This window comes from Delphinus delphis, chromosome 13 (genome assembly GCF_949987515.2).
Source record: "Delphinus delphis chromosome 13, mDelDel1.2, whole genome shotgun sequence".
NCBI classification, from domain to species: domain Eukaryota; kingdom Metazoa; phylum Chordata; class Mammalia; order Artiodactyla; family Delphinidae; genus Delphinus; species Delphinus delphis.
In genome coordinates this window covers 69647315-69701727 of record NC_082695.1, presented here as the reverse complement: position 1 = coordinate 69701727, position 54413 = coordinate 69647315, and the positions used below count along the sequence as shown (strand labels likewise).

The 54413-nt window shown below is 39.5% G+C and overlaps 1 pseudogene; it reads left to right on the top strand.

The window, feature by feature from the left end:
* Window positions 1-17198: 17198 nt before the first annotated feature.
* LOC132435766 (large ribosomal subunit protein uL22 pseudogene) lies at window positions 17199-42616 on the top strand (annotated as a pseudogene).
* Window positions 42617-54413: the final 11797 nt, after the last annotated feature.

Genomic DNA, 54413 nt, shown 5'->3' with positions numbered 1-54413 from the left:
AATCATACGGTGAAAAACCATAATATGTGCCCTCAGCTGGCTAGCTCAGAATTTGAAGCCATGTGCAAATGAGTACATAACTTTCTGAGTGATTTATTGCTGTTTTGGGATACATATTGAGCTTTGAAAATATTTCACTTGACCTAACTACGAACTTCAAGTTGAATATGACTGAAAGCACCACACAGATCTTGCCAAGAGGTCTGCAGAAGCAATTCTTTCTTGTGTCAAAAGGTATGATCAGAACACATGTTCTACAGAACTTGTCAACGAGATTGTCAGAACAAGGTGGCATTCAGTTGAGGGCAGAATTCATACACTGAAACATCTGTGATTATCTGTATTTCTGCCTTTGGGAATTATGGAAAGAATATGATGTGGGCTTTAAGCTTTCTTTGCATCCCAGAAAGTGCCAGCTCCCTCTTTTCACATATTCACCAGGCCTCACACGGTAACCTAGCCCAACTGCCTCATTCTGCTTATAAGGAAAGGGAGATGGAGCGAGGTCAACTTATTCTCCCTAAGTTATACATTTCAGTAGTAGCAGAACCAAACAGGAGTCCAGCCCCTTCATTCCAGCTCATTTCTACCTGACTACCCAAGGTCTGTGCTGTATTCGGGATTGGCCCCTTGCCTTGCTGGGGAGGATCACCTGGCTAGTTGCACAGGGCCTCCCTGACGTGCAGTGACTGCCCCAACCAACAAACAGACCCCAAGCTGTGGCCTAACAGCGCTCTTCCCTGTTCCACACCTTGTCCCACATCCCTAGGGTTCATTGACGTGGCAAATATTTAGTAGCTACTCACTACTCCACTAAATACACATGCATTGAGATTTACATTCTTCAGGCCCTGGAGATACAAAAATATGCAGTTAATTATTGTTCTTCACAGTAGTTACAGTCTATAAAGTCACTGCAAACACTGAATTAGAAAATACTGGGAGGATGACGGGAAGGATTCGGCAGCAATGACTGGAGGACGGACCCCGGGTGCTGGCCGCTGAGTCTGGGGTTTTGGATCCCCAAGCTGTGACAGTCTCTTCTTGTGAAAGTGCTTTGGAAAATTTAAAGAGGTCTCTAAGCTACAGGCTCTAGGTGCTCCAGCCAGGCATCAGGGCTGTGCTTCTGAGGTGGGAGAGCCAAGTTCAGGGCACTGGTCCACAAGAGACCTCCCAGCTCCACATAATATCAAACGGCGAAAATCCCCCAGAGATCTCCATCTCAACACCAACACCCAGCTCCACTCAATGACCAGCAAGCTACAGTGCTGGACACCCTATGCCAGACAACTAGCAAGACAGGAACACAACCCCACCCATTAGCAGAGAGGCTGCCTAAAATCATAATAAGGCCACAGACACCCAAAAAAATACCACCAGACGTAGACCTGCCCACCAGAAAGACAAGATCCAGCCTCATCCACCAGAACACAGGCACTAGTCCCCTCCACCAGGAAGCCTACACAACCCACTGAAACAACCTTAGCCACTGGGGACAGACACCAAAAACAACGGGAACTATGAACCTCTGAAAAGGAGACCCCAAATAGAAAGCTAAGCAAAATGAGAAGACAGAGAAATACACAGCAGATGAAAAAGCAAAGTAAAAACCCATCACACCTAACAAAAGAAGAGGAAATAGGCAGTCTACCTGAAAAAGAATTCAGAATAATGATAGTAAAGATGATTCAAAATATTGCAAAGAGTGGAAGAAATAAAAGAAATGTTTAACAAGGACCTAAAAGAACTAAAGAGCAAACAAACAGGGATGAACAACACAATAAATGAAATTAAAAATTCTCTAGAAGGGATCAATAGCAGAATAACTGAGGCAGAAGAACGGATAAGTGACCTGGAAGATAAAATAGTAGAAATAACTACTGCACAGAAGAATAAAGAAAAAAGAATGAAAAGAATTGAGGACAGTCTCAGAGACCTCTGGGACATCATTAAATGCACCAACATTCGAATTCTAGGGGCCCCAGAAGAAGATGAGAAAAAGAAAGGGACTGAGAAAATATTTTAAGAGATTATGGTTGAAAACTTCCCTAATATGGGAAAGGAAATAGTTAATCAAGTCCAGGAGGCACAGAGAGTCCCATACAGGGTAAATCCAAGGAAAAACATACCAAGACACATATTAATCACACTATCAAAAATTAAATACAAAGAAAAAATATTAAAAGCAGCAAGGGAAAAATAAAAAATAACACAGAAGGGAATCCCCATAAACTTAACAGCTGATCTTTCAGCAGAAACTCTGCAAGCCAGAAGGGAGTGGCAGGACATATTTAAAGTGATGAAAGGGAAAAACCTACAACCAAGGTTATTCTACCCAGCAAGGATCTCATTCAGATTTGACAAAGAAATTAAAACCTTTACAGGGCTTCCCTGGTGGCACAGTGGCTGAGAGTCCGCTTGCCGATGCAGGGGACATGGGTTCGTGCCCCAGTCTGGGAAGATCCCACATGTCACGGAGTGGCTAGGTCCGTGAGCCATGGCCGCTGACCCCGCGCATCCGGAATCTGTGCTCTGCAACGGGAGAGGCCACAACAGTGAGAGGCCTGCGTACCGCAAAAAAAAAAAAAAAAAAAAAAAAAAAAAAAAAATCCTTTACAGAAAAGCAAAAGCTAAGAGAATTCAGGACCACAAAACCAGCTTTACAACAAATGCTAAAGGAACTTCTCTAGGCAGGAAACACAAGAGAAGGAAAAGATCTACAATAACAAACCCAAAACAGTTAAGAAAATGGTTATAGGAACGTACATATTGATAACTACCTTAAATGTAAATGGATTAAATGCTCCAACCAAAAGACATAGACTGGCTGAATGGATACAAAAACAAGACCCCATATATATGCTGTCTACAAGAGACCCACGTCAGACCTAGGGACACATACAGAATGAAAGTGAGGGGATGGAAAAAGATATTCCATGCAAATGGAAATCAAAAGAAACCTGGAGTAGCAATTCTCATATCAGACAAAACAGACTTTAAAACAAAGATTATTACAAGAGACAAAGAAGGACACTACATAACAATCAAGGGATCGATCCAAGAAGAAGATATAACAATTGTAAATATTTATGCACCCAACATAGGAGCACCTCAATATATAAGGCAGATACGAACATCCATAAAAGGGGACAACGACAGTAACACATTCATATTAGGGGACTTTAACACCCCACTTTCACCAATGGACAGATCATCCAAAATTAAAATAAATAAGGAAACACAAGCTTTAAATGATACATTAAGCAAGGTGGACTTAATAGACATTTATAGGACATTCCATCCAAAACAACAGAATACACTTTCTTCTCAAGTGCTCATGGAACATTCTCCAGGAGAGATCATATCTTGGGTCACAAATCAAGCACTGGTAAATTTAAGAAAACTGAAATCGTATCAAGTACATTTTCCGACCACAACGCTGGGAGATTAGATATCAATTACAGGAAAAAATCTGGACAATATACAAATACATGGAGGCTAAACAACACACTACTTAATAACCAAGAGATCACTGAAGATATCAAAGAGGAAATCAAAAAATACCTAGAAACAAATGACAATGAAAACACGACGACCCAAAACCTATGGGATGCAATAAAAGCAGTTCTAAGAGAGGTTTATAGCAATACGATCCTCCCTTAAGAAACAAGAAACATCTCAAATAAACAACCTAACTTTACACCGAAAGCAATTAGAGAAAGAAGAACAAAAAAACCCCCAAAGTTAGCAGAAGGAAAGTAATCATAAAGATCAGAATAGGGCTTCCCTGGTGGTGCAGTGGTTGAGAGTCCGCCTGCCGATGCAGGGGACACGAGTTCGTGCCCTGGTCTGAGAGGATCCCACATGCCGCAGAGCGGCTGGGCCCGTGGGCCATGGCCGCTGAGCCTGCGCATCCGGAGCCTGTGCTCCGCAACGGGAGAGGCCACAACAGTGAGAGGCCCGCGTGCCACCAAAAGAAAAAAAAAAAAAGATCAGAATAGAAATAAATGAAAAAGAAACGAAGGAAACGATAGCAAAGACCAATAAAACTAAAAGCTGGTTCTTTGCGAAGATAAACAAAATTGATAAACCATTAGCCAGACTGAAGAAGAAAAAAAAGAAGACTCAAATCAATAGAATTAGAAATGAAAAAGGAGAAGTAACAACTGAAAATGCAGAAATACAAAGGATCATGAGAGATTACTACAAGCAATTATATGCCAATAAAATGGACAACCTACAAGAAATGGACAAATTCTTAGAAATGCGCAAACTTCTGAGACTGAACCAGGAAGAAACAGAAAATATGAACAGACCAATCACGAGCACTGAAATTGAAACTGTGATTAAAAATCTTCCAACAAACAAAAGCCCAGGACCAGATGGCTTCACAGGCGAATTCTATCAAACATTTAGAGAAGAGCTAACACCTATCCTTCTGAAACTCATCCAAAATATAGCAGAGGGAGGAACACTCCCAAACTCATTCTACAAGGCCACCATCACCCTGATACCAAAACCAGACAAAGATGTCACAAAGAAAGAAAACTACAGGCCAATATCACTGATGAACATAGATGCAAAAATCCTCAACAAAATACTAGCAAACAGAATTCAACAGCACATTAAAAGAATCATACACCATGATCAAGTGGGGTTTGTACCAGGAATGCAAGGATTCTTCAATATATGCAAATCAATCAGTGTGATACACCATATTAACAAATTGAAGGAGAAAAACTATATGATCATCTCAATAGATGCAGAGAAAGCTTTTGACAATATGCAACACCCATTTACAATAAAAACCCTCCAGAAAGTAGGCATAGAGGGAACTTACCTCAACAATATAAAGGCCACATATGACAAACCCACAGCCAACATCGTTCTCAATGGGAAAAACTGAAACCATTTCCACTAAGATCAGGAAGAAGACAAGGTTGCCCACTCTCACCACTATTATTCAACATAGTTTTGGAAGTTTTAGCCACAGCAATCAGAGAAGAAAAAGAAATAAAAGGAATCCAAATCAGAAAAGAAGAAGTAAAGCTGTCACTGTTTACAGATGACATGATACTATACATAGAGAATCCTAAAGATGCTACCAGAAAACTACTAGAGCTAATCAATGAATTTGGTAAAGTAGCAGGATACAAAATTAATGCACAGAAATTGCTTGCATTCCTTTACACTAATGATGAAAAATCTGAGAGAGAAATTAAGAAAACACTCCCATTTACCATTGCAACAAAAAGAATAAAATATGTAGGAGTAAACCTACCTAAGGAGACAAAAGACCTGTATACAGAAAATTATAAGACACTGATGAGAGAAATTAAAGATGATCCAAACAGATGGAGAGATATACCATGTTCTTGGATTGGAAGAATCAACATTGTGAAAATGACTGTAATACCCAAAGCAATCTACAGGTTCAATGCAATCCTTATCAAACTACCGCTGGCATTTTTCACAGAACTAGAGCAAAAAATTTCACAGTTTGTATGGAAACACAAAAGACCCTGAATAGCCAAAGCAGTCTTGAGTGAAAAAAAAAGCTGGAGGTATCAGGATCCCTGACTTCAGATTATACTACAAAGCTACAGTAATCAAGACAGTATGGTACTGACACAAAAACAGAAATATAGATCAATGGAATAGGATAGAAAGCCCAGAGATAAACCCATGACATATGGTCACCTTATCTTTGATAAGGGAGGCAAGTACATATAGTGGAGAAAAGACAGCCTCTTCAATAAGTGGTGCTGGGATAACTGGACAGCTACATGTAAAAGAAGGAAATTAGAACACTCCCTAACACTATACACAAAAATAAACTCAAAATGGATTAAAGACCTAAATGTAAGGCCAGACACCATCAAACTCTTAGAGGAAAAGATAGGCAGAACAGTCTATGACGTAAATCACAGCAAGATCCTTTTTGACCCACCTCCTAGAGAAATGGAAATAAAAAGAAAAATAAACAAATGGGACTTAATGAAACTTAAAAGCTTTTGCATAGCAAAGGCAACCATAAACAAGACGAAAAGACAACCCTCAGAATGGGAGAGAATATTTGCGAATGAAGCAACTGACAAAGGATTAATCTCCAAAACATACAAGCAACTCATGCAGCTCAATATCAAAAAAACAAACAACCCAGTCCAAAAATGGGCAGACCTAAATAGACATTTCTCCAAAGAAGATATACAGATTGCAAGCAAGCACGTGAAAGAATGCTCAACATCAGTAATTTTAGAGAAATGCAAATCAAAACTACAATGAGATATCATCTCACACTGTTCGGAATGGCCATCATCAAAAATTCTACAAACAGTAAATGCTGGAGAAGGTGTGGAGAAAAGGGAACCCTCTTACACTGTTGGTGGGAATGTAAATTGGTATAGCCACTATGGAGAACAGTATGGAGGTTCCTTAAAAAATAAAAATAGAACTACCATACAACCCAGCAATCCCACTACTGGGCATATACCCTGAGAAAACCATAATTCAAAAAGAGTCATGTACCACGATGTTCACTGCGGCTCTATTTACAATAGCCAGGACATGGAAGCAACCTAAATGTCCATCAACAGATGAATGGATAAAGAAGATGTAGCCCATATATACAATGGAATATTAGCCATAAAAAGAAACGAAATTGAGTTATTTGTAGTAAGGTGGATGGACCTAGAATCTGTCATACAGAGCAAAGTAAGTCAGAAAGAGAAAAACAAATGCCGTATGCTAACACATATATATGGAATCTAAGAAAAAAAAAATGGTCATGAAGAACGTAGGGACAAGACGGGAATAAAGACACAGATTACTAGAGAATGGACTTGAGGATATGGGGAGGGGGAAGGGTAAGCTGGGACAAAGTGAGAGAGTGGCATGGACATATATACACTACCAAATGTAAAATAGATAGCTAGTGGGAGGCAGCCGCATAGCACAGGGAGATCAGCTTGGTGCTTTGTGACCACCTAGAGGGGTGGGATAGGGAGGGTGGGAGGGAGAGCGATGCAAGAGGGAAGAGATACAGGGATATGTGTATATGTATAACTGATTCACTTTGTTATAAAGCAGAAACTAACACACCATTGTAAAGCAATTATACTCCAATAAAGATGTTAAAAAAAAAAAGAAAGAAAATACCGAACCACTGCTCCTAGAAGAAATAAAGGGTTAGGTTTCTGCAAGCCTCTGATCACAACACTTTCATCAACTGATCAGTATATCACCTTGTTTTATGTGTGTTTCTGTTTAGAGATATCTTACATAATATATATTGTTGATTCATTAACACTGGACTTGTTTCCAATGGCACTCATGCTTAAACAAAGCTTCTCTAACACATGTATTTTCTGCATAAAACACATCACAGCCTTCTTGAGCTTAAGAATACTAAATAGCACTTTAGCACTACACTTGGAGGTTATTTTAAACTATGTAATTACCAACAAAAAGCACAAAAGTGCAAAAAAGAGCATGGAGCTAAATAGACTATGAAAAGTACACAACAATAGGAGAGATGAAACAGGAAGGTGAAGTGTCTCTTTGTTCAATCTCAGTTACAAATATGCATGATGAGAGACTCAATTTTTTCAAATTTTTTCCATTCTGCTCATATCCACAAATGACTGTAAAAATTCCTCAAGTACTGATGTTGGTGAGCAAGTAAGTTTGCAAATATAGAGACCAGGAATAATGAGGACTTACTGAGTCCCTATGCCTGATGAATCCCTCAAACTAAATGCTGTGAGAGTCAGAGGAGAGCAGACACACTGGGAGTGGGGTAGCCAAGGAAAACACCAGAGGGGTGGGGAGAGGACTAGAGAGGGGTTCTAAAGAACTGATAGGATCTCAGAGGACAAAACAGGATATTCAAGTTGATTCTTCCATTTTTCCTCATTCTCTAATACAGTAAGATGATGTTCTCTTTCTCCTCAAAATCTTTGTTTTAAGGGTCTTGCTACCTTCATACAAAGAAGTAAGAGTAACTATGGCAGGGCCAGTGGAGGATGAAGTTTAGAACACCTTTCCTCTCTTTTATATTATACAATTAACAGAGCAATATATATTCCCCTTAACTTCAAACACAGCGGAGGACCATAGAATAATCTTCAAGGTAACAACAGACATGTTTAGCTGGTAAGCTGAACTTCTGGGATGGAGTGGTGGAGTGCAGCCTCATGGTTATTGTCTGAGAGTAAAACAACAAAAGGGTGAGTATTTGGTACTTCAGAAAGCTCCTGGATAGTTTGGGATGGATCATAAGCTGCAATAGAGGGGCCCTACAAACCTCATTCATGAGTTAAAAATCAGAGTCATGCACACAATCATTTTCCAAAAATTAACTTAGATCATATTAACTACTAGAAGGCCCCCATAAGTTATCAATATCAAACTTATAATTGAATCATTTGACCAAAAGCCTATTCTCTTATGAAGACCCCTGTCATTGGGGTACTACTAAAGAACTATCACCAGCTCATCACACTGGATACTAAAACCCTAGCAGTACTGAGTGAAATCATGATAATTCCAGGGTCGGCTACCCAGATTGATGACTGCTCAGACTCTTCCACAGTCCTCCTCCCCCACCAAGACAAAGAGAGGGAAGAGAAGAGACTGTAATGTTAGCATCAGTCACATGTATTACTTAAAAGCTGCTTTTATAAGAATTTAATGGGACTAAAATTAGAAACTGAAAGTAGGAGTTAGAAGCCATCAACCAATGTTGATTTACCTAACTACTTCCTTCCCTGCCATCTCCTTCCCTCCTCTTTTCCTCTCTAATCTTTATACTAAATAAATAAACAGCAACACTTCACTAGAAGATGTAGAAAACCCATCCTTGTAAAATTTCTCTACCACCCTGATTATTCAGGGTTAAGCTACCTAAAATGTGTATCTCTAAAATAATCACTTAGCTTAAATGTTCTATATGCTTGAATAGAGTTTTAACATAATTCTGGAGTACCTATTAAGAAGATATCAATATTTCAAATTAATTTATGATATAATACACATTTCAGAACATAAATGTATCTGGAGGAATAAATGAATTAGAAGAGCATTAAAGTTTCAAAAATTTTTTTAATAGTTAATAAAAGTATTATGAAGCCACAATTTAGAAAATATTTTAAGTGTGTTACTTGCTCCCAAACACAGAGATATATTTAATAGAAAAGAATGAAGTCCAGGAATAGACCTAAGTGTACATAATTTAGTATGTGACAAACAGGTAATCACAAATGGTTTTATTTCAATAGATAACTGCTTGGAAAAATAAATGAAATTCTTACCATATATCATATGCTAAAATAGATCAGCTCAGTTGCAAAACTAAATACAAAGAAGGAAATTACTGGAAGAAATTTTAGGCCTACGCAAGAGAGACGGCACCCATTTGTACCCACATGGCTGACCATATAACTCAGAAAATCCTTCCCACTGCAAAACATCGAAAATGATATATATAACATGGGAGTGGTGAAGGAAGGAGTCTCAAGACCAGTGTTAAAAACACGCACTAAAGTCACAGCTTCAGTGAAGACATCATCTTGGGTTTTAATGGCCTCAGAGGGATCAAAGTGAAGGCCCAAGGTGGGATATAGGACTGAGGTTCCTCTAAAATGGGGGGGAGACTGGTCAGTGTGATTAGGTCATCTGTGTTTGCTAATTGGCGGTAAGTGAAGTTAGGCTCCAGCCCTCCCACAGAGACTGGTAGGCAGTAGGCACTGTCTTCCTTGATGGTTACATTTAAAGGTATGGATGTATGGATCCCAGGTCCTTGCGAAAGACAGTCCTGGGTTGTGCAGCTGGCAAGAGGCTGGGAGAACATCTCAAAGGGACAGAGAAAATATTTAAAATTGAAAGTTCTCTAAAGAAAATCTCTAAAAAAGGGGAGGTCAGGGACCAATAGGCAGGAAGTTTGTCTAAAATTTAGTCAGCTGAGGGGAATACTGAGGCCATCTTGGTCAGGTATGATAGTATGTGTTTAACAACTGGCTCTCGGAAGAGGGGGCCTGATTTGTAGCGTCTGACAATTTAAAGAGTGTAAATATTCCCACCATGGTCAGTTTCAATTTGCCAGTGTGATGTTGCTGAGTGCAGAGCTGGGAAGACATGCCGACGGGTCTCGTGAGCTAGCAGGAGATGGCTCCAGCTCTCCACTGGCCATAGGCGTGTACTGACTCTATCTAGCTTTGCATATGGCCTGGGAAAGATGTCCATGATATATTAAGTAAAAACTAAAAGAATGTTATTCTGCTTAAAATCTAGAATATTATTCCATTTTTAATGCGTATATGTTTGAAAATTTACAAAAGCGTTTATATAAGCATGGAGAAAGGTGTAGAATACACAACAGATGGTTAACAGTTTACCCAATAGGGTGGAAGTGTGGAAGATGGTCCTTAATTTTTTTTTTTTTTAAGAAATCCCACTCTGCATTACTTCCCGAATTATAATGAGTATATAGTGTTTTTTAATACAAGTTACTTATGTGGTAATGTACATGAGTAACCGGAATTTGAATTCTTCCTTCCCATCCTCTTCCCCTTGTTCTCCGAGCCTAAGGGGACATCATCTCTTTGATATTAGACCTCTGTTCATTTTGGCTTTTGAAAGATGACTAAGCAAAACAAAACAAAACACAAAAAAATGAAGAACAAGCAAAAACTAATTCCCTTGAAGACTTTGGCTTAACAAAATTCGTGAACCTACATTTTGTATTTCTCAGATAGAATAAGCAAAAAAATCACTGGTTAGTTATTATTTCAGAATCTTAACATGGCTCTCAGCTCAGGATATTGCTTCACATGACAACTAATGGTAGCCCTAGCCTTCCAGGTGCTCAGGCCAAAAACCCTGGTATCATCGACTCCTCAATTTCAATCACACCCCATATGTGATCCACTAGCAAATATTGTTGGTTCTTCCTTCCAAACATATCTAAAATGCAATCTCACTTCTCACAGCCGTACACTACCAACATGGTTCAAGACACCATCATTTCTCACTGGCTGTCCTGCTTTCAATCTTAGCTTCCCTCAGTCTGTTCTCAATATAGCAGCCAGAGAGACTTTATTAATATGGAAGTCATATCATATCACTCCTCTGCTCAAAGGCCCTGATCGTTTCCCCATCTCCCTCAAAGAGGAACTCAAAGTCACTACAATGGTTTACAAGGCTCTGTGGGATCTGGCCCACCCCCTACCATAAATTCTCTGACATCAGCTCCTATATCTGTCCCAGACAGTCAAGGCACTCCATCCACATTGGCCTCCTAGATGCTCAGAGACCACTGCCAATCACATTTCCATCTTAGGAATGTCGCACTCACTATTCCATCTACCTTGTTATCCTTTTCCACCAGATATAATTACCACTTTCTCACTTCCTTCAGATCTTTATTCAAAGGTCAGTTTCTCAGAGAGGACTTCTCTAATCTCCTGATTTAAAATTGAGCACACAAACACATACTAGCCCCCTCATCTGTTTATCTCCTTTATTTTTCTCTAAAGCAATTACCACCATCCAAAATACTATATATTTTACTTAGTTACTTCTATCAGAAAATTATCCAAAACTTTTAAATAGGTAAAATTTGTTAGCAGAGGCTAACTTGTAGATTTTTGACTGGTAAAGATGCAAGTAACTTCTGGTCTGGTGGGACAGATGAAACCAGAGTTCATGGTTTATGTCCCCATTGGTCATTAACCAGTTTTGTATCTAATCCAGCAAACTTGTCCTAACATTGACTATAAATACCTAACTTCTCAAATGATCTTTAAAGTTGTTTTAATATCTTACTCGTTCCCTTATTAATGAGGTGAATATAATCTTTGACACGTGTCCACTTTATAGTTGCAAGAAAGTCATTACAAGATCCTCTTGAAAATTATACTTTAACACTTTGTTTATTGCCTGTCTCCTCACCTTAGACTATAAGCTGAATGAGGGAAGGAATTTTTGTCTGTATTACCAGTGCCCACCACCATTCCTGGCACATTGTGTGCACAAAACCCTGTAAATTGAGAATTTCACTTGCAGGAATTCTAAATAATCTTGAATATCTCTCTTCCTTCTATTGACTTTTAAACATGATACCATAAATCTCTGCTCTTCTTCTACTTCTATTGCTTTTACCCAGTAAAGGAGTGGGAGAATAAAAAGTGTTTGTTTCTGTCATGAGACTCCCTTCTTGGTGCAGATCTGTGGTCAGATGAGGTACTTCAGTGGAATGTCTAGTGGGAGAGAAAATTAGTCCAGGAAAAGTACTAACGAATTGTATTCGTTGCATATATGAGCAGAGACAGATGACGTCAGACTAAACTGAAAGCCACTGACTGGCAAAGAGAAATCATTTTATGGTTTCCAACTCTTTGTTAATGGAAGGAATTTTTACAGGAACTCTGGCTGAGTCATTTCCAACCAAAGTTTTTCTCCTCTTCAACTAGGAAAAAAAAGAGTGAAGAAAACCATCAAGAACAAGAGGAAAGAACATTTTGGGGGTCTTATTTTTCAGGTAATTAACCTAGATCTCTGCTTTGGCAGCTTAGTTCATGCCTGCTAGAAGGAAGGACAGGAAAGGATGGATGTGGAGAGAGGAGAACTATTCCAAAATCCATCCAGACAAGAACTTGAGCTTTTTTTAAAAAAAAAAATTTTTATTTATTTGTTTGTTTGTTTGTTTAGGCTGTGCCAGGTCTTAGTTGCGGCACAGGGGATCTTTAGTTGCGGCATGTGGGATCTAGTTCCCTGACCAGGGATCAAACCCAGGCCCAACGAATGCGGAGTCTTAGCCATTGGACCACCAGGGAAGTCCCAGAACTTGAGCTTTTAAAATGCACTAGGGGGCTTCCCTGGTGGCACAGTGGTTAAGAATCTGCCTGCCAATGCAGGGCACATGGGTTTGAGCCCTGGGCCGGGAAGATCCCACATGCTGCGGAGCTGCTGAGCTGATGCGCCACAACTACTGAGTCTGCACTCCAGAGCCCACGAGCCACAACTACTGAGCCTGTGTGCCACAACTACTGAAGCCTGTGTGCCTAGAGCCTGTGCTTCGCAACAAGAGAAGCCACCACAATAAGAAGGCCGCGCACTGCGGTGAACAGTAGCCCCTGTTCACCACAACTGGAGAAAGCCCGCACGCAGCAATGAAGACCCAATGCAGCCAAAAATATAAATAAATAAATAAATAAATAAACTTAAAATGCACTAGGAAGGGTCTTGGGGAGTACTATCCAATAGAAATATAATGTAAGCCACAAATGTGAGGCACGTGTGTAATTTAAAATTTTCCAGAAGGCACAATAGAAATAAAAGTGAAATTAATTTTAATAAGAGATTTTACCTAACTCAATATATACAAAAACATTATTCCAACATGTAGACAATATAAAAAATTAATAATGAAATATTTTTCACTCTTCTTTTTCATACTAAATCTTCAAAACCTGTATTTTACACTTACTGCATATCAAGTGTCCAACAGCCACACATGGCTACCATATTGGACTGTGGAGATCTAGAAGGAAGCTATTCCCTTCATGCAGCCCTAGACTAGTCATTTACATTTCTCCTTTTGTAATCCAGTGATATAGCCAAGGATGTTATTATCTTTATAGGGCTAGGTGAAGAGACAGAACTAAAATTTATCAAAAGGCCACAAGAGTTAACAAGAAGCACTACCTTTTATTTTTTCTTTTAGATTGCTACAAAGAATAAGGCCTTAGGCCAAACTTTTAATCAAAAATATAGCCCCCAAGCAGTTTCCTCCAAGAGCTTTCTGTTCATTTCATTCTTTTTTTTTAAACATTTTATTTTATTTTTATTTTATTTGCAAGAAACATATTTTATTTTATTTTTATTTGCAAGAAACACATTTTTAATGTTTGGATTTTTCACAGTTTATACTTTTTGTTCTTTATATATATATATTTTTTGGCCACATGGCATGCAAGATATTAGTTCCTCTACCAGGGATCGAACCCACACCCCCTGCAGTGGAAGCACGGAGTCTTTCTCTTTCCTTTTTTAACATCTTTATTGGAGTATAATTGCTTTACAATGGTGTGTTAGTTTCTGCTTTATAACAAAGTGAATCAGCTATACATATACATATATCCCCATATCACCTCCCTCTTGCATCTCCCTTCCACCCTCCCTATCCCACCCTTCTAGGTGGTCACAAAGCACCGAGCTGATCTCCCTGTGCTATGTGGCTGTTTCCCACTAGCTATCTATTTTACATTTGGTAGTGTATATATGTCAATGCCACTCTCTCAGTTCATCTCAACTTACACTTCCCCCTCCCCGTGTCCTCAAGTCCATTCTCTACATCTGCATCTTTATTCCTGACCTGCCCCTAGGTTCTTCAGAACCTTTTTTTTTTTTTTTGATTCCATATATATGTGTTAGGATACGGTATTTGTTTTTCTTTTTCTGACTTAGTTCACTCTGTATGACAGACTCTGGGTCCATCCACCTCACTACAAATAACTCAGTTTCGTTTCTTTTTATGGCTGAATAATATTCCATTGTATATATGTGCCACATCTTCTTTATCCATTCATCTGTTGATGGACACTTAGGTTGCTTCCATGTCTCAACTATTGTAAATAGTGCTGCAATGAACATTGTGGTACATGACTCTCTTTGACTTATGGTTTTCTCAGGATATATGCCCAGTAGTGGGATTGCCAGGTCATATGGTAGTTCTATTTTTAGTTTTTTAAGGAACCTCCATACTGTTCTCCATAGTAGCGGTATCAATTTACATTCCCACCAACAGTGCAAGAGGGTTCCCTTTTCTCCACACCCTCTCCAGCATTCGTTGTTTGTAGATTTTTTGATGATGGCCATTCTGACTGGTGTGAGGTGATACCTCATTGTAGTTTTGATTTGCATTTCTCTAATGATTAGTGATGTTGAGCATCCTTTCATGTTGGCAATCTGTATATCTTCCATGGAGAAATGTCTATTTAGGTCTTCTGCCCATTTTTGGATTGGGTTGTTTGTTTTTTTGATATTGAGCCGCATGAGCTGCTTGTAAATTCTGGAGATTAATCCTTTGTCGGTTGCTTCATTTGCAAATATTTTCTCCCATTCTGAGGGCTGTCTTTTCATCTTGTACAAAGTTACAGTAATCAAGACAGTATGGTACTGGCACAAAAACAGAAATATAGATATCAATGGAACAGGATAGAAAGCCCAGAGATAAACCCATGCACATATGGTCACCTTATTTTTGATAAAAGAGGCAAGGATATACAATGGAGAAAAGACAGTCTCTTCAATAAGTGGTGCTGGGAAAACTGGACAGCTACATGTAAAAGAAGGAAATTAGAACACTCCCTAACACCATACACAAAAATAAACTCAAAATGGATTAAAGACCTAAATGTAACGCCAGACACTATAAAAGTCTTTAGAGAAAAACATAAGCAGAACACTCTATGACAAAAATCACAGCAAGATCCTTTTTGACCCACCTCCTAGAGAAATGGAAATAAAAATTAACAAATGGGACCTAATGAAACTTAAAAGCTTCTGCACAGCAAAGGAATTCATTTCATTCTTGAAGGCAATTTTTTTCTAATGATTTAGAAGCATATGAAGGGTTAGATCTTAATATCATGTATTATACTTTGCATCTTTATGCTTCTTTATTTGGCTTCTTGTAGTCTCTATATGGACTTCCCTGGTGGCGCAGTGGTTAAGAATCCACCTGCCAGTGCAGGGGACACAGGTTCGATCCCTGGTCCGGGAAGATCCCACATGCTGTGGAGCAACTAAGCCTGTGAGCCACAACTACTGAAGCCCCCGCGCCCTAGAGCTCATGAGCCGCAACTACTGAGCCCGCGTGCTGCAACTACTGAGGCTCGTGTGCCTAGAGCCTGTGCTCCGCAACAAGAGAAGCCACCGCAATGAGAAGCCCGCGCACCGCAACCAAGAGTAGCCCCCACTTGCGGCAATGAGAGAAAGTCCACGCAGCAACAAAGACCCAACACAGCCAAAAAAAAGAAGAATCTATATAAGCCAAAATTTATTTTGTGGGTCCCCAAACTGCTCTTTTCTCAGTACCTTCATTTTAACTTAATGGTCATAATTGTTTCTAATAATTATAATTATCCTTCATATTTATATTAGTTTTTCACACATATTATCTTGTTTGATCCTCAGAGCAATCTAATGAGGTAAATCCAGTTTATGGGGGAGAGATTATGATTCCCATAGGGTTCAGGGGCTTATCAAGGTCACACAGCTTGTAAGCGGGGAAAAAAAATCAGAACTGAAACGCCTCTTGGTTCATGAAAACATGTTAAACAAAGATCTTCCTAAGGTGAATTTTCAGATGTTTTTTGTGCTGGTTTTACTTTTTTTTTTTTTTTTCGGTACGTGGGCCTCTCACTGCTGTGGCCTCTCCCGTTGCAGAGCACAGGCTCCGGACGCGCAGGCTCAGCGGCCATGGCTCACGGTCCCAGCCGCTCCGCGGCACGTGGGATCCTCTGGGACCGGGGCACGAGCCCGTGTCCCCTGCATCGGCAGGCAGACTCTCAACCACTGCGCCACCAGGGAAGCCCTGGTTTTACTTTTTTTAGAGACGTAAATTATTACATTATTGATACACCATTGTGAGAATTAGGCTGCAAGAGCATTTCCCATGAAGTTTTCTCGGGTTTAAGTAGTTTTGTATGCCTACCAAACAAATCACCCTTTAAGTCTCTCTGTCCACAAGTTGCCAAAGGCAAGGACTGGGAGTTATTCAGGAATGTCTAGTTTTATGTCTGGGACATAGTAAATACATCACATATCTTGATGAATGAATAAATGAATGCAAATTTGTTTCCAGCCTTTTCAAATACCTTTATATTGAGGCAATGTAAAAGGGACATGCTATAGAAATTATTTCCTTTATTTTATTGAAGAGAAAATTTATGCATAAAAAGTGTCACTCTGGGTCAGCATTGTTCAGTAGAGATGTAATCCAAGCCACATACATAATCTTAGATTTTTTAGTAACCACATTTTTAAAAACATTTTTTAAAAACAGTGAAATTAATTTAAACAACATATTTATTTGACCTAATTATATCCAAATATTATCATTTGAATATCTCATACATATTTTTTAAATTGTTAATGAGCTTTTTCCAGTAAGCGGCCTGAGGTGACCTCTAAAAATGGTTCACCATTCACTTGACCCAGAAAACCCCACAAACATGCAAATCAAGAGGTTCAAACCTTCGTGTTCACTTTAAGAACACTCGTGAAACTTCCCAGGCCATTAACGGTATGCATATCCTAAATGCCACCGAGTATCTGAAGGATGTCACTTTACAGAAGCGATGTGTGCCATTCAGTCGTTACAATGGTGGAGTTGGTAGGTGTGCCCAGGCCAAACAGTGGGGCTGGCCTCAAGAGTCGGTGGCCCAAAAAGATTGCTGAATTTTTATTGCACATGCTCGGAAATGCAGAGAGTAATGCTGAACTTAAGGGTTTAGATGTAGATTCTCTGGATATTGAGCACATCCAGGTGAACAAAGCCCCCGAGATACGGCACAGGACTTACAGAGCTCATGGTCAGATCAACCCATTCATGAGCTCTCCCTGCCACACTGAGATGATCCTTACTGAAAAAGAATAGATTGATCTTAAATCAGAAAAGGAGGTTGCACAGAAGAAAAAGATACCCCAGAAGAAACTGAAGAAACAAAAACTTATGGCCCGGGAACAAATGCCACCCCCCCAAAAAAAAATGCAAATAAAAATAAAAGTAGGAAAAAAAATTGTTAATGAGATAGTTTGCATTCTTTCATTCATATGAAGATTTGGACATTTGTATATTTAACATTTAAAACACATCTCAATTCAAACTAGCTACATTTCAGGTGCTCACCAGTTATGTGTGTCTAGTGGCTATTGCACTGCATAGTACAGTCTTGGGATGCAGCAGAGAAAGAACTTCAGCCTTCTTCTCTTCCCATTTCTCACCATCCCACAAATAGTTACTAAGCACCCACCATCTTTTACCAGAGAGAAGGAAACTATCAAATGAGGCTCTCAACCTGTCACATATTTGAGAAACACTAAATTGAAAGATTGAATATACAAATGGAACGTGTCAAACTTTACATCTCAGTAGAACTCTGACCCACAACTTCCAGCAACAACTAGCCAGGAAAGGCAAACCACAATCAGCCTGGAATGGGCAGGACTTGGCCAATGACTGACAGCTTTCCTAATTTTTGCCCCCTCTCCCAACTCAGGATCATTCAGCGAAGGCCAAATATGCTCCCCAAACCAACCATATAAGGTGACCTGATTCTAGTTTTCCTACCTGTAGCTTCAGCATGCCAACAGCCTTCAGGTTCACCTGAAGCCTTCCTTTTTTTCCCACTATAAAGCTTTCCCACTCCCCTACATCCTCTGAGTCTCTACCAAACACAAGTGATGGTGGCTGACACCCTTGCTATATAGTGAGTTCTGAATGAAGAGCCTCTGTTTATTCTCACACGGTGGTCTTCGTTTATCTCCATAAAATCTTGGATTAGTCTCTTCTTAATGACTAAAATAATCAAAGTTCCTCTTTTAACTTCCCTTGTGGGTTCAGTTTTTCATTTTATTTGTAACATTCATTCATGCAATAACTATTTCCTGTGTCTTAGTAGGTGTCAGCCACTATGCTGAGTCTTTGAAAGTAAGTAGGGGACCAGAGATTCAGTCTTTTCTCTCAGGGAGCCTACAGCTTAGCAAAAAACACATACAAATAAATGTTTAATAACATTTGTAATAAACACTACAAAGGAAATCAGTTACTCGAGGAAATATATGCACTCCCATGTTCACTGCAGTGTCATGCACAATAGTCAAGATATAGAAACAAACTAGGTGTCCATCAGTGGATGAACGGATAAAGAAAATGTGTTATATACATACAATGGAATATTATTCAGCTACAGTAAAGATGGAAGTCCTGCCATTTGTAAAAACATGGATGAACCTTGAGTATATCCTGCTAAGTGAAGTAAGCAAGACACAGAAAGAAAAATACTGCATGATCTCACTTACATGCAGAATCTAAAAACGTCGGAGCAGGGAGGTGGGAGAAATGGAGAGATGTTTGTCAAAGGGTACAAAATTACAGTTATGTAGGATGAGTGAATTCTAGAAATCTAATGTACAGCTTGGTGACTATAGTTAATAATAATACTGTAGTTTACCTGGAAACTCACTAAGAGAGTAGAAAGAACTCAGGTGCTTTCACCACACACAAAAAAGATAACCATGTGAGGAGATGGATTGATTAGCTTGACTGCAGTAATCGTTTCACGATGCATGTATATCAAAACATTATTTTGTATACCTTAAATATGTACAATTTTTAGTTTTTAAAATTTTTTTAATTTAATTTAAAAATGCACTACAAAGGAAAGTATATTATGATACCTCAACGTTTCAATTTTCGTACGGTATGAGTGCCATTTCTTCCCAAGAAAAGACTTTTATTCTGCTATTTAAACTTCAATAAATGCTTGGCAAAAGGAAAAATACTGTTTTCCCAATAGATTTGCACACTGAAGATCAGACATTTTTCCTTATTGCCCTGTTTCCTTATCCCTTTTTGCTTATTTCTCATTTTACTTCAAGTGAACACTCCTAAATGGTTTCTGGCACTCTTTCAGCAAGAGATAAAGAAAGGAGACAAAAAGTTTTCTATTAAATAAAATAACTATAGCTTACTCAAGGGTAGTTTAAATAATTGTTCTCCAATTTAATGTTTATTAATAACTATTTTATCCAGGCAAAAACTTTGCCAAGCTTTGATTGAGTTAAACCTGAAATAATTTTCATTACTGCTGAATTTCAGATAGTTCAAAACCCAGAATCCAGAAGTGTTTTCTTCTCTCCACTTGGGTACCTATTAAAATTTCACTAAAATCATTTTTAAATCTTGGAAAACTACATCAACTTAAATAAGTGTAAAATTAAAATCAATTTTAATTTTACACTTATTTGAATACTGTGTGTTTTTAAATCATTCTTTCATTAATGTATTTCACTTTATATGGATTTTCTTTGGCTAAGAAAAATAGTTAATTAAGTGGAATGTTTGGTAAAATTATGTATGAAATATTCTGAGATCTGGAGCCTAAACTAGATGCATCTAACTTAATTTACCTTCATGACAGTTTAAGCAGTTTACCTGAGAAATAACTTCAAAAAATTTCTCAATTATTAATGATATATATGTCATTATTATCTTTTTGTTGTTTATATCCTTGGACTTCTGATATCTTACTGGTCTAACATCATAAAATCCAGGCTGACTCAACTAATTTGAAGTGAATGTATAATAGCATAATTATTGACCTCACTTAATGATACGAAGTCAAGTTTACCTTTCAAAACCATTACTTAAATCATTCAGAAATTTTAACTGCATATTTTATAAAATTCTAATTGGGTTATCAAATAAAATATGAATATTCTAATAATGTATATTTATCAAAATAAAACTGTGAAAAATAAAAGCCTTTGAATTCTTCAAAATAAAATAACATCAAACATCAAGATGCTATTATTTTCAAAAGGGAGTCAGAATTCCTGGATAATTGGAATGGAAGTTACACTCCAAGCAATAACTGTCCAAAGAATCAATTTTCGCTTACATTGTACCATGTAAAAGATAAACTTTCACTCAGAGCTTGGCCACAAATTAGATACCTCTTGGTCCCTGTGAGTTTAGATAATTTTATGTCCTCTGAAAAATCACTCCATTTTTCTAAAGTAATATAACCCCTTCAACAATGAACAGAAAACAAATAAGGAATTCATCCTGCTATAACGCTTTCTTAGTTTACTGGTTCAGAGAACAATTTATACCACACCTGTGTAAATCGTTGTAAGTGCAAGGACCTCTGCAGAACAAAAAGAACATCTTTCCTGTAGTCTGGCTGGCTGTCTTGATCTCACACAATCTAAAAAGGCTTTCCTCAGCTGGGCCTGAGGAACAAATTCCTGAAGATCTTGGGTAAGTGATCACGAAGGACAGACACGAAGTATAGCGTTCATCCACTGTACGACTAGGGAAGGAACCACAGAGATCTGAAAGGGCTGCCCATAGGCAGTCTGCATACACATCCCCATCTATGCTCCCTTTTCTCTCACTCTTCTCACAAGAATAATTTTTTCAAGAATGCCTCTTCCTGGGATTTGGATCATAAATTCATGAGATACTCATATTTTCCATCAGTATGGAGTTTAGTTATTCTTTCCTCCAACTCACTTACATAATCTTCAATTAGGCTGTTTCCAAGACCCTTCAATCTTTAAGTCTCTCTTTTTTTTTTCCTGCAACATTTCTCCTAACTGCTCTTAATGAATCCTAAGCTCTCTCTTCTCTAAATTTCAGTAGTTCTTGCTGTCAGTGCCTATCATCAGACATGTACCCTATACTGTTTTGTATGCTTTTTTTCTACATGTTTTGCCTCTCATATTGGCCTGGGAACAGGGATATTTACTGTACATTTAGCTGTTATACACAAGAGACCAAAAATACTTGCAGTGGAAAAAAGTCATCCAAAAGAATGTTTCCTAAATCCAGGAAAGGGGAAAATTTTGCATGGGTTTACCCTGTAGAATTTAGACTATTAAATTCTACTATATGAATTAACTAAATTATAAAAAGTAAAAATTTTTATCATAAAGATGTGTAATGTATTTAATAAGCCCAAAAGCTCTGATCCTCTAAACAGTACCTTTTTATGAAAAAAATGTATTATCTGGAGAAGCTGATAGCTCTAATCTAAATCATATAAAGAAACTTGGTCATTTGGACTATTTGAAATTTTCAAAAGGCATTACAAAAAGTCCAAGATCTTGCCATATTTGCCTCTTAAATGTGTTGAGCTCTTCTTAAATAGGAGTTGTTACTATGAGAGACTTAACCAAAAAAAAAACAAAAAAAATCAGAACATCCTAAGGAAGATGAGGAAAATAAATACACCATCAAACAGCATGAGGTTCAATGAAAATGAACACCCACATCTCTGCGTCTCCCTGCCGCTCGCTTAGAACGCTTAGGGAATTTGAGCAGCTCAATCAAGCCTACTCAGCACTGCATCACCAAAGCACAGAATAAGACCTGGAACAAGCAGCATTTTTTGTCACACATCTTGCTTTAGCCAAACCTACTCAAAGCAGTTTCCTTTTTAGCAAAATGAACTAACACACCTCCCCCCAATTTTTTTTCCAGTGATCAGCACAGCTGGAAATAGCAACATTCTGAGCAGACTCTGGCCCTTGGTGTGAGCCTGCATAAGCTGTTTTACCTCAGCTTGCTCATGTGGAAAATGAAAATATTGTATAATAATATCTCATAGAGTCACTGCAGGGAGTAACTAAAGAACTGATCATATAAGCAAAATACGTTTTATAAACTAAAACCCATCATTTACCTCTCACCTGTGAAGCCTGTCCAACACACTCATACAGCTTATTGTCACCTACCAGTTAGTCTTACCATAGACATCATCCCAGTTACTTTCCTAGCAATTATATCTACCTCCTTTCATTCACTTCCAACCTGGGAATGGAAGCCCCTTCGGCTATCAGAGGTAGGTGATCCAGTCAGTCCTTTCTGCAGCAGCCATAAAAGCTGGGGCACAGACATGCATACAAGTTCCTTCCACGGAGAAACTGGTGACTTGGCGCAGGTAGGAAGGAGCAGGTGGCAGAGGTGTCCTCCAGCTTCTCTGGGCTCTAGGGAGGATTACAGCCAGCCTCTAGCGCCTGCTCAATTAGACGGCTGGCCCTCAGGCAGCAGCTTTTAAAGTACGCAGATAAATCTCTTTGAGGGCAAGACTGGCAGAAGGGCTATTTTGCCCTCTCCCTCTGCACTGAACGCTGGGGTGATAGCCTTGGTGAGTGTTCACTCACCCTTTAAGAATTGCTTCTCAGCCGCATAGCACAGGGAGATGAGCTGGGTGCTTTGTGTCCAACTAGAGGGGTGGGATAGGGAGAATGGGAGGGAGACGCAAAAGGGAGGAGATATGGGGATATATGTACACGTATAGCTGATTCACTTTGTTATACAGCAGAAACTAACACACCATTGTAAAGCAATTATACACCAATAAAGGTGTTAAAAAATGTCAGATAAAGACAAAAAAAAAAAGAATTGCTTCTTATTTTGCTATAGTCTTGTGAGTCTTGTGAAAACAAGTCCCACTGGCTTTCAGAGCTAGATGTTTTGGGAGCCTGACTCTCCCTGGGAGTCTCAAATGTTGGGGTGGTAGACGTGGGGCTCAAACCCTTTTCTCTTTAAGGAAAAGCTAAGAGTTGGGGCTTCCCTCCCCCTTGTATGGTGCTGTGTCAGGGGTGGGGTTTATGGTGACAGTGTGTCTCAGCCTTTCCTGCCTGTTTTGATGTGGATGTTTCCTCATTCGTCTGATGAGTAGGAGTCCTTCAGCCAGTTTCTGGATCCTTTTCAAAGGGAAAATGCTCCACATGTGGCTGTGCGTTTGGTGTGCACGTGGGAGGAGGGGAGCTCAGGAGCCTCCTACGTCACCACCTTGGTCAACTCCTCTTGACTTGGTTTGTGGGTTTTTTGAAAGAATACCACAGAGGAAAAGTACCCTTCTCATCACAGCATGCCAGGGGTACCTGATACCACGTGACATCACTAGGGATATTAACCTCAAGGCTTAAGTAGTGTTTGGCAAGTTCTTCCCTGTAAATTTACTGTTTTTCCCTCTAGTCTTTGGAAGCGTGAGTCTTACATCATTCAGACGCAGGCGGATTTAAAATATGACAGAGAAAAATAAAGGAGGAACAACCAGAGAGACAGAAAGAAAACCCTGAAAGAGTATTACCAATGTAGCCAAGAAAGATGGAAGCATTTCAGGAACAAGTCCATGGTGAGCAACGTCAAATGCCGCAGGAAGTAAGTAAGGTAATTACTGAAAAGTGCCAAATGAAAGGTTGTGTTGACTTTAATAAGAGTAATGTTAATTGTTTGATGGAGCAAAAGAAGAATGCCATGGGCTGGGCTAATTACAGAACGCGGATGTAGAGTGTAAATGACATACTCTGGAAGCTTACTGTGAAGGAAGTATGTGGAAAGGGTGGTGGTTAGGGAGACAGTCACAGGGTCAGAGGAAGATATTGAGGGGTTTTATGTATATATACGTATTTTTTTAACGTGGAAGAGACTTGAGAAAATGTGTGTGCTGAAGGGAATGAGACATTTGAGAAAGAGAGGAAGAGGGGGGTAGGGCTTAAGGATCTAGGCAACTTGGCTGGTAGAATAAATACACATGGGGGGATGTCAATATCTGTCGCGAGATGAGGCTAAGTTAGTCTTTACTGAGCAGTAATGTCTGAACTATTACTGATTGGTTTGTCAAGAAGGCTTAGAGCTTTAATGAGACAGAGACTACCAGCTCAGAAGGCAGGTCTCTCAAAAATACTAATAATATATAATTATTATTATAATTATAATATTGATATTATTTCTTAGATGTCTCCAAATCACCAAGAAGATGTTCTTCCAGATTTTTAGTTGACATTCTGAAGATATTAAGTAATTAAAAAGGAAAAAATATTAAGTTTATGGTGGAGAATCCTGGCAAGCACTGCCTTAGCCAAGTGATCAAGGTTAACATTTCCAGATAGCAATAAAAAATCAGTGTTCACCATGATATGACAAACTGAGAAGGGCACGTCGTTTCTGAGTTATCCTTCCCCAAAAATGTATAACCTTAGTCTAATCATGAGAAAACAGACAAATTCAAACTGAGGAACATGCTACAAAACAACTGACTAGTATTCTTTCAAATTCTCTCTGAAGTACCTAGATTACAGTATCGGATGCACATTTCCTGAGTTGTATTACAGATGCTAAAACCACCACCAAATGTAAGAAATTAACTACTTGATGATCGTGAGCACGTAGCCCCTATACCTACTGGCACCTAAAGAATTGATAATATTCACCCTTGTGACACCACCCTATTACCTCACCATCAACCAATCAGGGAATGGTGCATGAGCTGATCACATACCCTGGGATGCCCCTCCCTCACCTTGCCTTTAAAAATGATTTGCTGAATGAGACCCATGGGGAGTTCAGGTGCTTTAAGCACTAGCTGTCCTGGACTCCTTGCTTGGTGCGCTGCACTTTGCTTCGCCACAACCCAGTGTCAGTAGAGCGGCTTTACCGCATGAGAGCCAGCGGACTCAAACTTGGTTCAGTAACAATGAGAGACAAGGAAAACTGAGGAACTATCACAGACCAAGGCAATATAAGAACTGAAGACAATGTGGGATCCCAGATTGGATTCTGGAGCGGACAAGGAACGTTAGTAGAAAAACTGGTGAAACTGTATAAAGTTCTGTTCTATAATCAATAGTATTATTAATTAACCAAGGTTAATTTCTTAGTTTAGATAAATGTTTTATGGTTAGGTAAGGTGAACATAAGCAAAAGTTGGTTAAAGGGCATGTGGGAACTCATTTTTGCAACTCTAAATCTAAAATTATCTCTTAAGGAAAGAAAAAAAGAAGAAACACTACAAGTAAAGTTCCACTCTTCCCTCTGCAATCCCACTCCTCTTCCTCTTTTCTCCCAAAATTTTCTAAGTAAAATTCATCATTCTTATCTTAGCCTTCAGAAGGCCCATTTTATCTTGGCCCCAACTTCATCTCTAACTTCCCTCTAACTTTCTCTGGATTAAAGAGCATTGGAGAGCGGCAGGCTCTCCAATGCTCTTTAATCCAGAGAAACAAAAACACTGCATATTTCCTAAATGTTTCAATGTATATCATGTCTCTGCACCTTCAATCATACTGTTCCTTTTGCACAGAATGCCCTTCCATGCCTATATCCACCAAATACCTACTAAAATTTCAAAATGGCCCAAGTGCCTTCCCACCTCATTAGAGATTTCCTTACTCTGCGTTCTCAGAGCAGTCTGTGTATTCTAATATCATAGCACGTATCACACTGCATGTCACACTATCAGTATGGATTTATTTGTCTGTCTTCTCTACTAGATCATCAGCTTCCTCAGAGTTAGAGTTCACGTTTGACTGAAAGGTCCTAGAAATTTTTAAGACACTCAATAAATGTTTGATGAAATGAATAAATGAATCGATGGTCCAGCCAACAAAGCCAGATTGAATTTGAGTATCTGACATTACATAAACATATTTGTAAGTGGCAACAATAACCTTAGCCTCCTACTTATGTTTGATCAAAGTGAGGACAGTTTTTAATCTCTTTTCAAACCACGAATTACACTATGAAATTTAAGCAAACCTCAAGGATTTACCCAGTCCAATCAGAGAAAAAAAAGAGCATAAAACACCAGAAAATATTTCCAAATACATAAGGTAGACAAATGGTTAATATCCTAAAGAATAAAGAGTTAGACTGTGGTTTCCTTGAGGGTAGGGGCTAGCACATAGAAGGTATTGGTGTGAATATAAATTGATACAAGTTTTCTGGAAAATCACTTGAACTAATAGATCAAAAGTCTTTTTTAAATGTGCATAATCGTGACCCAGCAATTCAATTTCTAGGTATTTTTCCTAAGGAAATATTTGGACAATTAGGCAAAGACATATGTAGGAGGCAACATTTATGCTAGCAAATATTTGGAAAACATTCCAGGTATTCACTAGTAGGGACTGGTTAAGTAAGTTATGACACATCAATTAATTTGTTAGTAGTCAACCATTAAAAATCATGTTATGGGGGTGCTTCCCTGGTGGCGCAGTGGTTGAGAGTCCGTCTGCCGATGCAGGGGACACGGGTTCGTGCCCCGGTCCGGGAAGATCCCACATGCCGCGGAGCGGCTGGGCCCGTGAGCCATGGCCGCTGAGCCTGCGCGTCCGGAGCCTGTGCTCCGCAACGGGAGAGGCCACAACAGTGAGAGGCCCGCGTACCGAAAAAAAAAAAAAAAATCATGTTATGCATCTGTATTTATTAAGATGGAAAGCTATCAAGACTGTATGAACTGAAAAACAAATGAGGTGGTTTTTTAATCCCAATTTTACTTTTTATATTTTTAATACCTGTATGTATTTATGTGTATATTTATATGTATGTATATGTTTACATATGTGTGTGTGTGAGTAGCATATTTACACACATATCTATATGCTCAGATTTCCTGATCATTATCTTCCCTTGCTTCTGGAAGAAACATAGCTGACCACCGTGTGGTCTCACTCCATTCTGCATCCCATAGTCTGCTCCCATCCCACCTTCAGAGGAAGACAAACACAACTATTCTCCTTGGAGTCTGGGGTTGACCTGTCATGTTTCACAAACCCCCGAGAAGGCAATGAAAGCAGCAATGATAACCCAAGCAGTCTCCAAAGAAATATAACTTGCTCACCCAATGCATGCTGAATGGGGGGATGAGCAAGCCAGACAGAGGAGACTAAAGCCTCCACTGTCATCCTGTAATTGATTTTACCTAAATGTATACTTCTTCCAAAATACGCTGCAAATCAATGGAAAACTTTTGTAATACATGAGCAATTTATTTTATAGACAGTTTGGGGAAAACAGGTTGAATTTACTATGTACTATCATACACATGAAGGCCTTTGAGCCTCACAAGCCAGTGACGTAGGGAGGAAAGGGATGCCCTTTTTTCATTTGAGGAAACAGGTTCACAGAAGTTATGCTGTTCACACAAGACCTCTCAATGAGTGAGCGGTAAAGCCTGGATTCAAACTCAGACTTTCTGATTCCCATTTGTGAGCCCTTCCAGGCACAAAAGGGCATCCTAAACTGGCCTGATTTTAAGAATCCCCTGAGAAGCCTAGAAAAAAATTCTGAATTCCAGACCAGCCTTCTCCCTGATGATTCTGATTCCGCGGGTCTATCTGAGATGGAGCCTGGAAATTTGTATCTTTTTAGAAACCTCACCAGGTGATTTTTATGATTGGGTCAGTTTGAGAAATGCTGACTAACACTATTGCATATATCCCTTATAAAGAGAAATATTTGTTCTCAGTCACTACTGTGTTTTCAGATATTAAGATTAACCAAGACAAGGGCAGGGCTTCTACCTGGGGACAGGCCTATTCTATTCCAAACGTGGTGCACCTTGGACCTTTTTTGGCACGTACATTTGGTTATCTCTGTTTGGTTGTCCTCACCATAGGCAGCAGAAACCACACCTTTGGCCTGACAGCTTTCCTTCCTCAGCTGACCTCACCTCCCCTATCTATGGTTGAGTCTACTTTATGCAGTGGCCTTATTTTCTGGTCTCTTCCATCTCTCCCTGGACCCTAGTGCATGAATCTCCCTCACAACCTCCTCCTCAGAGGCTGACCCACAAGCTGACTCAGCTTCCTGTCCAAATCAGCAGCAGTTCAGCCACTGAGCAGTGTCTACTTGCCAGCAGAGAAGCTTCCAGAAACGCAGCTTCTTCCAACCGATGTTCCACGATCCTCACCACACACTGATTTACCACTTCCTTTCCTCTAAAGAAATGAGGCTGCTGACAGGACTGCTCGCTGTGCGTGACTGGCTGAAAGGGCTAATGGGAGGCCAGTAACCCTCAGAACAAAAGACCCTTTCACAGCTCTGATGCAGCCCACCCAACTAGAGTGCTGAGGGGCGCAGCTGTCACTGCTCCGGTGGGGTGGGTCCGTCTGCAGTTGTTTCCCAGCAGTTCTTGGCTGGGCTGTGTTATGACAAAGCTGTTCTCCAAGCCCATCCTCAAGGCTCTGCCATTGTGTAAGTCATATTCAGCTGTCTTACTCAAATTTGAGTAACACATGAGAGGTAGAGATTAAGTGTTTTGGGCGTTATAAGAAGTGAGTGATGACTCTAGCCAAGAATTTAGAAAAGCTTTCTGGACTGCAGTGCACTTGATCCGGACCTTAAATTCTGAGTTGGATTTGGACATGTGATAATGTCTAGAAGGACATATGAATGGAGGAAGAAAGCATAAGCAATCATGGAGAAAAAAAAGTGGGGGGCAGGGGGAGGGTGATGAGTTTTTATTATTCTTGTGACTCCAAAAATTGTCTTAGCTAGTTGGTTTTTCATACAGTCTGATAGGCTGTAATTCTTTTTGGAAGTCCAAACTTGTGAGGAACTTTAAAAAAAAAACTAGATTAATCAAGGAAAGAGAGGAACTAATAGTTATAGAATACCTTCTATGTGACAGGCATCCTAAATGATCTCATTAAATCCTCAAAACAATACCTGGGAGGGGGGTATTACACCCACCCACCCATTTCACAGATGAGAAAAATGAGGCTTAAGAAATTAAATAAACTTGTCCAAGGTTACATCGCTTACAGGAAAAGAAATCAGAGCAGGTATTCAAACTGAAGTTTGATTGCCCCTAAATCCCACATGGTTATCTACTAGACCATACTCTTCCTTAGGATGATGTAAAGAGGGTCATAGCATTATTGTAGGGCATTCCTCAGCCAAGATCTGTGTACCTGGGGTCTGAAGGTACAGGTAACAGAGTTCCTGTTACAAGAGGTAATTTAATTTCAGTAATACAACATCATCCACCACATTAAATTAATCATATTAAATTGGATTTTGTTGGTTTTAACGTATTGTTTTTACTTAATTTGTAAATTTATTTTGGTCTTATATTTGTTTAATAGCTAAGAGTATATAATTAGTGTTATATTTATACATTTTTATATAATTTTTAAAGGATTCACTCCATTTACAGTTATTACAAAATACTGGCTATTTTCCCCATGTTGTATACATCCTTGTATATTTGTACATTTCAAGTAACATTACAATAAAAATATTTTTTCAACATTCAAAGGATTGGAATTTTTTTCCATTAAAAAGGCTCCATGTATTTCTCAATTCTGAGAAAGACCGTATTAACACATTGTTCAAGCATAACTGTTAGCCATAACATAGACTTTTTTCATGTTGACAAGTCTGTGGAGAAACAATATGACTGCATGATGCAAGAGCTGAGATTTTTCTACAACTTCATCTTATTCTTTTGCACCAGGGCACAAAACAAAACCCAGGATGGTGTGTCATATGAAATTGTGAGTATTCCATTCATGTTCTGTTGAACTGAAGTCAAAACTAATTGGGGGGAATTCCCTGGCAGTCCAGTGGTTAGGACTCCGTGCTTCCACTGCACGGGGCACAGGTTTGATCCCTGGAACTAAGATCCTGCATGCCGTGTGGCACGACCAAAAAATAAAATAAAATAAAATAATCCCTTAAAAAAAAAAAAAACCCAATTGGGGAAGAAACTCTTTTTTATATATTTATCACTTTTAAATTTGAAAATTTTATAGATATTGAAAAGCCCTAGATTTTTTCAAGTTCTTCCTCCAGATTAAAGAAGTAGGGACATAATTCCTGTCTTGTTAGTCCCACAAACAATATAAATGTAAGATATTTAAGTCACTTTAGTTATCTGGGTGATAATACATATTTTACATTTTTATAATACATTTCATAAATGCACATATATTAAATATTTGTTATTTATATCTCCCCTTTTCTTCTTGTTCTCTTTCTCATTTCCAGTCTGTTCCTTCTATTATGGTAAGTGGCAATGAATATTTAAGAGAGGATTCCTTCTTTTCGAAAAGGAGAAGTCATATCCTGCCTGGCAAATTTTTAAAAGTAAGAAACAAAGAAGGCACTGACTTCATCTCTAGGTAAGAATGAATAACTTTAATTACTCAGTGAGTATAAAATTTAACACAGGGCTTCCCTGATGGCACAGTGGTTAAGAACTCGCCTGCCAGTGCAGGGGACACGGGTTCCATCCCTAGTCCGGGAAGATCCCACATGCCGCAGAGCAACCAAGCCCCTGCGCCACAACTACCGAGCCTGCAATGAGAAGCCCGCGCACCGCAACAAAGATCCAATGCAGCCAAAAATAAATAAATAAAACAAATAAATTAAAAATAATAATATATATATAAGCATAAATTTAAAAAAAATTTAACACATGCTTTAAATCCCTTACTCAGGCCCTTAAACCCTGTGCCTTCCTTTTTTATTTTATTTTTTTTCAATCTTTTTTTTATTCAAGTATAGTTAATTTACAATGTTGTGTTAGTTTCAGGTGTACAGCAAAGTGATTCAGATATATGTATATTCTCTCTCAGATTCTTTTCCATTATAGGTTATTACAATATATTGAATATAGTTCCCTGTGCTATACAGTAGGTCCTTGTTTGCCTATTTTATATACAGTAGTGTGTATATGTTAATTCCAAACTAAACCCTGTGCCAAATGACCCAAATGACACACACATACATCATGCAGTCAACACCCATCCCTACTTACGACCAATGTCTTGACCTCTGTCATCTCATTTCTGCTTTATGCTTTTTCTTCTAGTTACAGAACTCTAGAAAATTCCCCACATTTGCCCCCTCCACCATCCCACTCCTCACTGACAACCAATTTGGCAAATCTAGTTTCGAACCTGGATGTCTTCTTCAGATATGGTTTTGTCTTTTGCCTCCATCTTTCTGGCTATTGTGGATGACTCGTACCCAAAAGGCTGCCCACATCCCTGTGTGACACTGACAAGAGTAAGCAGCCTGGTTTCCCTTGATAAGAGATTGTAAACATTCGAACTTAAAAACTTGAAGTCAGAAAAAATAAATGTTTAAACATGAGTCTGCATAAAATACCACCCAAACATTTGATAGGGGAGGAGTAAAAGGGTATATATAGAACAGAAACCTCCCAGGCAGACCTTTATATTATTTTCGGAACATAAAGGAATGAAGGGCATTGTTTCTGTGCAGAGGAGGCATCTGCTGCCACTTGCACTGGCCCCAGAGAAAGGTGCCCCTGCCCAAAACAAGAACCCAGAGTGACTTGACCGCCTCAGTCACCACCGTATTCCACAGTGCCTCGAATAGTCGCCTCTGAAAAGTCAAAAAGGACATTATGGAAATTTCCATGTTGACCAGTTCCACTGTATTTAAACATTCTAGAGGATGTTATTCTCCAGGAATTTTTACTTACATTTCACCTCCTACAGAACTAATATATTTCTTCTCATGGAGAAGACAGAGAATAAGAAATCATTTTTCTTCATACAGTGTCCATACAGTGTCTACAGCTTGTTGCAAAGGAAGTTATTTCCTTCCTCAGATTTCAATCTTTCAAGTTTCATTGTCAATCCAATTTTCTAATATTTTTCTCTCTCCCTAAATTAGTTTAAATATACATATCTGGAGACATTACTAAAACATTAATAAGGGGATTTTATACAGTAGGAAAAATCACCTGATTTCATCAAATGACCCAGATTTGGCAAATTTGAATTTTTTGAACCAAACAGGACATATTTGACAACAGGACTGTACAGACTTCTGAGTTAATTAGAAACTCTAGTGTGATAAAGCCAACCACGTGCTTAAAAAGACTGATTAACAATGAAGGGAAGATGGGCTCCACTGCAGGAAGACTTAACAACATATTTGGGGTTGCGACTAGTTGCAACTAATAACGCAAGCAGTATTCATTATTTTGTTTTTATATAAATCTTGTTAAGTGGTAAAATACAACTGACTTTCTGTGTGCAGGAAAACGTCCTGTGTAAGTGAGACAGAGTGTGCAAGGAACACTAGCAGACCCTGAAAGACACCCAGAAATCTGTTTTTGATTTTTTAGAAAGTCTACCATGATAACTCATCTCTATCATAGCTGTAAGTACTTCCTAGAAGTCAGAGAAGTGTCCTTTCAAACGATTTCACATTAAGAAGGCTGTGGTCGGGCTTCCCTGGTGGCGCAGTGGTTGAGAGTCCGCCTGCCGATGCAGGGGACACGGGTTCGTGCCCTGGTCCGGGAAGATCCCACACGCCACGGAGCGGCTGGGCCCATGAGCCATGGCCGCTGAGCCTGCGCGTCCGGAGCCTGTGCTCCGCAACGGGAGAGGCCACAACAGTGAGAGGCCCGCGTACCGCAAAAAAAAAAAAAAAAAAAAAGGCTGTGGTCTCCCAACCTACCTCCTTACACGCCTTCATGATCCCACTTAGCCCACTCCATGATTAACCTCACAGATCACTGATGAACTCAGCAGCCTCATCAGTTATCACTTTGACAGAGAACCTACCTCTAAGGGGAATGGAAGGGCAACACGGCACTTGTCTTTATCAAAGCACTCATCACACAATGTAAAAATGACCCATCGATTTGTCTGACACTTGGTAAGCTCCCCTGGGGCTGGAACAATGTCTTGTTTGCTTCCTATTTCCTAAAACTGGCAGCACAGCACTAGCACCTGGGAAATAGGAGGCACTCAGTAAATGTTTCTGAATGAGAGAATAAATTCTGTTGTAAAACACTGGGCAAACATGTTGTAATGTGTCCCTCCCATGTAGTTTATAAAATTTTGGACTTGGGAGAGTGCAATGTTCCCAAATTTTTATTCTAAAAATTTTATTTGCCTAACAGTATTGTTAAATTTAGTCCTAAACTATGAGAATGAAATGATAAAGTGAGTAAAAAAGGTGACCTTGGTATCCTTTTCTATTTTAAAAAGTCACTTAGAGTTTGTCACATTATATCATGTAATTGATCTCTACAAAGTAAATGTATCTAATTTGAACCCTGAATATGCTGATGAGTGCTATATAGAGGTTACTATCACATATGTCCTTAATTCTATCAGTTTCATCTTACAGCTTAAAAAGAAAGCAACACACACACACACACACACACAAGCAGCATAAGAAAGGGCCAATGGCATTGTAGGGTAGCAAAACGTATCATCCCAAAATACAGTCGTCCCTCGGTATTGGGAGGGAATTAGTTCCAGGATGCCTCTCAAAATCCACAGACGCTCAAGTCCTTTATGTAAAACAGCATTGTACACTCTGCCCTCCACATCTGCAGGTTCCGGGGTCAGTCGAAACCCTGGATCTGGAACCCGTGGATAGGCCAACTGTGTGTCACTTTGGCATAAGGATTATTTTTGAGCGGAAGGCAATTGAGAAAAAGCAGATACAAGAAAAGCTTTCTGCCCTCCTGTTTGCCTAAAGCAGAACATAAATGTACAAAGGTGTCCCTCCTCCCTCTCTCTACCAGGAAGGACAAAAGTTAATCACAAGAGACATATTTAGATCCTCATCACCTAGAGATGGCACCAGAGGAATCTATATAACAGATTTTACTAGCTAGTCCTTGTCTTCCATTAGTTTCTCATATATTTGCCTTTCCACTATTTGCTATCCCTAGAGACTCAAGGTCCTTTTCCTTTTCCTTGTCATATCTCTAAAAATGTTTTGCTCCTCTGCTAAAATGCTAACAAAACCTTTGAGTTACTCATCTCTGGTACTCCCATGTGATACATGCATGGTGCACATGTTAATAACCATCTGTTTGTTTTTCCCTTGTTAATCTGCCTTTGGCCAGTCTAATTTACAAGGCCACAGCTAGAGAACCCAAGATGCGTAGAAGAGATGTTCCCCTCCCCATCAGCATCAACTATGTAGAAACTAAAATGGCATTTGTGGCAAACCCCAAGGATTTTTGTGTAGGCAACAACCTATATTTTGTATTCTTATTAGGTTTATGCATAAAATAATTAGTCACAAGGTTTTTTATTTATTTGGTTTGTATGTTTTTAATTTCATCCTTACTTCCAATCTTTAAGAAAGTATGCCTGAGAGTACAGGAAGAGCAGAGGATGTGGTGAGGTAAGAAAGTGGCAATAGCAAGACTATTCTGAACAAAAATGGTGAGGGTACACCATCCATTGTTGATTTTTAGGGATCAAATCATAGAACAAGCATTAAAATTTTTGAATTGTTATATCTAGATAACTCTTCAAAACACACACACAAAATTAAAGGATTCCCTGAAAGGGTATTGGAATTTTATAGTGGAATAAGCCCACTATAAAAATATGATACAACTAAATTTGTTCTATTTACCCCATATTAACTTATAGATAAGCTGAATAGTGTTCCTTCTACAAATAAATGATATGGCCTGTTTTACATGAATTGTTTTGGAAAGGAGTAGTTCCAAGGATTATCCTTCTCATAAGGCCCTGTGCTACAGAGACTGGCATGCCACTTAAATCTCTTTGTCAGTTCTAATGATGTGTCTAGACATGCAGAAGGAAGTAAAAAATTGAAGCAATCAACTACATAATTTGGACAGAAAATCACATACAGCTGAAATATTGATTGGATAAAAGAAAATAAACTTCCTGCTAGTACTCACTTTTCACTGTCTGCTCAGACACAATTCTTACCTGGAATGCAATACCTGGGCTCAAAATTGGCATAAAAAGATATTTGAAAATGTATGCAATCCATCTAAATTGTTGGTTATCAGCGTACCCTCGCTACAGAAATAGGGACCACTAATCACAACAAAATAAACTCCAGTTCTCTGTGGTCACAATCCTTAGCCATAACCTAACTTGCATGGACATTACCCCAAATAACTGGATAGGAACTGGCATTTGGACCAAATATGCAGATTGGATGAACATGCAGATATACCATCTGATCTTTGGATTTTCAGTTTTTCTACATACTTACAAAATATCTATTAACTAAACCTTTTTCTACAAATACAAAAGCAAGACTGTAATTTCAGTGGGTTTGATTGGGCAGACAAGAAGAAAAGAAGGTTCCAGGAACCCTACATGTAAGTTATTTCATGTAATCCTCACAAAATTCTTCATTCTTCCATTCAACAAAAAATGACTGAATGCCCACTATGACAATGCAGTTAAAATAAAGAGAGAGATGGCCACTCCTCTCGTAGAACTCACAGGGAGATCGACACAGCAAATAATCACCATTAAGCTCAGTGCTCTAATGAAAAGAAATATAATTCTTTGAAAGCATATGACAAAGGAAAATGATTTAGACTATGCATTTCTCATTTCAGAGATGAGACTACAGAGGTTAAGTAACTTGATCAAGATTACACAGCCAAGGTGTCCTGGAGGTAGGATTCCTTCCCAGTCCTGCCTGACTCCAGAGCCCTTGCTCTTTTCCTTGTTTCTCTCAATCTCATTAAGACAGCTGCATGAGAAACAGCAAGCCGGAAAGATTCTTTACGGTGAATTATACTTCCCTTTCTTCCAGCCCTTCTAGTTTAATATTTCCTAAAAATGTCCCTCTAAGTTTGAGGAAAAGGTTTGCAAATCCTTGCAGTATTAATTAATTCTGCTTTTATTTAGATACATTGCACCTCTCTGGCTCCATGCTGGGACGTGATGTGGCTAGCTGAGTCAGTCCACAAAATCTTGGTCAGTAGTTATCATGTGTATTATAAATACCAGGCAGGGGATAATGATGAAAATAGTCCTGAGACCTAGAGCAACCACAGGTCTTATGGTAGACAGCGTAGCTACTGCCCTTTTGTGTAAATTAACATTAGAGTTTAACGTTCAGTTGATTTCACACTTCCTATATTAGTATTGGAGGTAGAACATATTGACCAACTTTTTCACATCTTGGTATGTCACCATTAAGGTGACCAACTGGTCCAACTTTTCCTGGAACTTTCCTGATTTTAAAACTGGAAGTCCTGATCTTGAGAAACTCAGGCCCAGGCAAACAAGGATGGTTGGTCACCCTAGTCACTGTGCTACTCAGGGATTAGAGAGCTATATATTTATTTGACCATTTATTTTGAAAACACAGGCAAATGTATACTTATTTGGTGATATTGCATTGAAGTACATGGGGTGCTCAATGCATACATGAAAGTTCAAAGCATTGCCCCTCATTAGCAATGCATATCTCACTATAGTACGCAAAACAGCAATGAATGTAGTATATTAAATGCAGGATTTCCATCAATCCCTGCATACAGGTACACATACACATCTATAATGTGTTGCCTCAGATGATTTGTACCTTTGCTGTTTATTTTAAATAAAACTGTGCCTTTTGCCTACCCTGGAAGACATAACCATGAGCTTCACGTCTGAGGAGCATGCATCCCACTGCACACAGCCACATATTCCAGTACAGTTTTGGCAGACATCATCCCACCAGTCCCTTAAACAACTCCAGGGAACTTTCCCCCAACTTTCCCCCAGCAGAAAAGCAGGAACTTTTTCCCCAATGCAGTAATTACTGCGTGTCTTGATAGAGGCAAACATGGTGTGCTTCTAAACTTCACAGCTACACTATAAAGTTTACCAATTGGCAGGTAAAGTTTTTTGTTTGTTTTTATATCTTCCTAGAGAAAACAAAGTTAAAGGGTCAAAATTGGTACACACTTAATTCATGATTCTCTGCTTAGTTCAGTTTTACCAATACAAAAAGCTGCAAAAATGTTGAATACCAAAGCCAAATTGTTACATTAGTGGAATTCTACAGCTCTGACAAACTGAGAATCGTATTATCAGTTTCTTCCAGAGCAAAAAAATTACAATTATGACAGCAGGAGCTCTAACAGATGAAAGGGCATGTACGTGACTACATGTACGTGACTACGTGACTACTACTACTACTACATGTAGTCATGCTATAGTCCACCATGTGAGTCAGCATCTATTTTCCAACAGGCACAATTTCCAGATTCAACTGGTGCATTATGTTACGGGCAAAATTCAGCCTTCTGGAATCTTAGCGCACCTCTAAGATAATCAAAAGAAATTGTACACAATCAAAAACAGACTTGGGACAAAAGTAAATAATTATTCCAGGGTGTTACAGGAAAAAGCCCCATGGCCTGAAAAACATGTTCAACACGATTATTATAAGTGATTAAGATATTTTTCTCTCTTCCTTATGAAAAAAAGAAGTATAACTATGTCAACAACACAATGTTATTTTCTTAGTGTTGTTACTTTTGATATTTGATATAAGTGAAAAACAATATTTAATAACTCTTGCTATTAAAAATAGACTCCAGTCCCCATCTTTACATCCAGCTTCATCAATCAGAGAGAAAGTCAGTCAAGCCAGAAGCATCCTAGAAGGAAGAGCCAGCTTGTTTTGCTGTCAGTATTACTCTTTTTCTCAATGCAACTTACCAAAGGTCCTTTGAGGATTCATGTTCAGCACCCTTCTAGGCAAGCAGAGCATATAGTGTTGGTTTTGTTACTAATTCAACAGCTACCAATTATGGAATACTTAATGGGTACCAGGCTTTGTCTCAGGCAAGCTGCATAAACTGTCATAAATCCTTACAACTATGAATGGTAGGAATTGTTTTTTTTTAATTTTACAGATAGGGAAACAGACACAGAGGGTTGATTAACTCTGCAAAGATCACCCAGGAGGAAGCAGCAGCAACTGGATCAGATCATGAGTCTGTGGGATTCTGTCCATATAACCATGTATACACCACGATGCTTTAAAGTGTTAAAACACAGCATAAGTTAATATTTTGCTTCTCTCAGACTTCTCTTTAGAAAACAGAAAAGTTCTAAATTTTATAAAACACTGGTTTTTGTTTTATTTTATTTTTTAAGTGCGGCATGAATCAGTCATCCAGGCTATTTTTCCTGTGATATTTGAAATATTTTAAACACTCGACACTACAGTAAAAACATAAATAATACATAACATAAATTGACATAATTTATGTCATAAAAATAAAATCATTTTGTTTGGATGCATCCTAATGTCTATGAAAAATCTTAGGAGTTGGAGGCTTGCAGCATTCTTTCTTGTTACTGTTTTGTTTTCATTATTCTCATCTTCTAAAAACCACTTGAAGGTGATCAGAATGTTAAAGTCCAAATAAAATAAGATAGCTAATTTTTTACAATTGTAAAATGACTCGAAATAGATGCGTTAAGTATCTAGAATACGATGATTATGGAAGTTAAGCACTAAATTTAGTTTCGAGTTTCTATCAGTTATAGAAAATAGGTAAACAAGTGAGAATATAATTCTCATCATTCATTCCATTAAAAAGCAAACAAGTTCCTCAGAAGAGTCAAATATTTTTCTGACAGTAACTCTTGAAAGAGATTTTCTTAAATTACTACCATTTAGTGAGTATCCACTCTGTGCTAGGCCCTGGCCTTGGCAGAATACATCTATTTCCTTTTAAGAAGAACAAACATTATTTCAATCTTTCTAATAGGCTTATGGAATAAAATATCTTTGACTAGTTTTTTAATTGAGTCATTCTTCAAACGAGTATATTTTTTTCTTTTTTTTTTTTTTTTTACGGTACGTGGGCCTCTCACTGTTGTGGCCTCTCCTGTTGCGGAGCACAGGCTCCGGACGCGCAGGCTCAGCGGCCATGGCTCACGGGCTCAGCCGCTCCGCGGCATGTGGGATTTTTCCAGACCGGGGCACGAACCCGTGTCCCCTGCATCGGCAGGCGGACTCTCAACCACTGCACCACCAGGGAAGCCCCAAATGAGTATTTTTTAATCTGACTTCTATTTAAAAAAAAGAAAAAAAGACGATATAGCATTAACTATTTATTAATGCAGGAACAGCATTTCTGGAAACTGAGACAAATAAAAGATGATACAGCCTGGCAAGGTCTGATTTCTGAGGAGCTGTCCTAGTGCAGGAACAGAATGAAAGAACCGAGAGAAAGGAAGAAAGCTAATCCTTTCAGCAGCTCTGTGAAATATCAAACACCTTAGGTAAGCCTTTGACATTTGCAAGACTACAGTCAGTTTATAGATGAATTCCTTAATATGTTCCTGCTTCATTGTGCTCTTTGTTGCCAAAAAAATCCCTGATATGCAAAAACGAATGTTAGAATTCGGTAGTATTGCTAAAAATTCTCATGGGTAGAATCTGTCATCCTGCTTTTGTTTTAAATAAGCTGATGTCTATTTTGTAACTTTAAATAGGTAACATTCACTTTAGAACTTGAAAATATATACTGTTTTTAAAATGGGAAATATGATTACTTAGGATGCAGTTTATATCGTTGCTGTAGGTAAACTCAGAAATTTGCCTTTGTACTTTATACTCCCCTTCGGTTTTGTTTTCAGTATTTAAGATAAGCAAAACCTACTTTCCGTGATTCTTTATTTCTTTGTGCTTTTTTAAATGAAATGAAGCAATTACTAATAAGGCATTTTCACTTTTATATTTTTGTATTATAACATTTTTATGTTTAGACATAATTGGTAATCCATTACAATACTTGAAGGAACTCAAACTCAGAGTTTTTGAAGACCACAAATGGATTATATAGAAATAAATGGAAAATATACTATCCTAGAATATTAAATATATAAATTTACGAAGCAGTTAACTTATGCTATATTTACATATATTATGAATGTGATTCAGAGGGTCTAGTTTCTGGTGAGAACCAAGACAACATCTTGGCTGTTGGGACTCTGGACTCCTCCTTTACTGGGTTCTGTAAATGTTTTCCTGCTGTGTGGCTCAGTTCTGAACTTGCATGTTTTGATCTTGTATTAGGACGCTTATTACAACAGACAAAAAACACTTAGCTTTTCATGAATTTGCTCAAAGCTCATTTGGAGTCATTATCTGTAAGTGATTTGGGGGACAGTTTACATTCTCCAGAAATCACACTCAAATACCTCTCACTGCTTATTCAGAACCAAGGTGGGCCATTTTCTCTTTAAATGGAAAACAATGAATCCTCCCCATATGTGTTGTATTTTGGGGACCAAGGAAACAGTCGCCCCCAGATCTCTTCCAGGTGGAGTCTGAGCTGACACTGGCTTCTCTCTTTTCAGGAACACGGAATCCTAACATGTCTAGGTAACCCAGTTAATTCCACTCCTCAACTGGTCTTCAGCTCAGGGCCTCTCTACTGTAAGCTATTCCATATCTGTCCACTGGAGAAGTATGCACCTCACGTTGCACTGAGCTCCTCTTCTGTGAGTCCCATAACTGAATTCTACTGTATTACTTTCAATTTATCTGAAATATCAAATGGCTGGTTTGAGAGAACTGAACACTATCCCACAGCAGTGCCATGTCCGTGAGCTCATTTCTTCATGTTCACAAGCTCATTCCCATTGGTCAGTGTTTCTCAAAGAGTGGTCCACATACCAGAATCTCCTGGTGAGTTCATTAAAAATGCAGACCGGGCTTCCCTGGTGGCACAGTGGTTGAGAGTCCACCTGCCAATGCAGGGGACACGGGTTCGTGCCCCGGTCCGGGAAGATTCCACATGCCACGGAGCGGCTGGGCCCGTGAGCCATGGCCGCTGAGCCTGCGCATCCGGAGCCTGTGCTCCACAACGGGAGAGGCCACAACAGTGAGAGGCCCGCGTACCGCAAAAAAAAAAAAAAAAAAAATGCAGCCCTCCAGGCCCCACTTCTTAAAATCTTTCACTAGTAGGAATAAATCTAGGTGTGTATTTTTTTTTAATTTCCTAGGATGAATCCCAATTTACCCATTTATAGTGTGTCTTCAGGAAAGTTACCTAAACCCTCTCAGTCTCCCTGAGCCTTAGTCTTGTCAGCTGCAAAATGGGAAGACTAAAAACTATCATTCAGGCCTATTTGGTGTAACCTTAGTAGGCAGTTCATGTTCAGTTCAATAAATGATAGATTTTTGCTTTTGTTTTTGTTTTTTTTGCTGGATTGCTATTGGGTTTGGGGGTTTCAGAGGGCTTCCTGGTGACTATGGACAGTTCATACTCAGCAGCCTTTGCTGCCTGGGAACTGAAATGAAAAGAACAAGGCCAACAGTTGTTCTAAATCCCTCTATGCACAGTAAATTGTTTTAAATAAATTTAACATTTTTTTTTAACTTATTTTTTTAAAAACCAAGAAGCACAGTGTTTCCCTGGTAACACAGTGGTTAAGAATCCGCCTGCCAATGCAGGGAACACGGGTTTGAGCCCTGGTAGGGGAAGATCCCACATGCTGCGGAGCAACTAAGCCCATGCACCACAACTACTGAGCCTGTGCTGTAGAGCCCCTGAGCCACAACTACTGAGCGTGGGAGCCACAACTACTGAAGCCCGCACGCCTAGAGCCCGTGCTCTGCAACAAGAGAAGCCACAGCAATGAGAAGCCCACGCACCTCAAAGAAGAGCAGCCCCCGCTCGCTGCAACTAGAGAAAGCCCGCGCACAGCAACGAAGACCCAACGCGGCCATAAATAAATGAATAAATAACTCTAAAAAAAAAAAAAAAACCAAGAAGCACAGCAGGTTGCTGATTTAAACTCCAAAATAAGCTAAATAAGAGTCATCAGTAAACAGCAAGTACTGGCCTACACAAAGGAGGCTGGTTAAGATATTAGCTTTTAACTTTATGCGTCAACTTAACTTAACCAAATATCTGGGCTACAGGGTGCCCAGATATTTGGTCAAACATTATTCTGGCTGTCTTGGGATTAGATTAACATTCAAATCCATGCACTTCGAGTAGACTGCCCTCCACAATGTGAGTGGGTCTCCTCCAACCATCAGAATAGGACAAAAAGACCAGCATCCTCTGAGCAAGAGAGAATTCTCCAGCACACTGCCTTCAGACTTCATCAGCGACGACGGCTCTTCCTACAGCCTTCTACAGCAGAATGCGTTCAAACTGGAACATCTGCTCTCCTTGGTCTCCAGACTGCCAGTCTTCCCACTGGAATTGCAGCAATGGCAGCCTGCTGGCCCACCCTGCAGGTTTTAGACTTGCCAGCTCCCATTAATATGTAAGCCAATTCTATGGAATAAATCATATATATATAATATATATAGTCATAATCATATACACACACACATATGGTATTGGTTCTGTTTCTCCGGAAAATACTGACAAATACAGAGGCCTTAAATAACAGGCCAGGTCACAGAGCCTTTCTTCTGTAGGTGACGGGAAGATTTTAAAGACTTCTGAGTCCAGGAGTGGCATGACCAGGGCCGAGCTGGACTGCAGGAGTCTGAGAGTGGAAAACGGGATCCTTTAGAAAGGAGAAACCAGAAGCAGGATGGTCAGTTAGGAAGTTACTATGAGAGTTTGGTTTGCTGGCATTAAGCAACGAGGGAGATCGATGGAAATTTTTAGAAACAACAGAACTTGGTGACTAATTAGAGGTGATATCTAAGCAAGAGTCAGGGCACAGGTGTCAGGACAGGGATCCTGAAAAACAGTGATGTCCTGACACCTGAACAGAAGTGCCAAAAAAAAGAGTTGGTTTGTTGGGAAGCGTTTATGAGTTCAGGTTGGAAATATCGAATTTGATTTGCCAGTGAGACATCTAGGACATCTGGAAAACTCAGAGTAGTATTAAAAGAGAAACAATAGTAAACATTTATTAATGAATTGCTGTATGCTAGGCACAAGGCACAACACTCTACAAGCCTAATCCATTGTAATCTTCCCAAGCAACATGAGACAAAAAATCTCAACTATGCAAATATCTCCTTTGTACAATGGAAACGGAAGGAGCTTCAGGAGGTTAAGCTGCTTAGGAGACAGTCAGTCAGAGGAGCAGCAAGGCGGCCAGTGAAGCGGCAGAGCTGTGAGCAAGAGGTGACAGGGGTAGAAAACGAGACTAAAGACAGGCCAGGAGCCAGGTCAGGGAGGGCCTCTGCAAGGTATCTGCCTTGATTCTAAAGGAGATGAGAAGTCGCTGGAGGAGCAAAGGACTTAGGTTCTTAATGTAATTTCATGTTTCAGAAGAATCACTCTGGCTGCCGTGTGGGAACAGACTGTAGACGGCAAGAGAGGCAAAACACCACGGAAGAAGGCTCTTGGGGGAACCTAGGGAGGAGAAGTTGATGCTCTGGACCAGAGAGTAGAGGAGATAGGGTTGGGGTGGGGATACATTTTGAAATTAGAGCCCCCAGGCTTTATTCAGGAACTCAGTGTGGGGTAATAGAGGAAGAAAGAAATCAGGGATGATTCCAGGATCTCTTGACTAAGCAAGCGGGTGCCTTGGCGGTACCATTTACCAATGGGGCGGGGGAGGGGGAGCAATAGGGAGGGGAAACCATGAGTTCTGTTTTAGACATGTAGAAGTTATCAGTATAATTTAGTAAAAATAACAATATCCTACATTGTTACAGGGGCTGAGCATAGGCTGACAGGGTAGAATTTGAAATACTGAAAGGTGCTCTAGACAAATACTCTCTCTCTACTGTTACCCCTGAATGGTCATCACTTTGGGGACTGAATCACTTTTAAGTGTGTATCATAAACCCATCCTGACCCTCACTATCCCACAAACTGTAAACCAAACAGAACTGCCTAATATGTTATATTCAAGCCCTAACCAAAATCTTGGAGGCATGCAAATGATGGATGAGAGGCTAACCTTTCCCTCCTGGAGAGGGAGAAGCCAATGGAGGCTCCAGAATAACAGCATGGACCAATATTTAATGGGGACTTACTGTGCTAAATCTTTACCTGAAAGTTTCATTTAACCAGATGGTAGTTTTCTGGTCCTCACTCTGTGGCGAATTCAACCAAGCAACATACTGCAAAGATTTATTTGGTTGCAGTATGCTAAACAGAGTAAGGAAAGAAAGTTGAAACCAGGTAACCAGTTAGAAGTCTAGCTACAATAGCTCACATTTATTAATGAGGGATGGCAGTGATAGTGAAGAAAATGGAAACAGCATGGGAGAGATACTGATTAGAACGTAAGCCCCAGGAGGGCAGGAACCTCATCTGTCTTGATCACATCTGTCTTGTTGCACTCTGAGTGGGAACAATGACTGGAATACAATAAACACCCAATAAATATGCGAGAAAGAATGAAAGGAAGAGAGAGAAGAAAAAAGGGAGGGAAGGAAAGGAGGAGAAAGGTAAGGGGATAAAACTGTTTTTTTAATGTGTGTCTTTAGGAAGAAATTACACAATGGGAATTTTTACTGCCCGATTTCTCAAATTTTCTGAACATCTGTCTCCTTCTCCTTATGTAAGCTCCAGTTTCTCTATTTAAACTTGCTACCTAGTATCATGTTTATTTTTTCAGTATTACAATCAAATAGGTGTTGGCAATTTAATATAATTACCATTAGGAGTTCACCAATTTCTTCCTCATTCCTCAGAAGCGCCCTAAATGTTTGAAGGTATGTAGGGCTTAATGTAGAGGTAAAACACCCAAACCAATTTTCCACCACAATTGTAAAATTTTTTATTGTTGCTCATATAATAGCTTTACTACAGCTCTCCATATTTTTTCAAAAAGATTTATAATTACACATGTGTTTGATAATAAATAGGAATTATGCATGAATAGAATCCTCTGCCTGGAGACCTAATATTTTTTATTCAGCATGTTTACCATACAAATAATTTATTTTTTAAGGACATAGGTAATTACTTTTGCCCTAAGGATAAGTATCTGGATATGCAAATACATAACCTAAAATTAAAGGATGTACTAATAGAAAGAAAAAATTCTCTGGGAATTCAAATATCTCAGTCAAAACTGTTCACAATATGCATTGAATTCAAGTGAGTTGTGTTAAAATAAATCTGACATATGTTGTTTTTCTACTCTGTCTTTTCAAGATCTCATTCTGTTGTTTCCATTTTTTTCTTTGTTTAATTTTTTCTCTTCTAACTGTCACTTATATGTGAGTTTAGGACTCACGATCTCAGTATCATCACTCTAGAGAATCCTTAGCACAAAGGAAAGTACTAATCTTCCTGGGATATTGTCTTCACTGATGGCGCCAACAATGAACAAACAGATTGTCATAGATATTCTCACTTTAAATGAAATAAAACAATGTTTCAAAAAAAACTGCCTTTGAGAACTTTGGGTATTCTACACTCTACAGAACAAAAATTTCATTGTTAGCAAAAGTTAAGATCAGAGATGATGCTGTGTTTCGGCAGCAACGTGGAATACTGGTTAATGCATAGAATACTGGCCCTGGAATCAGGCTGCCCAGGTTCATGTTCAGGCTCAACTGCTTGTAAATTCCTCTGTGCCTCAGTTTCCTCTCTATAAAGCAGGGGTACTGGTGGTAATGGTGGTGCCTAACTCATAAGACTGTTGTGAGGATTAAACAGACTAATTTATGTAAAGCATGGGGACACCTGAACTTACTATCATTTCTTCCAGAAATACACACTGCTGGCAGGCAAGCCACTTTCAAGAAATCAAAAAGGTAAGAATCTTTACTGATCTGGGATTTAACAGGCATGGAGATTCTCACCCAGAGAAGCTTTCTGCATTTTCTGACTAGGATGGGAATTGTTTGCTGCTATGATATATAAAGTTCCAGGAAAAAAATTAAATTTTTTAAAAATGAAAGATCATCTGGGTTTGTTTTGGCAAATTTTAGAAGGCTTGGCAAATAATTTAGCCTTTATTTACTTTAATGTCATAATTTTTTAATAATATGCCCCAGCTATTTTCTCATCCTGCCCCAATAAAACTTTTTTAAAAGTTTTCCTTTGCTAAGTGTCCTCTGATTGTTTCCTGTCCTCAACTGAACGAAAAGTTCACTGAGACCTGAAGTCGTTTGAGGCTCCTCTCATCTCTCCTCTAGAGCCAAGCAACATATTTCAGGCTCTCAAAAACCTATGTTGATTGACTGCTAATAAGGCCTTAAATTTGTATCGTACTTCATAATTTACAAAGTACTCCAGCATACAGCATTTCATTTCATCCTCACACACACAAAAAATAAGGATCATTTTCCAGTTTAGGAAACTGGGGTTGAGAAAAATTAAATAATTTGCCAAAAGTCATAAAAGCTAGTAAGTATTAAAAGCCGAACTTTGAGTTTCGGTCCTCAGAACAAGTCCAGTGCTCTTCGCTCTATGCATTTCCCCACAGCTGACTCCCCATCCTCAATCCCAACAAGTGGGAACTCCCATGTACACCAAGACCCTCGGTTTCACATATTTCAGGGTAAAATGGCTCACCCAAGACCAAGGTTTGGGATTCAGTGTCCTGACTCCCAGTCCAGTGCTCTTTCCAGAGATGAGAAAGTGCATTAGCTGGAAATGGAAGGGAAAGGACAACCAATCGGGAAGTAAGTCAATGACTCCCTCCCCATTCACACCTAAAACGTGCCCAAAATGATTGCAAATCCCTAGAATTCAAAAATGTGAGGGGGCTTCCCTGGTGGCGCAGTGATTGAGACTCCGCCTGCCGATGCAGGGGACACGGGTTCGTGCCCCGGTCCGGGAAGATCCCACAGGCCGCGGAGCGGCGGGGCCCGTGAGCCATGGCCGCTGAGCCTGCGCGTCCGGAGCCTGTGCTCCACAACGGGAGAGGCCACAACAGTGAGAGGCCCGCGTACCGTAAAAAAACAAACAAACAAAAATAAAATAAAATAAAAATGTGTATATTCTGTAAAAGAAACTCTGACTAGGGTTTTGGAGCCCTGAGTTTTTACAGAAAAACAAACCCTATATATTTACTTATGCTTTTTCCTTCTCTTCCCCCTTAATACATGAAATTAATACAATTCCTGCTTTTGTCGGGGCTTACTCAAACATTTGCCTTTGGTGTGAAAGATCAATATTTTCCCCTCAAATCAATTAGCCATGAATTAATTCTAGTGTAGCAGATATGAATCTCAGTCCACAAGCTCAGGTGCTCAAGAAATATTGCTGTTTTATTGCCTTTTAACCAACTTAATATGGCAGCAAGCCTGCATTTCATCCCCGTCATGAGGAGCACCCCTTCCATTCCCAGGCTGCACCAGATTGACGGGGTCACTTGGAATGCAGAGAAGGCAGGAAGAACTTTGGGTGAACATCCTCCGAGCCCGGAGTGGTCCTACAAGGGCAGGAGAGTTGGCCTCCTTGCCATACGTGGGCACTAGGGATCTTTACCTGGACTGGCAACCCTCATGCTTAATGTCTCTTCTCCCCTAGGTGCCATTTTTCTGGGCTCTTCCCAACTCCTCAGCTATTGCCCCTCCTAAGCAATGCGTTTATTCCCCCATGAGACCTCAAATCTCTTAATTATGAGTTTGGGGAGAATCTTCTGCCTCGATTTCTCCAAGCCCTTAAAGGCCTTATCTATTTCCCTTTTCCTCATAGGACATTACCATTAGCTCTTTTTTAATTGAAATATAGTTGATTTACAATATTATATTAGTTTCAGGTATACAACATAGTGATTCAATATTTTTATAGATTATATTCCATTTATCGTTATTACAAAATAACGTTTATATTTCCCTGTTCTGGCCATTAGCTAAGGAAGAAAGGAAGGAGGAAAGAAGGAAGGAAGGAAACGTTGCTTCTCCTTTCTATCCAACAAAAATCTCTGAGCCAAAAAACAATAACAACAACAAAATCTAGACCAGGCTATATTCCTCAAATAAAGAAGAGGGGAAATAACAGGAGAAAACAATCAGCTAATATTTCAGTAAATTATCTCGTCACAGTTTTTTTTGCTCCAAGGTCTTTGACGTAAGTAAGGCATTGATGTTAAACTATTTCACATGAAACAAGAATTAACAAGACTGGTTCCTCAAAACTAGGACAGTGAGCATTGTTGAAAGCACTCATTAAGAAGCATTATGGAAATACAAACTTCCAACACGCCCTGCAGACATGGCGCAAAGCTGTCAGACAAACACAACCTCTTTTGGGAGGGACGCAGGTCAGAAGCAGTGTTGGTTGAGACCTTGCTTAACAAGAGTGCAAACCCCTGACACACCAACTGCCGCCTTCTCCCAGATCCTCTCTTGATGCTTTTCACACCTTCAAATATACCCATCTTTTCTAGGGCTGTCCAAAATGGAAACAGAAATAAACTTTGGAGAATAGCATGTATCTTTCACTTTTCCAAAAATATTTTCTTTAGCTAAAGGAAGAGTTGGTGAATAACCATAAAATAATACTCTGGTTGGGGGGCGTGGTGTTGGATGGGGAGAGTAGGGGACGCAGAGAAAGAGGAGGAATGACATCGTCAAAGTCTACTCTCTTTGACACCAGAAAAACACAACTACTCCAGCCTCATTTTTCTAAGTAAAAGTAAAAAATAATGACTCTAAAGGATCAGTCAACACACTGTATTAAAGGCTTGCGAACTTAAAATCACTTAAAACAAACGTGAAAAAACTTCAAGTTTTTCAGAGTAGAAAGTTATTGGCGTTGTTTTTATAGTTTTTGAAGAGAGAATGTTTCCCTCTAACATCCCTGACTTCTCCATGTTTAACTTGTCATCATTAGGTGTTAAGATTTCTTGAGGATATCCCAGGTTTTTTTTCAAATTAACGTTTTTTGTTTACCATCAGACACTTTGGTTTTGACCTGGGATTGAAAAATGGATTGGACTTCGGAATTACTTGCAATTCTGCACAGATTTGCTCAGTCTCCCTCCATTTATTAATTAATCAATCATGTATTACATCAGTATTGGTATTTTATTTATTTTATACTTTGAGTTTTAGTTCAATATTATTTTATTAGTCATTGCCTAAACTGTTCCAGCATTGTAAAACAAGTTTTTTGGTTTTGTTTTATAAGTTTATTTATTTATTTACTTATTTATCTACTTTTGGCTGCGTTGGGTCTTTGTTGCTGTGCGCAGGCTTTCTCTAGTTGTGGCGAGCGGGGGCTACTCTTCATTGCGGTGTGTGGGCTTCTCATTGTGGTGGCTTCTCTTGTTGCAGAGCACAGGCTCTAGGCGCATGGGCTTCAGTCGTTGTGGTGCACAGGCTTAGTTGCTCCGCAGCATGTGGGATCTTCCCAGACCGGGGCTCAAACCCATGTCCCCTGCATTGGCAGGCAGATTCTTAACCACTGTGCCACCAGGGAAGTCCTAAAACAGGTTTTTGTAAAAACCAAATAATATTAATAATTTTTTAAACAGCAGTATAAAAGGCAACTCTATAAAATAGAGACTATTATTATCCCCATTTTATAAAAGAGAAACTGAGGCTCAGAGATCTTAAGTAATTTTTCAAAAAGAATGATTTGAACCCTTAACTATAGGGGTCCAAGGCAAGTATAAATTTTACACACTGTTGCCACTAGTGTCCAACAGAAAAAACTGGAGAAAAGCCAAACTCGATGGTTGCATTGCACTGAAATGAAAAATCTGATATTCTACTAAAGCAGACTATTACAAGGCAGAAATGTAAAATGTAATATGAGCCAAAACATAGTCATTTAACATTATTCTATCTGGACATATATCAGATCTTACCCATTATCAAAGAGCAAGGAGATGCAGAAAAACACCAAATAAACGTCTACAAAGAGCGGGCTCCCCTGGTGGCGCAGTGGTTAAGAATACGCCTGCCAATGCAGGGGACACGGGTTTGAGACCTGATCCGGGAAGATCCCACATGCCGCGGAGCAACTAAGCCCGTGAGCCACAACTACTGAGCCTGCGCTCTAGAGCCCACGTGCCACAACTACTGAAGCCCATGTGCCTAGAGCCCATGCTCCACAACAAGAGAAGCCACCACAATGAGAAGCCCACGCACCACAACAAAGAGTAGCCCCAGCTCGCCGCAACCAGAGAAAAGCCCGCGTGCAGCAACAAAGACCCAACTCAGCCAAAATAATAATAATAATAAAATAAATAAATTTATTAAAAAAAGAAGAAAAAAAGAATCCGCCTGCCAATGCAGGGGACATGGGTTTAACACCTGAAAAATGTATCTACAAAGAGCAAAAATAACTTTGAGGACGCAAGTGAAGCAAGACTAAAACTGCTAATCCAGGCATCACCACCTGGCTTCATGTCTCCAAATTTTAATAGGTCAAAAGTGACCAATTTGAATTTTCTCTCCTATTCCTCAACTTCCCCTTCCTGTCCCATTTTTAAAAGCTCCCCTTAAAACCCCTGAATTGCAGAAATGAACTGAACCAACAGGGCAGAGCTGTAAACAGTGATTTTGGAAATTTTACAATTCCAAGTCAAATGTAAATCCCCCTGCTCTGAGTAGGAATTGTCCACAGTCCCCTGGCAGAGAAGCTTGTAGAGATGAGGGGATGGGAGAGGGAGGGTGCGTTCAACCTTCATTTTCTCAGCCCCTCAGTGCTCACAGGACCAGCCAAGCAGCTCTGAAAGAGGGATGCTTGGCAGAGGGGAATTCTCATTCTACTCTCACACTTGGGATTCCTGCTTTCCTGTGCACTTTTCCAAAGCCCATCGGCAATCTAAATCCTCCTGGTTAGAATTTTACCTCAAAAGACCGGAGTAGCAGAGCCTACCCCTTCACCCTTTCCCTCCTACATCCGCCCCTACATCTGCCTCACTGCGATGTGCTCTCACTCTGATCTTGCCTGGTTCAGTCACCTTGTCTCCCACCCATCGTGCAACTATGTGTCACTTCACTTTGGATCCAGAGGATTTGGAATCTCAACTTTATTTCTAATTCTACCCAATTCTCAATGCTGCTCACTAATTGTTCTCTCTACCAGCCAAGTATAAGTGCTTTTAGAACCATTTTTTATATATATATTGGTTGCAGCTCGGGCTCCTTAGTTGGGGCATGCGAACTCTCAGTTGTGGCAGGCACATGAGATCCTGTTCCCCAACCAGGGATCAAACCCCGGCCCACTGCATTGGGAGCATGGAGTCCCATCCCCTGCACCACCAGGGAAGTCCCAGAACCATTTTAAAATAAGTCACTAACTCAGAATTGAATCCTTCAGGAAATATCCCTATGAAAAGGCAGAGAACAGATTTCCAACAGCAGCTGTGCACTAAAATCGCCTATTAAATCCTGAGGCCCAGGCCATGATCAGGACCAATTAACTTAGAAGCCCTGGGAGAGACACTCAGGCACTGACATTTCTAAACAGTCCCTCAGTGGTCCCAGTCGATGGCCATATTTGAGAACCATTGTGTGGAGACTCAGAACCTGCTGGTAGAAGCTAAGCGAGGTAGACATTCATTTCTACTTTGTTTCTGGAAAAAAATCCCACCAATGATGTGAAGCAAAAAGCCACTTTGGCTGCATTTGTAACACTCTTCTATAACATCTGGGGGTTTCCACTCATGTCCCTTACGGGCAACTCTAGATAAAAAAGAAACAGAATTTGGCAAAGGTATGGCTGCAGGTTGTCGTGTCTAAGGATAGTGCTGGAGGAGAGATCCAAGGGTGAGAACTACTTCTGTGGAAGAAGGAGTACCCAGAGTCCTTTAGAAGAATGAAGATGTACTTAGGACCTCCCTCTCTCTCACTCTTTCTCTCTCTCTCTGAAAGAAGTCACACCTGAGAGCAAAGACTGTACCTAGACAATGTCTATTAGAGGACTGCATCCCTCCCAAATCCAAAGATTTTAACAGTTTGGTCTTTTCACAGTTTTCGTTTGTAATCATTCCCTCTGTGGCAGAGATTGCTAACTATCCCTCAATATTCATTCTCCTCTTTTCATAGTAATAGAACCTTTGAGTTTCAGCTGGCTACTTGGCCACCCAGAATACAGACAGCATTCCCCAGCCTCCCTTGCAGCTAGGCAGGACCATGTGACTAAGTTTTGGCCAACAGGATGGTTGTGAAAGTGATGTGTCCAACTTCCAGGCCATTCCTTGAAAAGACTAGTAGGATATAGACATGATGATGCACCACACTGGACCTTACATGCAGCTGCCTTACGATGGCACAGCAACAAGGTGGAAGTCTGGGCCCCTATCCCTGTCATGAAGGAGAGCAACCCTAACGCCTCAGACTTTCATACGGTAGAGAAACTCCCACCATAGTCAAGCCATTACTAATGGCGGGTCTCTGTTTCTATGATTAAACCTACATCCAAACTAAGATAACCTCCAGTTTATTCCTTCAGTGATGTTTCGTGCTGGTGATATAGTGAAGAATTAAGCAACAGAGCAGGAAAAGATACTGTGTCCTTCTCCACACCACCATTCAGCTGAAGCCAGCACAATGGCAGCAGCACCATATCATGAGGACAATGGCTGTAGTGTCCAAACAGTGACCACCCGTGAAGTAAGCAGAACCTCAGGGCCAAGCTGAAAGAAGTGAGCGGGAACGTGTGCTACGGGGAAATAACTCAGGGGAAACATGAGATAAGACCACCTATCCCCAAATACACTAAAGGAAGAGAAGTCTTCGAGAGAGACTGACACTTGGGCTATATTTCGTTTTGAACAAATTGGGATGGGAGCACATGGGTTAGTGCACAAACTTTTGTGAGGGAGAGACTTGAGATCTGTTGCTGACTTTGGGCAAGTGACTTGACCTCCCTTACCTGAGTGTCCTCTCTGGATTTAGTAATAGCTATTTCATAGGGCGTAAGATGGATTAAGTTAAACGATGCACCTTAATACATGACACAATGCCTGGCATGTAGTAAGTGCCCAATGAATGACCTTAAAAGAAAAAAAAGAAAAGAAAAACTCCAGCCAGGAAAAAATCATTATATGACCTCAAAAACAGACATTATGAATTCCTGCTTTGGGTCACAACACACCTCCACTTCTAAAGGAAGTTCTTCTTCCCTTCCCTGCAATTCAAGTCCAAACAGAATCCTACCTTCCTCATCAGGCCTTAGCTGACCATCCTCTCCCTTCTCTGAAATATATGTAGATGTATCATCTTGTCTGTATCACTCACTGCCACTTAATCCCACACTGGTTTTCATTATAACTTAAGACTTTCATGTCCAGCAGGTCTGTCTTCCATTAGAGTCTAAGTATCAGAGTCCCTTTCCTGCAGTTCACACATCCTATTTAGCCCAACGTGGTGTGCTCCTAAAATACTCATTAAGGGGATAAATTATACCCTTCAAACAAATGTGCATGTGCAGCTTACAGAGAGCCAAGTAGAATAAATGTCATTCTATTCATATACTGAGTAACCAAATGGCAGAATACCTTAAACTTTAAAAATCAAATTAATGGAATTTTGACATTTGCAATCATCCATGAAGCCAATACCATGTACTTTAAATTTCGCCTTGACAGGAATAGATGTTTTCCTTGACTTACCTCCCTAACAGCAGGTAAGTTCTAGCTGAAAACTCAGCTCCCCGCACAGCTGTTTCCCCTGCCATTTCAAAGCCCATCATGATCCTATACTTTACTGGGCTCTAATGAAATAATATTCATTAATTTATTTCTCAAACATTTGTATGCCAAATAATAACTTGGGATATCAAAAATAAATAATTCTAGGAATTTCCAATCTAGTATAGTTTGCTACTCCCTTCTTGGTGAACTTTAATATTTGTGCCTTATATCCCAAGAGCAAACCCAGAAGAGGACAAGAGACACCTGCATCTATCGTTGGTCTAACTTCATGAGACGGTATAAAGTGTTACTCAGCACAGGAATTGACTGGAATTAATGTTTTGAGTGCCTAAGTCAATCTGTGTAATCACTTTAAAAAATCCCTGGCAACACAGTAAGTACTTGACAAAGTGTTAGCTACTATTAGTAGTAGTATTCATATTATTAGTGTTATTTACATTTAAAATCACAATATTCAATGTAATATCAAAAATAATTCAATCGCAGCTATAAGTATTGACAATATTTGAAACCTAAAAAAGTGTGGAGGTAAAAAGCAAGAGTGTGATGAGCCTGATGCAGTTGTCTATAACTGGGAA